This window comes from Coturnix japonica, chromosome 1 (genome assembly GCF_001577835.2).
Source record: "Coturnix japonica isolate 7356 chromosome 1, Coturnix japonica 2.1, whole genome shotgun sequence".
Lineage (NCBI taxonomy): Eukaryota > Metazoa > Chordata > Aves > Galliformes > Phasianidae > Coturnix > Coturnix japonica.
In genome coordinates this window covers 68,066,649-68,138,737 of record NC_029516.1, presented here as the reverse complement: position 1 = coordinate 68,138,737, position 72,089 = coordinate 68,066,649, and the positions used below count along the sequence as shown (strand labels likewise).

General features: G+C 40.1%; 1 protein-coding gene across 3 annotated transcripts; it reads right to left on the bottom strand.

Annotated features, from left to right (window-relative positions):
- Positions 1-13,109: 13,109 nt before the first annotated feature.
- Positions 13,110-61,784, bottom strand: PRMT8 (protein arginine methyltransferase 8). Of its 3 annotated transcripts, XM_032446737.1 has the most exons (11): positions 61,075-61,189; positions 60,060-60,120; positions 42,767-42,952; positions 40,563-40,718; positions 31,021-31,084; positions 27,352-27,494; positions 26,864-26,951; positions 23,383-23,498; positions 19,894-20,044; positions 17,050-17,171; positions 13,110-14,532 (listed from the first exon to the last, which is right to left on the bottom strand). In XM_032446737.1, the coding sequence occupies exons 3-11, from the start codon at positions 42,845-42,847 to the stop codon at positions 14,449-14,451; spliced, it is 1,005 nt and encodes a 334-aa protein (XP_032302628.1). In that variant the 5' UTR covers positions 42,848-42,952; positions 60,060-60,120; positions 61,075-61,189; the 3' UTR covers positions 13,110-14,448. The 3 variants fall into 3 exon arrangements, with proteins under 3 accessions (XP_032302628.1, XP_032302626.1, XP_032302627.1); XM_032446735.1 differs by lacking the exon at positions 60,060-60,120 and having other exon boundaries at positions 61,075-61,784; XM_032446736.1 differs by lacking the exons at positions 60,060-60,120; positions 61,075-61,189 and adding an exon at positions 60,782-60,904.
- Between the last annotated feature and the right edge of the window lie 10,305 nt (positions 61,785-72,089).

Sequence of the window (72,089 nt, the reverse complement as noted above, 5' to 3'; positions counted from 1 at the left end):
TATAGGAGGGAGGCAAGGTTCTTTTGATATATTATACCCGGCATGAGATTAAGAAACAATGGTTCAAATGTTGGTCCAACCAGTTTATTAGAAATAATAATCAGCCGAGAGGATGGGGAAGGGAGAGTGGAATTAGGGTGATGGGGACGGGAAAGTGGGTGATAGGAAAGGTAGGAAGAAAGCAAGAATTGCATAAAGCAGGGATAGTCACCACCTGGATGCAGCAGTGTCCTGGCACACGTCGTTCTGTTGGTCCACGGTAAAAATGCAGGGGAGAGCAGCAGCAGAAGGGAATGGCAGCAGAGTGACTGGCCACAAGCAGCAAGCTGGTGCAGTGCAGAGCAGGTGGTGGATAAAGCAGCAGGGTTTTATGGCTCAACATCTCACACAGCAGGCCTAAGAGAGTCCATTGGCAACAGTAGGGTGGCAGCGAAGGATCTGAAGCGAGATACCTATCTTGTTCTTCAGCATGCATGTGTCAGGTCGTGAGCCATCTTCTTCAGCCTGAAGGTGTCACGTTGTGAAGCATCTGATGTCAGAAAACCTCCTTGTTCATGTAGTGAGGCATCTGATGTCAGAAAACCTAACCTCATGGTTTGTCCATGCTCTTTTTATCCTACTTCTTTCCTGCCTACATGACATTCCTGGGGGCTTGGGTAAGAGTCATGTGAGTACCCCTGAGATGGCCATCTTCCTTGAGATAAGCCCACACAAAAGACCACTTCATGGCCATTCATCTGCAGCTTATTTCTCTCTCTCGTTTCCCCTGGTCTTGCCCATCTGTGTCCCTCAGACAAAGGATTTCTCAGCCCTTGCCCAGGACTTTCTTGGACTTGTCCATTCTCAGCAAACTTTGAGACAATATTAAAAAGCATGGCCTCTTACAGTTGTGTCATCCCCCATTATCAAAGCATGGGGACAAAAGGATAGAGAACAACCCTGCCAAAAAGGTCTTGGGTATATTGGTGAATGGATGGAAGGTGGACAATGAGCCATCAGTGTAGCCCAGAAAGTCAACTGTAGCCTAGGCTGCATCAAAAGAAGCATGGCCAACAGGTCAAGGGAGGTGAACCTACCCCTCTTCTCTACACAGTTGAGACCACATCTGAAGTTCTCAATACAGTAGAGACATCAACCTGGTAAAGCACATCCAGAGAGGGCTACAAAAATGATCCAAGGGATTTGATCACACCTCTCCTACAAGGACAGTCTGAAAGAGCTGGGGCTGTTCAGCCTGGAGAAGGCTCCATGGAGGCTTAATAGTTATCTTTCAATACCTAAAGGGCTATAAGAAAGGACAGACTCATCATCAGGGTCTGCTGTTGCAGGACAAGGGGTAATGGTTTCAAACTAAAGAAGGGGAGATTTAGATTCAATGTAGGGCAGATGTTTTTTACAATGAAAGTGATTGGACACTGGAACAGTTTGTCCAGAGAGGTCGTAGGCTCTCCCCATGCTTGGAGACATTCAAGGTTAGGCTGGATCAGGCTCTGAGCAACCTGATTTAGCTGTAGATATCTCTGTTTATTGCAGAGGAGTTGGACTAGATGAACTTCTAGGGTTCTTTCCAAGTCCAAGGCTTCTATGATTCTATGCTTGTATTATACTCTATGGAAAGTTTTAATGTAGGATCACGGAATTACAGATTTTCAGGGATTGGGAGGGACCTCAAGAGATTGAGACCCCTGCTAAAGCAGGCACCCTACAATACATTGCAAAAGTAGGTGTCCAGGCAGGTCTTGAGTATCTCCATATTGAGATTCTACAACCCCTTTGAGCAATCTGTTCCACTGTTCTATCACCCTTACTGTAAAGAAGTTCTACTGCATGGTAGCATGGAACATCCTATGTACAAGTTTTTGGCCATTACTCCTTGTCCTATCACTGCACACCACCAAGAAAAGCCCAGCCTCATTTATTTGTCTCCCACCTCTCTTTAGACATTTATAAACATTTATCAGGTCCCCTCTTAGTCTTCTTTTCTCCAGACTGAACAGACCCAGGCTCCCCAGGCTGAACAAACCCAGGCCTTTCCTCATATGGGAAATGCTCCAGGAAGTTTATCATCTTTGTGGCCCTCCACTGGACAACTATCCCTATCTTTTTTTGAAATGGGGAGCCCAAAACTGGACACAGTTATCTCTTCAAGGCAGAGAAGGTAGTTCACAGAGGATCAGTGTGAGCCTGGAAAAATGTTGGACTGAGCACCAAAACACAACTGACATGACAACATGGTGTGCCCCGGTGGCACAAGTGGTAGGAATGCCACCTTGCAACACCGGAGGCCCTGGGTTCGAATCCCCCCTGTGGCGCAAGTGGTAGAAGTGCCGCTCTGCTACACAGAGGCTCGAATCCCGGGGGTTGGACTTGATGATCTCTAAGGTCCCTTCCAACCTGCACGAGACTATGATACTATGATACTATGATGACATCTCTGGTTGACATTTTTTTGTTTAAAATGTCATTCAGCATACAGGGGGACTTGTCACAGGTTTGAAGATGCAGGTTTCTTTATGCAGGCCATACTGTCCTTCTGTAATGGATGATTCAGATAGTACAAGAACAATCTTTTTTATCACAGCAGTTGTTTTGCAGCCAAGGAAGCTTCCATGGACTTCCTTCTGTAGTGTTTACTCCTACAATGAATATAGGTTAAAGTCACAGCATACCATTTATTGCTGTGAGCAGAACTTCTGCTGAGGGGCATTGGCAGTGCTCTGGGGACTCCTCCACTTGCTGCTGACTTGCCCCACAGCCTTATAGTTCATCAGAGAGCAGGGGAGCTACTTTCTGGTACAACTTTATTTTCACCCATCAGGTTCTCAGTGGAAAAGTGCAGTGTTTTGTTATCTGGCATTGTTCAGGTCATGCACTGCCTCCTGCAAAGTGTATAGAGTTCTTTGCTATTTATTGGTCCAGCTGAGACCTGTAATTCAAGTAATAATATGGCTAGATGTTTTCTAGACTTTTCTTTCTGATGATATACCAAACGGTGTTTAAACACTCTGTAATACATGCCCCATATTAAAAAAAAAGTCTAACAGTTGGTCTCAGGCCAACTATAACTGCCATAATATAACTCTAAAATAAGCTATGAAAGCACTCCATGGTGCAAGAAGATGTTATACTTTAATGTCTCATCTATATTTAATAGTGAGTGGTGTTGAATCAATTTATCAGATCAGTATTGTCTTAAGTACTTTCCTCAGAAATCTGTAGGTATTTACTGGTAAACACATCTTTTAAATTCTGTTGCTCATATCCTCCCATATCGTTGTCATCATGTGTGTTATTGTCTAATTGGAATACAAATGCTTTCCCTCAAATACTGCCATTTCAGCTTCACACAACACTTGCTGGCCTCCTATACTCATCCCATAGGAAAGAAAGAAAAAGTTTTGTGTTTGTTTTTTTTTTCTAAGATGCTATTACAGTGTTGGTAGTAGCAATTACAGGACAATCAGATAATTATGGAAATAAATAGTGCTTGATCTAATCAGGTCCCTTTAGCTAACGACACTGCTTTTCATGTCATCAAAATTGAAAAATTTCAGCAGAGCAGAACTGATCATTGGCACAACTTTAGGGCTTTTTTTGTATTTCAATTCAGCCTGCTGCTTGCCATGGGTGCACCCCAGTGCAAGGCTACTGTAACAAAAACTGTGGAGACCCAGGTTGAGGTCCCATGCTCTCGTAGCATTAAGACTGTAGCAAGCCAGAATGAGGTCTGGTGTATTTGCAAGAGGGTGAATAATAGTATGAAATGTGTGGCTACGCAGACAGAGGCCCCATTGCAAGATGCTAGTACACAGGTTACTGGCTGTGAGGAGTGCCAGAACCTGGCCCTTGCATTGCCACAGGATGGAGACAGCACCTGTATAAGGTGTGAACAACTGTCTGACTTACTCAGCCTTGTGACTGACCTGAAGGAGGAGGTGGAGAGGCTGAGGAGCATAAAGGAATGTGAGAGGGAGATTGACTGGTGGTGCCAGTCCCTGTCGGCTTCAAGATCTTGGCACATGACTGATGCTCCACATGGAGCATGTCAGCCCCTGCCACCTTGCAAACAGGTGGTTGAGGGGAACCGAACGACACACAGTGCTGCAGTGTGCCCTCTGTCCTCTTCTCCCCCTAGCAGCATTTTGAGAGGGGAGGAGGAGTGGAAATGGGTACCAACTCGGCAAAGGGGGCATCCCTCATCCTAACCATCCTTGGTTCCCCATGTGCCTCTGCGCAATAGGTTTGAGGCCCTGGAAATTGAGGGAGGGGTGAGTGAGAGTGTGGAGGGAGGTCCACCTGTAAGGCTGCCTTGAGCAAAGCGGGAAACCCCACGCCTCAGGACTGACTCTACCTGAAAGAAGGGTGGTTGTTATAGGCGACTCCCTCCTGACAGGAACGGAAGGCCCAATATGTCAGCCTAACCCTACCTGTAGGGAGGTGTTCTGCCTCCTGGAGACATTTAAAGGAAACTTCCTGGGTCAGGGACATTTCAAGGAAACTTCCTGGGCTGATTTGCCCTTCTGATTATTACCCACTTTTGATAATTCAGGCTGGCAGTGAGGAAATTGCTGAGGAAAGCCTGAGCTCTATCAAGAGAGACTTCAGGGGGCTGGGGCAAATACTTGATGGAGCTGGGGTGCAGGTGGTCTTTTCTTCAATACCTGCAGTGGCAAGGAAAGGTACTGAAAGAATCCAAAAAAAACAGCTCTTAAACTGGTGTGTCCCGGTGGCGCAGTGGTTAAGGACGCCGCCCTGCTTAAGGATGTCGCCTTGCAACACTCTTGCAACACTGGGGCACGGAGATCGAATCCCCCCTGTGGCGCAAGTAGTGGTAGAAGTGCCGCTCTGCTACACAGAGGCTCGAATCCCGGGGGCTGGGTTCGATGATCTCTAAGGTCCCTTCCAACCCGCACGAGACTATGAAACTATAAAACAGATGGCTCAAAAGGTTGTGCAAACGTAGGAACTTTGTTTTTTTTTGACCATGGGGCAATTTACTCAGCACCTGGCATGATGGCTGCTGATGCAAACAGCCTGTCTCCAAGGGGTAAGAGGATCTTAGCTGAGGAAAGGACAGAACTGTTTTTCTTTTGTTGTCTCAAAGCTTGCTTCGTGAGGCCTTTCTGATGATAAGACTCTGAATGGCAACTGCTAACTATCTAGGAGGGTGAATGGTGGGTGTTATTGTGCCACAGTATCTCTGCATACCATTGCAAAGAGAAGCAGAAACAGGACAAGCAGTCTTTTTTTCAGGGGTGCTGCTTGGAGGAGCAGACCACTGCAGAAGGCGATAAAGCTTGTGTCTGGCAACAGAGACCCCCCCCTCCTTGCTGGCTTATCTGTGGGTCAGGAATGTCACACTAAGAAACACAGCCCCACAGAAATGGAGGATAAAAGGCCCTCGCTAAACTGGGGACTTTGGAGACAAACTCCCAAAGACACCTTTGACGGAGAATTCCCTGAGGGGAAAACCTCGTCGGAAGAACCCCCGAGGCCAGCTTGCTGCAGAGCTTCCTGGATTTCTCCCATCCTCCGCGGTGATCAGATGAGTTCCTGAGATCAGCGGACCTACTGTATACCTCGCTGGACCCACGGTGGTGACTATCTCTTTTGCTCTCTACAGAGACTCCTTGCTTATATTTCCTACCTTTCCTATTGCCTTCCTTCCCTTCCCCACCTCCCTAAAACAGCTAGGACTTTAATAAATTGGTTGGACCAACATTTGAACCGTTGCTTCTTAATCTCACACCGGGTATACACATATCAAAGAACCTTGCCTCCCTCCTATAAACTGGAGCAAGACAACTCATTGACAGGTCTTTAAACTAGGTATGAAGGGGGGAGGGGACAAAAAAAGGGCCGCTGGGGTTGAGCAGGTTGTTTGAGGGCTCGTACCAAACTTGATGGGCAAAGATGGTGGAGTGCAAAGGGATGGAGTAGGGCAGGGGGATGTTGGGGATGCTGCTGTTCTAGGGGATCCTAGATCCTCTATAAAGGCAGTGAGACAGAAAGCCCAGCTGAAGTGCCTTTATACCAATGCACGCAGCCTGAGTAATAAGCAGGAGGAGTTGGAAACTGTGATGCACTTGGAAAGTTATGACCTTGTTGCTATCACAGAAACATGGTGGGATGACTCCCACAACTGGAATACTGCCATTGATGGCTATCAGCGCTGTAGAAGGAATAGGAGATGTAGGAGGGTGGGGGAGTTGCCCTCTATGTCAGAGAGTGGATAGACTGTGAGGAGCTCCCTCTGAGAAACAGTCAGGAGCAGGTTGAGAGCCTGTGGGTTAGAATTAGAGATGGGACCTGTTGTAGAACAGCGGGAGAAAATCAAACGACCACACCTTTCATTGACATATGATCAGTTTATCTCGTTTATTCCTTGGCTGCGTGTACCTTTATAATACGGATAATTAGCTCATACATATTGCAAAAGCGGAGCTCATCATTGGTTCCCAATTACATACCATCCCCAAGTATCTTTGCAACTTGTTGTTATCATCCTGAAAGTTACTCCCTTGCTGAGTTCACAAAACCATGGCTAGTTTCTCACCATCACAGGGCACCCTGTTGTTCTTGCTGTCCTTGCAGGTGGTATGGCTGCTTGTTTAACTGCACCGTGTTTACAACCCTTCTCAGCTAATTAGCTGTAAAAAACACTCTCTACAGGGACTAATAAAGGTCAACTGGTGTTAGGGGTATACTAGTATAGGGGTATATCAGGGGCCACCTGATCAAGGGGAGGCTGCTGGCGAAGCTTTCTTACTCCAGATGCGTGAAGCGTTGTGCTCACGGGCTCTCGTCCTGGTGGGGGACTTAAACCATCCGGACGTCTATTGGAAAGACCACAGGGCAAGCTGCAAGAGCTCCAGAAGGCTCATGGAATCCATTGATGATAACTTTCTGGTCCAGGTATTGGACAGACTGACCAGAGGTGAAGCGTTGCTGAACCTGCTGCTCACCAACACTGAGGAGATCATCAAAGGCGTCAAGGTTGGAGGCAGTCTGGGCTGCAGTGACCATGCCCTAGTTGAGTTTGTAATCTCAAGGGATGTGGGCCTGGCAAAGAGCGGGGTCAGGACCCTGAACTTTAGAAGAGCGATCTTCAAGCTACTCAATGGATTGTTGGCCAAGATCCCCTGGAGCTCTGTCCTTAAAGACAAGGATTTTGAGGAGAGCTGGATACTCTTCAAGAATGCCCTCCTGAAAGCACAAGAGGTCTCCATCCCTCTGAATAAGAAAGTGGGCAGATGAGGTAGGAAACCAGCATGGCTTGGCAAGGACCTGCTGAGTGAAGTGAGGGCAAAAAAAGGGACATACCAGCTCTGGAAACAAGGCCGTGTCACCTGGGGAGAATACAGGGATGCCGTCCAGACTTGCAGATGTGGGATCAGGAAAGCCAAGGCGCAGGCAGAACTGAACTTGACGAGGGATGTGAAAAACAATAAGAAAACATTCTACAGGTACATTGGCCAGAAGAGACAGGCCAAAACAGGTGTACCTTCTTTGGTAAATTTAAAAGGAGGACTGGCTTCAACGGATGAAGAGAAAGCTGAGGTACTGAATGAGTTCTTTGCCTCAGTCTTCACTGGCAGCCAGGACTCTAGTCTTTCTCACATCCCTGAGCCCTGCATCCCCAACCCTCTATGTTGTGGGGACCAGGGAGGTAAATCCCTCCCCACTGTAAGGGCTGAGCAAGTCTGAGAGTGCCTCTTGAGACTGGATGAGTACAAGTCTATGGGGCCAGATGGCACGAATCCCAGGGTCCTGAAGGAACTGGCGGAGGTGGTTGCCGAGCCGCTTTTTTATTTGAGAAGTCGTGGCTGTCAGGGGAGGTCCCAGACGACTGGAGGAAGGGTCACGTCACTCCCATATACAAGAAGGGGAGCAGGAAGGACCTGGGGAACTACAGGCCAGTGAGTCTCACCTCAGTGCCCGGGAAGATTATGGAACAGATCCTCCGCAATGACGTGCTTGATCACATGAGGAATGAGCGTGTAATCCGAGACAGCCAGCACAGCTTTACCAAGGGAAGGCCATGCCTAACCAATCTGGTGGCCTTCTATGATGGAGTGACGGCATTTGTGGACAAAAGGAAGGTAACAGATGTCATTGACCTGGACTTGAGCAAGATCTTTGACATGGCCCTCCACCACATCCTTATCTCTAAACTGGAGGGATGTGGATTTGATGGGTGGACCACTCGATGGATAAGAAATTGGTTGAAAGGCTGCAGACAGAGGGTGGTGATCAATGGCTCTATGTCCAGGTGGAGGCCAGTAACGAGTGGTGTCCCCAGGGTTCTGTCTTGGGACTGGTGCTCTTTAACATCTTTATCAAGGACATCGATGATGGAATTGAGTGCGCCCTCAGCAAGTTTGTTGATGACACCAAGCTGAGTGGTGCGGTTGATACGGAGGGAGGAAAGGATGCCATTCAGAGGGACCTTGACAGACTTGAAAGGTGGGCCCAGGTGAACCTAATGAGGTTCAGCATGACAAAGTGCAAGGTTTTGCACTTGGGCCGGAAGAACTCCAGGCATCTGTACAGACTGGGAGAAGTGATCCTTGAGAGCAGCTCGGCAGAGAAGGACCTGGGGGTCCTGATAGATGAGAAACTTAACATGAGCCAGCAGTGTGCTCTTGCAGCTCAGAAGACAAACAGTATCCTGGGCTCCATCAGGAGAGGGGTGGTCAGCAGGGACAGGGAAGTGATTCTCCCTCTTTACTCTGCTCTTGTGAGGCCCCATCTGGAGTACTGTGTCCAGGTATGGAGCCCTCATTGCAGCCTTTCAGTACCTGAAGGGAATCTATATCCAGGAGGGGAGTAAACTCTTCAAAATGGCTGTTAATAGCAGGACAAAGGGAAATTGATTTAAGTTGAAAGAGGGTAGATTTAGGTTGGATGTTAGGGGGAAGTTCTTTACTAGGAAAGTGGTGAGGTCCCGGAACAGGCTGCCCAGGGAGGTTGTGGATGCCCCGTCCTTAGAGGTGTTCAAGGCCAGGTTGGATGGGGCCCTGGGCAACCTGATCTAGTAAATGTGTAAGTTTGGTGGCCCTGCCAGTCAGGGGGGTTGGAGATTCATGATCCTTGAATTCTTTTCCAACCCAGGTCATTCTGTGATTCTGTGAAAAATATGCCACCGTTTGATGATAAAATACTTTTGCTAACTGACCAACATTACAAGTTATGGTAAATATAATATATATGTCTTTTTGGACTGTAATTTTGTATTTCTGCATCAAAATGGCAAGACAAGTATGATTTATTCAGTTGTAAGTTTAACACAGGGATATATCTCTGGTTCCAGGGCTGTGTCATGTTGGAAATACTGATGGTCACTTTGGTAAACAGAAATGACTAGACATGAAAGTAGAGAACTGTACTGCAAAAGAGGATGTTGTTTTGCACATGAGGAATCAACTGTCAGCTTAGGCTTAATTTTGCTGACTGCCTTGCTTCTAAAACACCATGACTAATGATTCAGCGTAATGGATTGGATTCTAAATTAAACCTCTGTTCTGTGAGGAAGTCAGACTGGTTGTGGTTGTTATTTCAAAGTTAAAATAATATCCTTTTATTTCACATTCATAACATGCTTCTCAATCTTTCTCAGAAAAAAAAAAAAAAAAGAAAATGAAAAAGAAAAAGTAATATGCACATTGTTTGCATTGTCACTGTGTTTAGCAAATGTTGTTTTTACCCTTCTTGATTAGTAGTAATTTTCATGCGAATATTCCAGCTCATCTCAGTCAACATGCAGAAGTACTAGTGTTCTGAGGGATGATTCACAATTTCTTTACTCTAAAACAAAATAGAAGAAAATGATTTCAATGTTTTCTTTTTTTTTTTCTTTTAAAATGAGCCTGTTCAAAACCAAACGTATTGTTATATAAGACTTAAACTGTCATCTTTTTTCTTTAGTTGTTTTTGTAGAAGATTTATAAGTGCTGTGAACTCACAACTAAATTCTAAGAAGTTTATTAGTTAGAAGATGTGACTTCCTCCCACTTGACTGTGCTCTTTGTGCATTGACATCTGAGATGAAGTCTCAAAGACATTGAAAAGAAATTTTTGAAAAAAACTAGGGAACTCACTTTTCAAACTGGAACTGATCTGTGGATGTGTCCTGGTTTCATCTAAGATAGATTTAATTTTCTCTATGGTGGCTGATATGATTCTGTATATTGGGTTTAAGATAAAAGCAATGTTGATAACACGGCAATGTTTTAGTTGTTGTTGGACAGTGTTTACAATGAGTCAAGGACTTTTTTGCTCCTCATACTGCAATACCAGCAAAGACACTGGGGTGCACAAGAAGCTGGGAAGGGACAGAACCATGAAAGCTGACTCAAACTGGTTAAAGAAATATTCCATCTGAATATTCCTCAAAATATGTGTACACATACCACAACATGGTAAGAAAATACAAAATTCTCTTTAAGTAGTTACAGTTGGAGTTACATTTTTTGCAAAACCCATTAATATGTTTAGCCAATGCATATACACCTAGCTTCTGGGGGAAAAAGAGGGTGAGAAGGGAAGGGGAGATGAGAGGGCAGTTAGGTGATGTAACTCATATAGAAAGGCTAGAGTGTAGTGTAAGGGCAAGAGGGGAGCTGCCATGAGTGGTGTGAGAACTAACTGTATCTTCCTCTATCCAATGGGCAATTGCAGTAAAAATAGAGATAAATTCTTCTCAGAGATACACAGTAAAAAACAAAACATTAGTCCCAAGTTGTGACAAGAGAAATTCCAGCTGAACATACATAAAAAATGCATCTATGAGATTAGCCTTGAAGTTAATGCCCATAGAGGCTATGAAACCTTTGCTCTTGGAAACATTCCGAACTTGTCTGGACATAGCTCTGAGAAACATGACCTAGACTGAAGTTAGCCCTAACCCCTAATAGGAGTTAGACTGAAGATTTCCAGAAGGTTTTTCTGTCACAAATTAGTATATGCAATTAGTCCTATAGCAAAATAACCCCTGCTCCTCTGTTTTGCAAATCCACTATCCTTTTTACTTGGATACTTTTTTCTTCTTCTTCTTCTTCTTTTTTTTTTTTTTTTTTTTTTTTTTTCCCTGTTCTGTAAAGAACTTTAGTAATATAGAACAGTATTCTTAATAGCTTCTTTGGATGCTCCTTTGTTCTTGAAGTGATAATACAATGCCTGATGAGTTTTAATAAACTTTCTTGAAGATCCCAGTCATGGAAAAGTGACTTGCTTTCTCTTTTTGCCAGTTTTGTATTTATTACTCATCAGAGATGTATAGCTATTATATTTAAATTTCTGTTTCATGTTTTGAGCTCAGCTCTTGATCTTCTTTCCCTGTCAGTGGAAAGTAAAAGAAAAGCTTTAAAGATGCGTCTGTTTCAGAGATCAAGTCATTGTGTCATTAGTATTTTAATTTACAGCTTTAAAAATCACAGAATCACAGAATTGTAGGTGTTGGAAGGGACCTCCAGAGATCATCAAGTCCAACCACCCAGCCAAAGCAGGTTTCCTACACCAGGTTGCACAGCTTGGCATCCAAGCAGGTCTTGAGTATCTTGAGGTCTTGAGGAGGAAACTTCACAATCCCTCTGGGCAGCCTGTTCCAGTGCTGCATCACACTCACCGTAAAGAAGTTCTTGCACACATCCGTGTAGAACTTCCTATGCTCTAGTTTCTGGCCATTTCCCCTTGTTCTGTCTCCACACACTGATGAAAAGAGTGTGGTCTCACCACTTTTCCACCCATACCTTAGATATTTATAGACCTAGATCAGGTCCTCTCTCAGTCTTCTTTTCTCAAGGCTAAACAGACCCAGTTCACTTAGCCTTTCTTCACAGGGGAGATGCTCCTGGACCTTCACCATCTTTGTGGCCCTCTGCTGGACTCTTCCCAAGAGATTCCTGTCTTTTTTGTACTGGGGAGCCCAGAACTGAACACAGTACTCCAGATGAAGCCATTCCAGGGCAGAGTAGAGGGGGAGGATCATCTCCCTTGACGTGCTGGCCACACTTTTTTTAATGCACCCAAATCAATGACTTGGATTAAATCCTGACATATATGACTGAGTTTCTTATTCAGATCTTAAGGTTAGGGTCAGACCTTGTGTTAGTTATTTGTAATAGGTTCTTTACTTGCTGGATTGCTGAAGAAAGCCTATCAGCTAATTGCATGTAGCTGTCAATCTTGCATTTTGTTTCACTAATACCAACATAACAGACACTACGTATGCTGAACTCATTGGTGGTTTCAGAATCTTAGTGGTCTGAAACACCCATATGGAACTCAGGAACTAATTTTTCCTTTTGATCACTGTGATTTGAACATACCCAGCTCTGTAGTAGGTTCTCTAAGTTCATGTGATGGAGAAGCGTTTGCTATGCTTTCAATATGATGTGAAGAGAAGTACAAGTTAGTATTCCAGAGTCAAATATGATTTGTCTTGGCATCATCTCCGAACAATTAATCGCCAGTGCATGGCTTGAAGTTTTATCAAGGAGTAAGACAGATAAACAAAGCCGGAGTCTTTCCTCTTTAAGTAAGTTATAATCACCTCAGCGATTAGCAGAAAAGGAGAATATAAAAACAAGCACTATTTTAATTTGAGAGCCTCGTTGTGAGTGGAGAGGACAGAGAAAAAATCTGGTAGAATTCCTTACCTTGAAATTCTAGATTCATGAAGTGTTGACAGAAAGGTATTTCTTTAAGATTTTATGTTCCAGGCTCTCACTCGGTGTGTTGTTATGAGCTGATCCCTCGAAAATGATAGCAGTATTTGGCAGAAAAAAAAAAAAAAAAGCCAGTAATTTGGTGAGAAAAGTTGTTTACCCTCATTCCAGGAAAATGAAATAAAGTGATTTAAAAGACCTGCAAGGAACTGCGCTGCAAACTGTATTTTTTTCTGATAAATTATAGTTTAATTTCATTCTCCATAGATACCATTTAATACAATCCCTAAACCATAATCCCTAGACCTTAGATAAAAATGGAGGTACTGTACAATTTTCATTAAGGGAAAAGCAAGAGAAATACCATTCTAGAAAGTGAAAAGCAGGCAAGCTTATCCTAGCAAAATAAGCACCTACAAAAAGCGTACTGATGAGCAGTACTGTTTGCTTGCATATTTAAGTAAGCTTTATTTATAGGTGATTAAAAAGATTTTTCAGGCAAAAGAACCATGGAACATGGTTTAGTGTGCTGCACTATAGAGGCTAGAAGATGCATAGTTAGGACTGATGACTTACTTTTTGACAAGTTACTTGTGATTAAGTGGTTCATACAGTAAAAATACATATGAATAATTACAAACAGCCAATATTTATGTATAAGCATATTCTTAAGAAAAACAAGGAGTGTAAGAGGATGGGGAAGCTACAGACATCTTAGTAATATTGGAAGCAATATATATATATTTTAAGACATTCCAGCATACCATTGCATCCTTGAGAATAGCATCTGCAATTTGAAACTTATTTGAAACATTAATGAAAGGAAACGCTAACTCCCTAGTTTTTAAAATGATTTTGTATTAAGAATCTTGCATACAACTCAAATGGGCAAAAACTACATGGCCACAAAACATGAATTACCCACCATTTCAGAGACTTTGCATTCATCACATTTAAATACTATGTGTCTGATTTCAGGTCTCATGCAAAATCCAACTATAAAAACTCACCACAGAATATTTGCAATGATAAAAAGCTGATGTTCTTTAAAGCTCTTACAAACATCCAGTTATGAAGGTGAATTTTAGAGTTCATGGTCCACAGTTTCCAGATGATATTGTATGAGATACTTGTTGATCCTTTATAAACTCCCAGCTCTTATCTACATTTTACTCAGAGTATTTCCCAAAACTATAATTTGCGCAGTTAATTAGAATTGAAATGTATCACTGTCTAGAGTAATGTCATCATCTTTCTATAACTGCATATTTAAAATCAAGTAATTGCAAAATTAGTTCCTATTATGAATAGACATTTTTCTCATATACAGTATATATCATATTATAGTATACTATTTTATACTACATTATAAAGTATTTATATTGAACATAAGTTCAGCTATCATGTCTTTTAGTGGTCTTCAATATTTACGAAACTGCCCTAATCACTTGTAACATGCAAAGATTGGAAGAACCAGAAAATCATTATAAATAGTACAATTTTATACGTATCTTCTGCCATCCTAAAGTTAAACAGAATGCTCAAGTCTGTTCTTTGTTTTCCCTGTATATTTGACAGAAGCTGTAGTTCTGTATACTGTACATTCACAGTGGGATCCCAGCCCTCTATGCCATCTGTAAGAGGGATTATGTTACCGCTTTCCACTGGAGTAAGCATTTTAATATTTAATATAGTAATCATGAAAACATTTGTTCCTAGCTTGAAGTTCAGCAGCTCAGGACTTGATAGAATTCGTTTAGTCTCTCTGAAAGGTTTCTTGCTAGCGCATTTTGTAGTCATTAGATACTGATGCTTCACATAGCTGTCCTTTAAAATCCAAGTCTACGGTGAAATCCAGGTCGCGCTGTAGAATTAAATGTAAATGTAAGCGTACAGTAAGTTTGAAAAGACCTGCAGTCTTAAGAGTTACATACTGTGGTTTCCGAGTTCGTTTTGAAATGTCATCATGCAATCTTTGTCTAGGGTATATTGTATTCTTTTCAAGTCTGCTTTACTGTCCTGGTTACAATTAGAAGGTTTCTGAAATGCTGTGCTATCATAAGTATTGTATAATAGTTTTTAAAAGCATGTCCAAATGAGTAAAGAGCCTTCAAGCTACCAGTTATTCCAGAACAGATTAGGTAAACTTCCCCCTGTAAACTAGCCCTTAGTCTTTCTTTTTCTTATAATTCTTTGTTTTTCTGAAACTTCAGGCGTGTCAGCCAATCCTCCCAACTTCGTGTCATCAGCAAACTTGCTGAGGCTGGTCACTATCCCCTCATCAAGGTCATTGATGAAGATGTTGAACAGTACCGGACCCAGTACAGACCCCTGGAGGACGCCGCTAGTTACAGGCCTCCAGCCAGACACCGCACCGCCAACAACAACCCTCTGCACTCTGCCAGTCAGCCAATTCTCAACCCACTTCACCGTCCACTCTTCTATCCCGTACTTCCTCAGCTTTGTTATAAGGATGTGATGGGGGACAGTATCAAAAGCCTTACTGAAATCAAGGTAGACTACATCTTCCGCCCTCCCCCTGTCCACCCAGCTAGTGACATCTTCATAAAAGGCCACCAGGTTGGTCGAGCATGACCTCCCCTTGGTGAACCCATGCTGGGTACTCCTGATAACCTCCTTATCACCCAGTTGTCTGGAGATGGCATCCAGCACAAGCTGTTCCATCACCTTCCCTGGGACAGAGGTGAGGCTGACTGGCCTATAGTTACCCGGGTCTTCCTTCTTGCCCTTTTTGAAGACTGGAGTGACATTGGCTGTCCTCCAGTCTTCAGGCACCTCCCCAGTTCTCCAAGACCTCTGAAAGATTACAGAGAGCGGCTCAGCAACGACCTCCGCCAGCTCTCTCGGCACCTGCAGATGCACCCCATCATGTCCCATGGATTTATGGACCTTAATGTTTCCTAAGCTCTCACGGACCACCTCTTCCCTGACTAAAGGGAAATCTCCCATTCCCCGGACTCTCTCATCAACCTCCAGGGTCCGGGATTCCTGAGGGAGAGCCCTTTCACTAAAGACAGAAGCGAAGAAGGCGTTCAGTATTTCCGCCTTCTCAGCATCCCCTGTTACCAGAGCGCCCCCCTCACTTAGTATGGGGCCCACATTCTCCCTAGCCTTCCTTTTGCTGTTAACGTATTTAAAAAAGCCTTTTTTATTATTCTTTATCTCCTTAGCTAGATTCATTTCCAGGTGGGTTTTGGCCTTCCTGGTCGCATCTCTGCAGTCCCTGACTACATTCTTGTATTGTTCCCAAGTGGTCAGACCAAGATATTTCCATCCCCCCTGAAGACAACATTAAAGTGGGAATCACACTGTTCTACTGTATTCTCATAGCAAGGCGCGAGTTTCAGAAGTGAAAGCTATTGTTTTAATGCTAGCCTTAATTTGTGTTTCATTCTTCCCATGTATCAACACTTTTATGAAAACTGTATATAATTTAGTTTTGGTACAAAAATAAGCAAGTAATGCAATAAAAGAAAGTGATGGAATGTTAAGATTCACTGCAATCAATTAATACGATATTCTAACAATTACAATAATAGCATGAATGGATTATTATCACACTATATTAATATCTGTATGTGATAATTATAGTAACCAAAACCAAGGAGATTTCACTAAAGGGTTTTGGCAGAAAATGGTACCACTGTTTCTCACAGAAGCGATACTTCTCATATCTTGCTTTTCTATACTGGCAGGGGTTGTCCATCAGACTACGTCCCATAATCTCCTTATAAGCTAGAAGAAGCCTTAATTAATTACATCAGCCCATAGCAGACAAATTGAGGAAATTCTTGGTCATCATAGAGTGATATCCATCATGTTTTGGCTTTAGTTTTGAATAGAACATCAATATTTTCTATATATCGCCACAATTTTGAAATAACCATAGTGAGTTTGACTAGTGAGTTCATACAGAAATTCAACTGAAATCTGTTACTTAATTTCCTGAAAGGTGAACTCTTGGGTGCTGAGTGGCTCTAAGTATAGAATTTACCCTTTGATCTTTTGTACTGGCAGGGGGCTATTATTTCTGATTTTAGTGACAGTATGAAGAAACCCTTGCCTGCTTTTTTTCACAAAATATGACTCTAGATTATTTCAGAGGGCAGTTGACTTGGTGATGTAGCTGGACAATTTCTTCCTTCCCTTGCTAGCTGCTTTGCAAGCTGTCTTCTGTAATGTAAGAACTAGATTATCATTACAGTCACCAGCTTTGGCAAAGCTATGAATACAGCTAATTAATAAAATACACAAATTTAGTGTTTTTTGCATACTCGTTTTACTTATACACATTTTATTTACTGCTGATTATCATTTGTCATCAGTAGAGCTGGAATTAGAAGCAATGATGCTGACTTACCACATTTTTTGCATTTGGTTTCATGGATATAGTCCCATAGATTTCTTCTCCTCGTCTCACAGTTAAATAGTCCTCTAAGTAGAAAACAGTTTGCTTCCAGTGAGTATAGGGAGCATCAGGTGCTAGAAAACATATATAGGCATTATTTAAAGAAATTTGGTCATTGTCTTATAAATCAAATGAAGATTTGCAAACAATTGAAAAAAGGCCTAGAATACTTTTAACTCATATACAATACACAGTTGAACTTAAGCAGGACAATCATAGCAACACAATTCTATTGACTCATAGTGGTATGTCATCTAAGTTTAACTGGAACATGTCAGAAGTGATTACACTCAGAAAGAGGGATTCCATGAAGAATATTAGGGAGTATGACAGGCACTTCCTTTATGTATTCCTATTAACTTACACACATTCAAGTTGGGAAAATCTTTACTGCTATGTAATTTGAATGTCAGAAGTATAGATTAATTCAAAAACAGAAAATCACAAAGGAATATGCATAAAATGCTAAACATGGTGACGAAAAAACCTTTGATTCATGATACTGAATGAATATAAATCAGATTTTCAGGAGAACATGTCTGGGGAAAGGGCATTTCAACCTCTTCTTTCTTTTTTTTTCTAACAGCATATGCTATGGATGATTGACAGAGATGGATACCAATCCAAATGAATTTCTAGTCTCACTTAGTAGAACTGCTTTGATGCCCTCTGAGTTTAGAACTAAATGACAGATTTTGCCAAGTGCTAGTCTTAGTTAAATCTGGGGTTCCTTTGCACAAGTATTTTAATTAATTAAGTTTATTAGAATTGAATGCTTGCTTTGGTTTGTCTTCATTTTATATTTTTATTCAGGACTGAGCACATTCTATTAAACTATTTTGTATTTAGACTTCTTCTTCCCCCCCAAAAAACCTCCATTGCTGTTCATTATATTTGGAGGAGAACAAAAATACTATAAATCCTGAGGACAGCAGCACACACTTTGCAATCATGCTTCAAAATTTCCAGTATTGCTCTACTTGCTGTTCAGAAATGCTTGCATTTTCAAGTTAGGGAGACCTGAGAGGGATTATCCAAAACTTAGAACTCTTGCCTGTTGTCCTAATACTACATTACGAAATGAAGTTAATCTCAAAGAGAGATGACAATGCTAAATCATCATCTAGTTTAATAGGAAGAAGTGACTGCCGCCAAAGAAAGGTGATCTTGTCCTAAAATAGGTGAGAACTGCCTTTTATCTTGTTTCAGTATAGGAGAATGTAAATGATGTTGCATACAGTTGGCCCCAAACTTCAGGGCAACTAGAGAGAAGTTCAATATCACTCTGACAACACCTACATAAAGCTGCAATTAGCACCTGCTTGTGACATGACTGCTTTTGGAATGACTGTGTGCCCCGGTGGTGCAGTGGTAGGAATGCCGCTTGCAACACCGTAGCCCCGGGTTCGAATCCCCCTTGTGGCGCAAGTGGTAGAAGTGCCGCGCTGCTGCCCAGGAGACTCGAATCCTGGGAGTTGGACTCGATGATCTCTAAGGTCCCTTCCAACCCGCACGAGACTGTGACACTGTGATACTGTGACTGTTTCAAGCATGTTTTTGAATGATGTAACCAGTCGTTCCCTTCTGCTTGTTAATGTATTACTCTAGTGTAGGAAAAAAGGAATTATTATTTTATTTTTTACTCTGCCTTGGCCATTAGTCTATTTGGATACTTATTTCACAGATTTCTTTCTATTGTGTAGGGCTGGCTGATCAGGAATTACTTTGTTTAATTCTGCTTTTACTACATCTCTAAACTTTAATTGACTGGTACTGTTTGTTTTAGTTGTCATTTCTCTTCAGCAAGTTTATTTTTTTCTGTTTTGCATATTTGTTTTTATCCTTGATTTAAATACAAAAGTTTAAGCAGTCCCTAGTGAATTTGCACTGGTAATTTTGCCTGTCATTGGTCACTGATACCTGTAACAGTGTGAGAAATATTGCACTGCAATGGCTTTATAGAATGACCAGGGAAATGTGTTTGATGAAAAAATATAAGAATCTGAGGTACCAAATAATAGCTTCCCTATGGTTATTCTAGAAGAATAAAACATAAGTTTTGACTCTTGGTGAAGAGCTGAAAGCTGCTGTAAGGGGAAAAAAACAGGAAAAAAGGGGGAAAAAAAAAGAAAATATTTCTAAAAGCTCATAACTTACATTAGATTCCAGTGACACAAATGGTGCGAGTAACAACCAGCAATTATTGCTTATTGTTCTCATCATTAAAGCAGTTACAAGATTTCTGCATTTCTTGCAAAACTGGTTTATTCACTCTGTCAAACCATTCCTCACAGGAATGGAATTATTCCTTTAAATATCTGCTCACCTAGGTAAGTTAGAGTTTCATGTATGAGTTGATTGAGCAAATTTACATAAGCAATATGTGTGTTATTGAAAAACTGATAATTTTGCTTTAGATTCTGAGAAAAGCAAGAAACATTTGTGGAGTTTCAGATTTCATGGAAGCTGGGACCTAGAGCTGCTATTTCTCACTGAGGCAACAATCCCTTAATTCTTGTTTCCTACAAGAAACATGATACAGGATTAGGATATAGCTGCTGATGAGCATGAACTCCAGGATTATAATTCTTTCTGAGCTGTAAGACTGGTAGCTATTGTGCCACTTCTTTTGCAGAATTCCTACAATTGTCCTTTCTCCATCCTGATCACTTCCATCAAGGTGTAGTTTTTATCACTGAAATGAAAACTTATTGTTACGGTAAACCCTCATGTACCATCTTACTGGTAGTACTGACAAACAGCTTGAAACAGAAATGGAACAGAAGTACAGATTACCTGTAGAAAATCCCATCTTCTTGTGGCACTTTGTAAATTCAATATTAAAATAGGTGACCAATGCATGAATGTAATCATTACGCTGAATTTGGAGGCAGAATGCTGAAGTAAATGCCAGTTCTTCAGTCTTCACTGTATAAACATCTACTTCCTGTTTTGAAGAGAATGAATAACTTTTTAGATTCAGATGTCTGTGACTAAGGTAATTGTTAAGGTGATGTACTTAAGAATTTTATTTAATTATCAACAACTAAGACAACTGGCAATCATTTATGATATAAGAAATTCATGGTACATTTTAATATATTAAATCATCAGTAAATGATCCAGTTACTGGCCTGAGTTGACAATATGATACGAGAGGCCAGTCATAGAAGAGTGTGTGCCCTTGGGAATGGGAGGGAGCAATGACGGGAGCTTGAGGAAATTAAAGTAAAATGATACTTTGACAAATATAGGTACAATGGATGTTGAAATGGTGATATGTAATCCAGTTTTAAGAACTTTCCTCTCTGGTACAGTCAGCATAAGAAAATATGATAGTTTTTTTTGTTTTGTTTTTTGTTTGATTGATTTTTGTTTTTGTTTTTTAATAAAAATGAACTTCTGACTTGTTTGAGTGTTTCTGGGAGGGAATATTCTGTGACTATGTTATGTTAAGCAGTCAAAACATTACAGGGGGCTGCTTTTTGCTGATAATGTTTTCTAATCTTGTGTCAGACAAAGGTTTCTAATTAGCAGGCACAGAGATATTACCCTTCAACTGTATAAAAGCAAGTTCTGTAAATTCTTTGATTGTTTGGAGCAAAGATGATTTACAAAATTACTTATTTATATCGATATTTAAATCACAGTTTTCAAGGCTTACACTTTTCTTTTTCTTTTTCTTTTTTTTTTTTTAATCTCCCGGCTAGGCATTGCTTTTATCAGAGGTGCTTCCAAGACTGATAATAGGGATGATACTAAATCACACATATAGAAATATTATCAATTACATCCCAATGCTATGGAAAATCTTTCCTATCAATTTACTTTCTGATATTCTCATAAGTGTCTCAAGCTCCACTATCTTTGTCAGGGCATATTTAGCAGGAGATCTCAAAATACTTTGGTTTCTGTTATTAGGAAAATCAGTTTCAAAAACAAAATCAAATGCTATCCATAAATGTTCTGTAGGCAGAAATCCAAAATTCCTCTACTGCTTCAGTGTAAACTATGAATCATATCACTGATCTCACCAGTATTACTTCAGACTTGCACTTCAGTAATGGAGAGCAGAGATTAGAATGTCCATGCAGAATAGAGGGATCTTTTGGCAATTATACTTTATAACCTAAGAGAACTGTGTGAAAATAAAAATTAAAAATACAACCATATTTCAGTTATTGGACTCTCTGTAACTCTCTACATACCACATCTTTCTGATAAACTGAGAGCTTATGGTGAGGAGATTTAAGCAAGTTATTGTTTTGGTCCATCTTTCTATTTGAAACATTCAAAAATAATCTGACTGTAATGAAAATGATTCTATTACATTCCTATGTAACCATGACTCACTACAGCTTTTATCTGAAAAGAGGATTTTTTACCCAGTGTGCAGTGAACCAATTCCTAGACAGTCAGGAGAGATATTGCTTTTTTATTTAGGCCTAGGTGCCACTGGAAGCACAATAATGCAAGTTTCTTCACTATGTTTGTACATTAAATTCCCAAGTATTCCACCTATCTAATACAGAAGAAACACCTACTACCTACATATTCATAAGGTTAAGCAATCGTGATACTTCATCCCTTTTGGTTAATTTCCTGACTGCTCTTCCACAGGGTCGTTTGGGGGTCATGCATGACCCTTGGTGGTTGTTTAGAGAACGCTCCCTTTACTCTTTTTATCCTCAAGAGCAAGATGAACAGTTCTCCTCTTGCCTGTTTTACAAGAACAACTGTCCTTGATTTATCAGATAATGTCAGTGTTAAAACACTATGATTTAGTATAAGCAGTACTTGATCAAAGAATTTTACGTTCATGCTGATTAAACATAGACAATACTCCTTTCTTTCCAAGGGAAGATTATTGTTTCCATTGTATGTATCTCCCCCCTTAGGAAGTTTAGAAATATCTACCTGGTATTACAACTATGAGTATCCGTGCTTATAAATGATCATTTAGAGCTGGGATAGCCTTCAAACAGCCAGCTCCACCCCTACAGCCCTCCCCCTCCAAAAAACAAAAAAAAAAAAACCAAAAACAAACAAACAAACAAAAAAACAAAAACCCATCAATTAAAAAAAAAAAAGCGTAACAGGAATAAGAAATTCAGAAGTATGCTGGAGCAGACAGCAACATTGCTATGCAGAATTTGTGGTCAAAGCCCAATGAGTACGTATCTTTTCTCTGAGCTGTGTTGGCTCTTGAGGGTAAAGTGGTTAAAAAACACTAGGAAATATTTAATTAAATAAGTCAGTGGAAATGTTTCAAAAATGTTGGTATGCTGGGTAAAATTGTTTCACTTTTGAAGAGTCTTTTAAGAACAGAAACCTGCTGTTGGAATTTATTTTTTCATTAGTATGCAGGATGTTAAAACCTTTTAGGGGGTTAAATAGCTTATTTTTGAGCCTGGCCTGATAACTATTCCGCTGGTATTATTCTGTCAAGTATATATTCTTCTATTAAACTTCACAGTTCACTGACATAACTAACAGATAAGAAGCAGAAAGCTCTATTTATGTAAGTAATCCCACATATGGAGGATTCCTGCATGTGAGAGGAATTTTAGAGCTTTCATGTGTTCCTGTAGCCACAAACTGATAACCTGGTTTTGTGACCATTCTGTCTTTTATGTAGAAGAGGGTACGAGTTAATCTCTGCCTGCAAGAGTTGGTACTGGGAGAGCGCAGCAACATTCTGGATAAGTCTAAGAATTAGGAATATGGACAAAAATTCCATTTCTGATTTCATTGTCTGGAAAAAACTAGAGTTATTTCATCAGACCCAAGCAATTCAGAAATTTCAAACAGAAATAATTTACTCTTTCTCAGCAGATTGCCATTGGTAATTGTCAGCCTCTTTGTACAAGAAGGTAAGTCAATTAGAATTCATATTTAATATATCATATATCTCCTGTATTTGCACATTTATAATTCTAAGATTTTAAGTTATAGTTTGCCAACCATTTATAGAAGTAGTCCAATGAGTAGAGTCACAAGGAGCATCCTACTTTGAGGCATTCCATATTAAGTATTGCTTAATTTAACCGGCAGCTGAGCATGTGCAACATACCAATTTAATCTATTCTTAAACTAATTTTAAAACTAATTTGATTTAAAACTTTCTAAAAATGTATGTGTTATGTGGTAGAATTCTACGATGATGTCTTCTCTAGCTAGTTAGAAACATACAAAGATATTAGGAAAGCAAAAGCCGCAGGTCTCCAAAGAATACTTCAGTTAGATGTAAGCATTCATAATTAGATATATTTGAAATTACCAAACCTTTATTAAACAGGCATTGGTCACCACTTGCTTTGGATCTACTATGTCCACCAAAGGCTCCTTCATGGCAACATCCCTAATACAGGTCATGTCAAAGCCGTACACATTCTCCCACCCTGTCAATGCAAATGGATGTGTCAAAAATCAGCAGTAGTAATATAAATATTCTTTGCTTCTCAAAGCATATTTCCTTTGAAAGTATTTCTTTGGTCAGATGATATTGTTCTCATTAACTCTTTGCTGAGTGCCACAATTGTCTATGTCATTGCTGCTATTTTATAGATAATGCAGTTGCGGCAAAATAAACATTGATATACATTTTTAACAAATGGCCTATGTTTTTGGATACTCCCACCCTAAACTGTGTTATATGAGACTCAATGATTGTTCAGAGTTCTAGATATCTGGGAGTATTGCTCAAAATCATATAACTTGTCAGACCAAGATCTAGAAATGGCCTTCAAGAGTATTTCATCCTTTCCTATTCATTTGGGATAGTATTTCATTAATTTTTAGGTTGTTATTCAGTCACTTGGTTTGACATATGCTCTTTTACAAGCAAATAACATAAGTAGAATTTCATGTGTGTTTCAGCATTTGGGAGATTCAAAACTTAATCATGACCAAAAGCGAAGTATCCTTCCTCCAAACTATTTTAAATCCATGCTGATCTCCAGCATTTAAACTTCTGATTATACCAACAACTGCCTTTTTCTGAGTGTTTTTGTTTTTTTCCTTGAATTAATAATAACATGGAGAAAAGTAAGCTGGCTGCTTTTAAGGTTGATTCATAAAATGAAAACTTCAAAAAACATGTAATGATCTTATGTGAATCAAGTTTCATTCAGCAGTCTATTTGAAAGTCTAAAAATAATGTGATAAACTAGTTGAGTATTACAGTCTGTGTTGAATAGAATTCTGGCTAGAAAAATTCAGTGAATACTTAAAAATTATACAAGTACTATTTGGACAAGTGTCAAATACACTGGTGTGTTTTTTTCTTCTTCCTCCCCAGAACTGTGGTACTGGTGTTCCAAGTAGATTAGTAAAGACAGTAGATAGTAAAGGAACTTCAAATTTCATTTTGAGAAGACAGATGTTTTTATAATGATTACTCAGATAAGATCACCTAGGAAACCTTGAGGAACAAATTCTTTGATGTACTTCAGCCTACATGAAATGTCGTTGAGTGCATACTACAGTCTATCTTAGATACCTGTCAAAGGAGTAAAGAGATTAAAGAATATATTTTACATTTTGCAGGAAATACGGCTAATTAACTAAAGTAGTTGTCTGTGGTATTACAAATTTGAGATATCAGATGTTTTTTTAGAATTCTTGTCTTTTATTACTTCATTTGATGGCTTTTGAGTGTACTTGGAAAAGCTCAGCCCTCAAGCTCACATGAAGGCAAGACTTTCTCCCCCATCTTAAGAGAGAAAAAAGAGGAAAAACTGAAATGTAAGAAGATATGATTGAGGAGTTACAAATTGAAAAGAGGCAAGATGGCAGTTCAGCTATGAGTGAGATGGAAATAACTAAGAAGCTACAGCGCAAGCACTGGAGGTATAAAAAGTGAGGGGAATCAGGTGAAATCAGAAAAGAAAGTGTCCTAAACAAAATCAACATTTTAAAAGAGAAAAGAAAACCTGAAGAATTTTGAAGTACAAAAGAAGAGTTAAATCCAGGCATATTTTCTGAGGAAATAATAAAACTCAAAGCCTGTTAAGGGAGGAGTTCAAAAGAAAAGAATGGATGCCACATGCAATCCTTCTGAATCTGTAAATTTCGTAATGAATTTAACCGTTAAAGTTGCCAGAAAAGAGAGGAGAAGAACCTAGGCAGTGCTTGAGGAGCTGATAAAATTTTACCTGACACTTACAGAAACACTTTTTTTTTTCACTGTCTTAGTGCACTGGGATTACTTTTCACCCATGATGACTTTGTCATATGCATTGCAGTCCTATGTACTGAAACTAAGTTTGACGAGGGAAACACTCAACTTCTTTTTCTGAGAGTAATTTTAGAGGAAAAGGAGGAATTAGGCATTTTCATCTGTCGGTGGACTGGACCAGCAAATTTTGCAGCAAATTTTGCTGAAACTTTTGTGTATGTCTTTAATTAACAAAGCTGCTTAGGAATTTTGTCATTCCTCAGCCCCTCCCCCCCCAAGCCCTCTCCCCAGCTTCTACAACAGAAAATGCCTGTAAGTGAAATTGACAAACTCTAAAGAGTAAAGAAATAAGAGTTGAAAAGAAAAAAAAAAAAGTGGAGAAAAAAATAAGCAATGTAGAATTTACTCCTTTCATCAAAACTATTATGACCAAATAAATTCAAAACTTGGGTGATTTGGGGGACTATAAGATGAACATGAACTACGATTATGACACAGTGAAGCATGTACTCAGATATGAAGTATTTCCAGAAAAACTGTGTTTGAGGTGATAAGAGACCTGTATGTATGACCTGATTTAATTTGGAAATTTAGTGTGCTTTGAGTGGGAGGCTGAAGAAGATAACCTCTAGAGGTCAGTTAAAACATGAGTTATTCAATGAAACCTAAGGCAAGAAAATTAAATGTAAATGCCAGGTAAATCTTATGCAACTTTGGTCTTTATCACATTAAAGTAAATGGAAAATTCTGATCCTTATTTTTTATTTAAAAATGCTCATATAAGTGTTTTAAAAAGAATTGCATGTTTTTCCTCCCTCACAAGTTATTAGTTAGATGTAATTTTGACACTTGTTTCTTAACCTTTACAATTCAAATGCATCAAGTTAATTTTTCTGTTGCTATATTGATTAAGAACAAAATAAACAACTAAAACAGCACCCAAATGAAAAGAATTCTCTTTTGGTAGTGTTCACTACCAAGTGTGCTATGATTTTAAAGAAAAGGGGGCAGATGTAGCTTAGATGTTAAGAAGGAATTCTTTACTGTGCCTGTGATGAGGCACTGGAAGATGTTGTCCAGAGAAGTTGTGCTTATAGATTCCCCTTTCCTGGAAGTGTTAAAGGCTAAGTTGGATGAGTTTTTAAGCAGTGTGATCTAGAATAAGCAGCCCTTTCCATGGCAGGGGAGTTAGAATTAGATGATATTTAAGGTTCCTTCGAACTCAGACCATTCTGAGATTCTAATTTTAATGACAGTTATGTGCGATGATATTTACTAAATCAACAATGAAACTAAATCTCATAAAATACTCATTTTAAAATAGATGTAGAGTTATCAATATAGATGTAATCATTCTGTCATTCTTGTCTCTGTCCTTTGCATGCTTTAAATTATTGAAAGTTTACTTAATTTTTTATCAGACTCGAATTTTCTTAGTTTTTGTTTGCATTGGAATTCTGCCCTGGCTACTGTTAATTAATGTCTTTTGCAAAATGTTCTCAGTGAGGAGATTACAGCAGGCTGCTGTAAGTCAAATATTTTAGGTAAATAACAGTAGAAAAGGGTTGCTGTTAAGCATGTACTCACAGTGAATTTTGAAGTCCTTGTACTGCCTGTCTTCAATTGCTACCACGTACAAAGCAGCTCGGTCTGGAAACATTAGCCCTCCTGGTTTCTGTTGATGAATTGTGGGGAAATGGATCTCGTAATCTATTCACCTGACAAAGACATCACATTTTGAACTGCACATACAAAAACCAGACAAGCACCACTTGCATGCCTTTTCTGTTTTACTTCAGATTGTCACATCGGCTTTAATCTCAGCAAATCTCGAAGCCTGTAGCAATGCTATTAGTCTATATGAATTTCACCACTAGTCAATCAAAACCAAATCTCTTACTGAGAATCTTTTTTTAAAATTTTTTTATTATTATTATTTTTCCCATTAAAGCCTACAAAATTGTATTGGAGATGTAGCTGTCTCTTGCTATGAGAATGGTAGGAGAAGGAAAGCTTGTAGTCAGAAAATAAGTGTTGATCATTTCAGAGAGGAGCATAACATGCAGGGCACCTACCAGCCATTTATCTCGTGCGAAGATGACTGTGTTTAACATTGACTCATAGAAAAGACAATAACCCATCCACTCGCTGATAATGATGTCAACTTTATCCACAGGTAATTCAACTTCTTCCACTTTACCTTTAAATATTGTGATTACTGAAAAAAAGAATCCACAGAAATATATTTCACGTAATAAAACACCCGACTTCTTTGCTAGTGAATGTCAGGTTGGCCTTTTCAATGTCATTTGCTTTTTAAGCGCCTGCAGATCAGGAATGATCTCATGAGACTCAGATAAACTTTATGTTATTTTGTAGTTTTTTGCAGTAAGTTCAATAAATGTTACTTTTAGCATCACTATAAAACAAACAAACAAACAAACAAACAAACAAAAAAACACCACCAAACTAATAAAGCACATATATAAAAATCAAAAGAAAAATGATCTTACCCTGTTTACCTTCATGATCTCATTTCTCATACCCTGATGAATTTAGTTTTCTAGATTATTAACAAAGTAGAGCTAAGATTCCACTTTAAATATTTAAACATTCCTGTAGAATTACATGTGATCTCATTATTGAGATATTAGAGATTTATGGAGCTACAGTGTAATTCTCATATGCTTTTCAAATATTATTCTGGCTTTACAGTGAGAAAACTTAGACATTGCATGAATCATGGGAAACTGACTCAGCTGAGAAAGTCAATTCAAGCATGACTGTATGTAAACAAGGGAAGTTGTACCAACACAGTTCTGTCACGAAAAATGGTTAATTATTCCTTTCTGCCTCATAATCCAATTATTTTATAAATTATATATATATATATATATATACACACACACACATATATATATTTATATACACAATATAAAAAATATAATATAATATATATATAATTATAAATATATATAATATATATTTATATATATTATTATAGATAATATTTTATAAAATATTGGTGTTTTTAGTCTGAATCTTCTTTCTAGTTTAGGTTCGATGGCTTTTCATCATAGTATCGTAGTATCACAGTCTCGTGTGGGTTGGAAGGGACCTTAGAGATCATCGAGTCCAATTCGATTCGAGCCTCTGTGTAGCAGAGCGGCACTTCTACCACTTGCGCCACAGGGGGGATTCGAACCCAGGGCCCCAGTGTTGCAAGGCGGCATTCCTACCACTGCGCCACCGGGGCACACACAGTTATCTAAAGGGACTTGGGCAAAGTTTTTATATTGTCAGATAATTTGATAGCTATGAGTTTCAAAGACATAAAAAGAGTTGAAATATATGCAACAGAACACCAGATCTTCAGTGATACAACGCATTATATTAATGGCAATGTGGTAAACTACTTACAGTAGAGTGGGGATGTGTCACTGCAAAAGCAGGTCAACAAGCAATTAATAGAAATAGTTTATATTAGAGTAGATATTTTACTTAAATGAAAACTAAATACTGATCCATATGTAGTTCAGTTGTAACAAACAATTTCCTTTCGGGATCATCACAGTATTTTCCAATCATTCTTGAATTTTTTTTCACATATCTTCTATTTTCAAACAGTCTAAATTCTTGAGAACAATATTTTTTAGCTTGAGTTCGTCTGCTGTTTTTTGTTGCGGAGGGGCAAAGTCTAGTGGTTTTGTATTTTATAAGTTTGTTACCTTGAGAAGGTAACAGATTCACTTTAAATTCAGGAAGACTAGAGAAAATTTTATTTTCATATAGTAATGGACAGCATGACTGTATAACTTTTAATGTCTGGCAGTTTTCATTGGTGGTAAGCTTTACTGTTGCAAGTGGTCAACATTTAGTGAGGGGAAAAGTTAGGCACTTTTACTTAGCTATAACTAGGTAAGATGTTTAGCATTTTTTAGAACTTAGCCCAGAAAAATAAGGGTCATTTTTTCCAAAGTACATGCAGTACTAGTCATACTCTAACCAGATATAGCTACTATACTTTCACAGTAAACCAAAACAGATTGGCCCTCTATGAAGTTTGGAAGTTCTCATTCAAACAAATAACATGAAATGTCATCTGGTGAGAGGAACCAGTCTGGATAAGAATACAGTTTCCTCCTCATTTCCATTTGTTAAGCTCATTCCTTCACAGTTTTTGCAGGACAGTGGTTGGTTAATGATGAGAACATTCACCACCACAACTATTTTGGAGTGAATAATAGCACTGTTAACAGCTGCCAGTGTTACACATCTGTAGACTTCGAAGCCATCTTTTTATACCAAAAACAGCCACAGTATGAATAGTTCCTCTTACTTCCCTTTACTTTGATGACACATTTTCATTAGGCACCATGTGAGAACAAACTGTGCTGTCCCCAGCTGTTATTACATCTGTTCTCAAAACAGCATCTTTTCTTTTGGCTTAGTCCTTTTTATTTACTCTGCATATTAATGGACAATTAAGTGGGGGGGAAAAAAAAAAAAAAAAAAAAAAAGCAAAAAAAAAAAAAAAAAAAAAAGGAAAAATTGCCATAAGCAGGAAGATCCTTTGACTCAGTACCTGCTCACATTAAATTAAATGTAAATGTATGTCAGAGTAAAGTGTAAATCATCCAGTCTCCTGCCAGAGCAGAGCAGTCTCATTTTTCAAGGACTTGTTCCTATTTAAACGAGAATTTGTCCCTGGAAAAAGAATAGAGAAGACTAACCTCTGGAGCACACTGGATCCTTCTTGGAGCCATTTGAACTCACAAGGTAGTGAAATGAATCTGACAATGGAGTGGCCTACAAGATGACAGTGCCAGAACAAGATAAGCCAGAAATAAGAGTAGGAAGGAAAGGAAAAGAGATGGGGGACTTTTTCCTTTCAGTATAGATGAGCTTAGGTGTTCCTCATTTTATTGCAGCCCTACAAATTTGAACTATATAGAAGGAGTTACTTCAGCAAAGAGAGGTTATTTTTTTTTCTTATATTAGTTTCAGTCTGATTGACAAATACGATGATTCTTGGGATGTCTATCCAGTCCACAGAGGATCAAGCCAAATTATTCATAAGGGATATGAATACAGAGCTAGAAATGATATTAGGTCTGCATCTATCACCAAATCTGCCTGTAAATTGAAACATGGTTGGGGATGTTTTAATATATATGTATTTAAATTGGAGTATTTCCACATCTTTGGAAATTTTACAGTTTCTGTTCAGGAAAGAAAAGTTCTCAGTGATACTGCTATTCTGACAATTAAATATTTTGGTGTGTATATGTATTTCAGTATATTTTTTTTAAAATACATTTATGTGATTTTGAAAGTAAGAAAAAACAGTAATAAATCCGTATTGATTTGGAATACTTTTTTGCTCAGAACAGCATTTCAATTTTAATTTATGAGTGTACATGTGTGTATGTGTGTTGATTCTATTTAAGACATTAAGGTAGAACTGAAATGGCACAATTTATTTGAAAGGGGAATTCTGTTCTCACTGCCTTACTAAATCAAACTGCCATCTGTTACTTCTGTTGTCTGTGAGTCTGTACGTGCAGAAGTAATTCCCTCTGTGAGGAGTTGCTCTAGTGTCTACAATGAGCACTTGTTTTAGTTTTGTGTTTATATAACTAAATAATGCAAAGTTATAATTTACATGTAGACCACACAATGTAAATCAACTAGGAAAAGTAAAAAAACTTAATTCTCCTGAAATATTTTATAATATGCCTTACTATTGTCCAAGTGGTTGGCCTTGATAATTTTTTCTGAGTAGTCAGATATACTTGAACATTCAATCTAGAAAAAAAGAAAAGGAAGCATAATTAGATGTTACTGACATCATGTATGTGAATATATACAAAAACAACTTAAATCAGCAGAGCCTGTGCAAAACATTCAATTACTGATGAAGAGTAAATCAAACCTGTGTGTTCACTGTCATGATCATTCATACTTTAGCATTTAAACTGAAGTCTGTGCATAAGTTAAACTGGCTCATATAGAAAATATTGTTTTAAAAATTGTTAAAATGTGGGAAAAAAAGAGATCCCAACTACAAGTTTACTTAACATATAGTCATGCTGTATAATTTATTTTCACTACCTCAGATATTACCCTTCATTCAGAAACATCTCCTGAAGGGAATCAAATAGCATGATGGTACATTTCCTCATATACTTTAAAATGAAACAGATTCAAGCTTTGTGATTAATGTTAAAATTCAAACCATGGAAATATTATCTGTTTCCAAAGTAACTGTTTTTAATTGTTAAATTCTATCCCAATCTATAGTATTAAAGAAGAATTAAGATTTTTTTTCACAGAAGTTATTGAAATAATTATATTTACAAACCATCCATATCTACTTTTCCTATGACGAGTGTAGTGGAAATTCTAAGTTGTGGCTGGAAGCAGTGATTGAGCATGTGGAAGGAAGGCAGGGACTACCTAGGGGGGCTCAGAACATGCAATGGACCTCGGTGACAAGAAGGGGTGGAGCCAGGATCCATCCCTTCCAAGACCTCATTTAAAGGTTGGCAATGGAGATCCATGTGTACCTGAGGCCTTCTGAAAGTAAGCAGATTTTTTTCCTTTATTTCTCTGTCTTCTGCTGTTATATCTAAGCAGATCCTCACTCCCTGTGACTTAAGACCTTGCTACCTTGCCATTTTGTTATGCATTTTGTCACATTGCTCTTAGCAAGCCAGGCAGAAGAGACAGCAGAATACATACTAAGGATGGATTATCTTAAAGGAATAACGTGTTGGCTGGTTACCAGGACCCAAAATACCCCAAAGAAGGAATCCTGGGTTCCCTTGAGTGCTGCTCAGATTATAGAAGAATGAGGACCTGTAAGTGACAATATCAAATCTCCTTCGAAGATGGCAGAATTCTTGAATAAATTAGATCAAACTTTCTCTACCAACAGAGGAAAGAGTAGTAGTGGCATTCACTGTAACATGTCTCCTACTACTAACTATTAGTGCATATCATTACTCTGTGGAAGAACTTTAGGAAGAAAACCTTTTATCCTCAGAGTACTCCACTCCCTGACCTGGTAGTCTTTTCTGGGGAGCAGACAAAACCCCCCTTGATTCAGGAGGACACAGTCAGAGACCTTCTACTCTTAACTGTACTGCCATAAGTCCATGGGGCTGGATGAGATTCACCCAAGAGTGCTGAGGAAACTGGCAAAGGTGATGGTCAAGCCATCTATCAGTGCTCCTTGTTGACTGGAGAGATCCCAGAAGACTGAAGGCTTGCCAATGTGACTCCCATCTACAAGAAGGGGTGTAAGGAGGTCCTGGGGAACTACAGGCCTGTTAGCCTGACATCATTGCTAGGGAAGCTTATGGAGCAGACTGGCTTGAGGGAGATCATGCAGTATGTGCGGGACAGCCAGGGGATCAGGCCTACACAGCATGGGTTCATGAAGGGCAGCTCCTGCTTGACCACAATGATCTCCTTCTATGGTCTAGTGACCCATCTGGTGGATGAGGGAAAGGCTGTTGATGTAGTCTACCTAGACTTCAGCAAAACCTATGACACTGTCTCCCACAATATTCTCCTGCAAAAGCTGGCAGTCCATGGCTTGGACAGGTACACTACTGGTTGGGTAAGGAACTGACTGGAGGGCTGGGCCCAGAGAGTGGTGGTGAATGGAGCAAAATCCAACTGGCTATTGGTCATGAGTGGTGTTCCTCAGGGCTCGGTGCTGGGACCTGTCCTCTTCAACATCTTTATTGATGACCTGGATGAGGGCATTGAGTGCACTCTCAGTAAGTTTGCGGATGACACCAAATTGGCCGGGAGTATGGATCTGCCTGAGGGTAGCAAGGCCCTACAGAGGGATCTGGATAGGCTGGAGAGCTGGGCCGAAGCCAATGGAATAAGGTTCAACAAGACCAAATGCCGGGTCCTGTACTTTGGCCACAACAACCCCAGGCAGTGCTATAGGCTTGGGGCAGAGTGGCTGGAGGACTGTGTGGAGGAAATGGATCTGGGAGTACTGATTGATGCTGGGCTGAAAATGAGCCAGCTGTGTGCCCAGGTGGCCAAGAACATCAGACACAGTGTTGCCAGCAGGAACAGGGGAGTGTTCCCCCTGTACTCAGCTCTGGTAAGGATGCACCTTGAGTACTGTGTCCAGTTTTGGGCCCCTCACTGCAAAAAAGGAATTGAGGCCCTGGAACAAAGAAGGGCTACAAAGCTGTTGTGAGAAGTCTGGAGAAAAGGCATTACGAGGAGCAGTTGAAGGAGCTGGGATTGTTGAGTCTGGAGAAGATGAGGCTCGGGGGAGACATAGTTGCTTTCTATAACTACCTAAAGGGAGCTGTTGTGAGCTGGGGGTCGACCTCTCCTGTAACTTGTGATAGAACTAGAGGGAATGGCTTCAAGCTGTGACAAGGGAGATTTAGCCTGGACGTTAAAAAATACTACTTCTCTGAAAGAGTGGTCAGGCACTGGAATGGGCTGCCCAGGGAGTCACCAACTCAGGAGGTGTTCAAGGAACGTTTGGACATAGTGTTGAGAGACATGGTTTAGCGAGAACTATTGGTGAAAGGTGGTTGGACTGGATGATCTTGTAGGTCTTTTCCAGCCTTGGTGATTCTGTGATTCTGTAAAACAAACCTTTAAAAGCTAGTATCAAACAACTGGAAAACAAAACTACGGTCCCCTCTGACAGAGGGAACTGCCCCATCTTCAACTGTTACTCCCCCTCTAAAAGTAAGACCCATATCATTAGAGGAGGTAAAGGACCCAGATCAATAGGATCCTTGGAACCTGGCTGAATCAAAAAATAAAATTAACAAGTCAAAAGCTCAAGTAGGGAATCTGGGGTTCCCAGATCTTCAAGAGATAAGACCAGTCATAACCCCAAAAACAAAGGAAGTCCAGGATAGACTGGTGGGGTTTCCACCTGAGGAATGGCCCCCTGCCCACACCACCTTAAATATGATGACATGCCTGTGAATGGCTGCTGAGCTGTATGGATATGCTGGAACATTTTAGATAAAAGCCAAGAGAGCTGCCAAAATGGCTGCTTCGGCTGTGGTATATGGGGGTGGAGATTGTCATAGTGAACAGGCCAGAAATTTTCAAAGTTCATTACTACTCACCCTGCCCTCAGGCAAAGACTGTATGCTATGGTTCAACACAGTGAAGAAAATCATTCATTAATCCAGTGGTTAATGTGTAAAATCTCGTGGCCAAATAAAAGTTTAATTCCTATAAATACTGTTTATAGACCTCAGTGAAAGAACTGAGGTGGAAGAACTCCAAACTTACATTAGAGTATTAGGTATGAAGGAGGAATTCTGTGAGGACATGTTTGAAAGTCCAGATCTAGTCTTCAACAGGGATAAGCAATCTCATCTTACAAGCACCTCCACACCAGTATGGCACACTAGTGTCTATACTAAATCCCCTGGTTGCCTCAGAGGCCACTGTCCAACAGGCTACCCACCTGGTGTCCAGTTGTGGGGAAACAGTGCCTGAGGGCCAAGCTCAATATTAGGATGATGGAAGGAGCTGAGGTCTTCCCCAAAGCTAAAACTAGGAGGTCTGCACCATGGACATCATGACCGGGACTCATATGGGTATCCCCAAAACAGGTGCTCAATATTTAATCGAGGCTGGAGTTTAATCTGCAAAAATTGATCACCAGCCCAATCATGTTCTCCTCCAGCTATGGAAGCAGCTGGAGGAAAATCAAAAATTTCAAAACACCCCCAGAAAAGCAGGGGTAAGAATTATTGAAGATGTTTTAATGAGAACATGAAGCCTAGAAGATTTTATAGTTCCTAAAAAAAATGAAATGGTCTCCTAAAGAGACCTGGGTCACTATGCCCAAGACACATGAGAAAAAAGAATTGGTGACTGTGCAATTACTTGTATGGTGGGGAATGTCAGCACCTCTACAACTAGGGCACTCAGAATGTATGTAGAACTGACTATCTTTTGGTCCCAGAAAATATACAAAGAGTGATGACGTTAGTGGATACAGGCACAGAAACCTCAATTATTTACAGTGATCTGACTAAATTTCAGGGAGATATAGGTTATAGATTGGTGGGTTTGGGAGCAGACCATCCCTGTATCCCAGACATGACTGAAGTTACAAGTTGTAACCCAGAATAAATAATGGGCATAAACATACTATGGGATCTGACTCTCCAGATGACTATGGGAGAGTTCAGACTGAGAGAGAGATGTATTAGTATCTGGGTAAGTAAAGGCAAACTTAAGAGGCCATGTGAAACATGAGCCTATCTGACTGCCAGAGCTGTGCTGGATAGCTAATACAAAACAGAATTGACTCCTGGGAGGGAAAGAGGAAATCTGAAGAATGATGCAGGATCTAGAAAAAGAGGGTATCGTAAGACCTGCACATAGCCCATGTAATTCTCCTGTATGGCCAACATGGAAGTCAGACAGCAAATGGAGAATGACAGAGAAATGAATAAGGTCATGTCACTAGTTCATGCAGCTATACACAATGCTGCATCTCTGATTAACACATTCAGCAGGAAGATAGAAACCTATTGTGTACTGTATATGGCAAATGCATTCTTCAGTATTCACATCCATGAAGAATTCTAAGATCAGTTTGCATTCATGTGGAGAGGCAGGCAGTGGACCTTTCAGGTCCTGCCATCCTTTCAGGTCATGTGCAGCTGCTAGAGTTTTTGGGTGTATTGGTATACTGTCATTCCTTTATACCCCACTTAGTGCAGCTGCTGAGGACTTTATACTGACTGAGAGAAAGGCCAGGTATGGGTCTGGTGGAGGGTGGAACAAGAGCCCTTCCAGCAGGCAAAACTAGCTGTTAAAACAGGCCTGGGTGCTGGGTGTATTCGATCTTATCCTTCAGACGAGGGTAAAAGTTGCTGGTAGGTCCAGTATCCTTTGTCTTGTATGTCATTCCACTCTGTCACCTCAGGGTTGGAAACCAGCTTGCCTTCTTCCAATTGCAAGGATTTAAGGCTGTGTCAATGCACAATACTACTTCCCTTATGAATCAGGTGTTGTGAGTCAAACTTAATGATCATGTTTGTAATCAGACTTGGTCTCTATCACTTTTTCTTTTTATAGCTTGTTGTACAGTAAAAGGTCTTTGACCAGATGCCCTCAGGAACAGTCACTTTCCTTCTACATAGCCTTATGATGTATAGGTTAAAAGCCTTTTCCATACCTACAACTATTAATATTTATTCAGTTCTGTCTGCAGTCCTGTCTGGTGTTTTTTATTTCTTTTCTTTTCTTTTCTTTTCTTTTCTTTTCTTTTCTTTTCTTTTCTTTTCTTTTCTTTTCTTTTCTTTTCTTTTCTTTTCTTTATCTTTCTTTCTCTCTTTCTTTCTTTCTTCTTTCTTTTCATTTCTTTTCTTTCTTTCTTTCTTTCTTTCTTTCTTTCTTTCTTTCTTTCTTTCTTTCTTTCTTTCTTTCTTTCTTTCTTTCTTTCTTTCTTTCTAACTTGTTTTAGATGATTCTTAAGAAAAAAATTTTTAAAAAAACCTTGGGCTTGGCTTTCAAAACTTTCTTGAACAAGAATATACTTAATTCTGTAGGCAAAGAAAAAACAAATTCTTTGCCAGACTTTTCCCCTGTTCTCTTTCCACTCGGTAATCAACTTGAATTTGTCCAGTTTTATAAAGCACTTAAATTTTGTGAAAGCTGTATTTCCAATGAATAAAATCTCAGCTTCTACAGCTGTGTTTAGTTCATTGTGCGTATATTCACTCCTATTTCCATTATGCTTCTTAGACATCAGTTTAATGCTGTATCTCCTTTTACCAGATATAGTTCTTTATAGAGTCACTACTGTGATATTATTCACAGAATCATAGAATGGCCTGGGTTGAAAAGGACCACAATGATCATTTGGTTTCAACCTCCCTGTTACGTGCAGGGTCACCAACCACCAGACAAGGCTGCCCAGAGCCACATCCAGCCTGGCCTTGAATGCCTCCACCCTCTGAGTGAAAAACTTCCTCCTAACATCTAACTTAAATCTCCCCTGTCTCAGTTTAAGACCATTGTCCTATCTCTGTCCACCCTTGTAAACAGCCATTCTCCCCCCTGCTTATACACTCCCTTAAGTACTTGAAGGCCTCAATGAGGTCTCCCCAGAGCCTTCTCCAAGCTAAACAAGCCCAGTTTCCTCAACCTTTCCTGATAGGAGAGATGCTCCGGCCATCCGATCATCTTAGTGGCCCTCCTCTGGACCCACTCAAGAGCTCCACATCCTTCCTGTACTGGTGGCCCCAGGCCTGGATGCAGTACGCCAGATGTGGCCTCGGAAGAGCTGAGTAGAGGGGAACAGTCCCCTTCCTGTCTCTGCTGGCCACCCCTTTTTAAATCTAGCCCAGAACACAGTTGGCCTTCCTGGCTGCAAGCACACACTGCTGGCTCATTCCCAGCTTCTCATCCACCAGGACTCCCAAGTCCTTCTCTGCAGGGCTGCTCTCAAGGAGATCTTCCCCCAGTTTGTATAAATACTTGGGATTGCCCCAACCCAAGTGCAGCACCCTGCACTTTGCCTTATTGAACTTCATTAGGTTTTCATGGGCCCACTTCTCCAGCCTGTCTAGTTCCCTCTGGATGGCTTCTCTTCCCTCCAGTATATAGACCACACCCCTCAGCTTGGTGTCATCTGCAAACTTGCTGAGGGTGCACTTCATCTCATCCACCAAAGATGGAGGGTGCCCTTCCCTCATCCACCAAAGCTGTCAGTCCATCATAGAAGGCCACCAGATTGGTCAGACAAGATCTGCCCTTGGTGAAGCCATGCTGGTGATCTTGAATCACCTCTTTGTCTCATATGTCACTGAACATAGCTTCTAGGAGGATCTGCTCTGTGATCTTCAGAGACACAGAGGTGAGGCTTACTGGCCTGTAGTTCCCTGGGTCATCCTTTCTCCCCTTGTTAAAAATGGGAGTAATGTTTCCTTATTTCCAGTCATAGGTCACCAGTCACCAGACTGCCATGATTTTTCAAATATAATGGAGAGCAACTTGGCAACCACATCAGCCATCTCTTTCAGAACCCTACATGGATATCATCCAGCCCCATGGACTTATACATATTCGATTTCATAACGACAACTCAGACTTATTACACCATTACAGTGGGACCGAAAACACTACCCACACCCTCACCTAGAGGTTCACGGTCCTGCAAGACATTGGGAAGCCTGACCACCCAACAAGACTGAGGCAAAGCACTCATTGAGTACCTCAGCTTTTTCCATGTCTGAGGAAGCCAGCTCCCCATTAAATTTCAACAGAGGGGAAACACTCTCCTTGGCCTGTCTCCTTCTGCCTATGTACCTGTAGAACTCCTTCTTGTTACCTTTCACATCCTTCACCAAATTGAGCTCCATCTGCGCCTTGGCCTTCCTAATCCTATGTCTACAAACACGGACAAAAATCCTGTATTCCTCTCAGGCTACACAACCCTGCTTCCACTTCTGTACATTTCCCTCTTTTCCCTTAGCTCAGGCTGCAGGACCTTGCACAGCCACTACAGCTCTCTCTATATACAATATATAATACACAATATACAATATATAATACATAACACACACACACACACACACATATATATATAATTTATATCACACATAATATATAAAGGAAATATTCCCATTTTCTTTCCCCTGTGCTGGATCCTGACCACTGCCTTTTTTTTTTATCTAAATCAGGTAATATCTACCACGTGTCTTGATATCATGTGTCAGTTTAACTCGTTAACTATACTATGTTGTTTGTGTGAATGTTCTATAGAATTGATTTGAAACTGGTCTGAATTTTATATGACTAAATGCAGTGGATAAGACAAAGTTTCATATTTTTCCATCCAATTCCCACTGACAAACATGAACAGGCCTTCCCATCATAACTTTATACATCTTCCAGCAGCTCCCCAGTTGGGATTTACTGTGTTATCTTCCAGGATGGCTAGGGTTTTGGAGCACATGAAGAAAGAACAACTGAGAAGACAAGTTCTGTTTCTTCTATAGAAGGCAAACCTGAGGGGTCATCCAAAAGCTGTCTTCAACTATCCATAAAGGGCTAGCAGAAAAAAAAAATGTCAAACATTTTTCAGAACTGAACATTGACAGAACAAAAGGCAGCAGTCATGACCTGTGGCTACAGACCTAACTGTAGCAGTAGAGTAAGTGCTGAGAGAGAATTTAGAGTCTCCATCCGTAGATGTTTCAAAACAGAGCTGCACATGGACTTGAGCAATCTGATACAGCTTTACATTTACCTCTGCTTCCAGCAGGAGTTTGGATAAAAGACTTTTAGAGGACTTCCAAACTAAATATTTCTGACTCAGTGATTCTATGATTTACACATCCTGGAGACCCTGAGATGATTTTAACAGTTGGTTGAGTAGCAAAGAACATCCAACAGTGGCTCAGAGGGAACAAGAAGAAACAGATAGGGCTATGGATAAATTTGAACTTAAAGAGGGGGAAAAGGGAGAAAAATAATGATTTCAGTATCACTGTAGCCAGAAAACCAACACTCTGCATTTATCAACAGTGCCCATAACACACTATTTGAAAAATCAAATCTAACTTTAGAGAAGTAACAGTAACAACTCTGTTCTGTATAATAACATCTGTCATACAAATGCTTTTTAATAGGAATACTCACAGTTTCTAGTGGAAATCTTTGCTAAAAGTACCATAGAGTTAAATTTGAATTTGTAAATTATTTCCACCTCCATGGCTCTGAAATGTCTGTTTTTACAGCACAAATACAACTCTGTAGCTTGATAGGTGACATGTTCATGGTGATGTAGCTCATGTGGCAAGAGTATTCAAACTAAAAGTTTTCCTGACTTCTCAGCTGAATAGTCTGTGGGTGAGCTGACATTTCAGTGAGCTTTATAAATGTCTAAACTCTAAAGAAATTCAAAGGAAATAACAAAAAAAACAGTGAAAAGTAATTTTTTATTTTACTGGTTTAATTATCTGGCAGTGAATTGTCTTAGAAATATGGGTATGTACCAGATAATTGAAAATTCACCTTCCCTTCCTCCAACATGCACAAAAATAGCAAGCACTGTTTCTTGATTTTAAAAGCATATACTACTGCAAGCCATAGAAAGTTTCAGACCTCCAATGAAGACTGTAACTCAAAGATTGAAAGGGAGAATTACAAAGCAAACAAGAAACAGAAATTAGTGTAAATCCATTTTGCTTGTTTCCCTCTCAGGCACAATTTCCAAACGAACTATGAAAATGAGGGAAAGTTTTCTTACCCCATATACTTTCTTGGCTCCTGCCTTTGCAGCAAACATGGAGAGGATTCCTGTGCCACTTCCAACATCAAGGACAACCTTATCTTTAAAAACATGTTTATTGTGATACATTGAGTTTCTGTAAGTTAATGTACGCACTTCATCCTTTAACATTTCCTGTAGTGAAAAAAGTAAAATGTTATTATTTAAATGCTTATGTATTTTCAACATTACTGCTGAATTAATTTCCTTATTGTAATTTAAGAATCATTAGCACCCTGAAGAGTTTTCCAAGTACTTTGGAGTGTGTGCATCAAAGCTATTTTAAAAGGCAAGCAACTTAGGAATGATTTATTAAGATTAAGCATGATGCCCTTCATATAATTTTATTTCTATAAATATCATATATTTCTTACAAGTGGCAAGCAGAACTTAATCCAGTCACAGCACTGATTTGGGTGTAGGGAGAAGCAAAAAAGAAATGCAAACTTTTTCCTATGATGCGAACAACCTAGAACCTCAACTTTCTGAGGATACTCCTTGAACACAAGAGAATTATTCCATATAACATTATAAGAAGGCAAGAGCCTTCCAGAAAAAGATGAAGTTAGTGTACAGTAGAGCCTGGAAGTAGTGTGCTGTTTTTTGAAGTCTGTTTCCACTCCTCTGTTCACTCATTCATTTATGTTTACAAATCCATGGGGCCGGATGGATTGCACCCTAGAGAGCTAAGGGAGTTGGTAGATGTGGTTGCCAGACAACTCTCCATCATTTTTTGTCAGTCTTGGCTGACTGGGGATGTCCTGTTGGACTGTAGGCTGGCGAATGTGATGCCCATCTTCAAAAAGGGTCAGAAAGATGATCCTGGCAGCTACAGGCCCATCAGTCTCACCTCGGTGCCCAGGAAGGTTATGGAATGGATAATCTTGGGAACCATCATGGACCAATTAAAGGTCAGCCAGAGGATCAGGCCTAGTCAGCATGGGTTGTTGAATGGTAGATCCTGTCTGACAAACCTGATTTCATTCTATGACAAAGTGACCCACTTGGTAGATGAAGGTAAAGCTGACAGTGTGGTCTACTTGGACTTCAGTAAGACCTTTGACATTCCCCCAGAACATTCTAGTGGAAAAGCTGGCTGCCCATGGTTTGGATGGGCGCACACTCTACTGGGTGAAGCACTGGCTGGATGGCTGGGTCCAGAGAGTTGTGGTCAGTGGAGTGGAATCCAGTTGGCGGCCAGTCATGAACGGCATCCTGTGCAATGAGCCCTCTCAGTGCTGTGGCTGCTTCTGTTTAACATCTTCATTGATGATCTGGATGAGGGGATTGAGTGTACCCTCAGTAAGTTTGCAGACGACATCAAGTTGGGAGGGAGTGTCAATCTGCCTGAGGGGAGAAGGGAACTACCTGGATAGACTCGATCGATGGGCCAAGTGTTGGGTCCTGCATTTTGGTCACAACAACTCCAGGCAACCCTACAGGCTTGGGGAGGTGTGGCTGGAAAGCTGCCTGATGGAAAAGGACCTTGGTATGCTGATGGACAGTTGGCTGAATATGAGCCAGCAGTGTGCCCAGGTGGCCAAGAAGGCCAGTGGCATCCTGGCTTGGATCAGGAATGGTGTGGTGAGCAGGACTAGGGAAGTCATCCTGCCCCTGTACTTGGCATTGGTGAGGCCTCACCTGGTGTTCAGTTTGGGGCACCTCAATACAGAAAGGACATGGAGGTGATGGAGCAGGTCCAGAGAAGGGCAACAAGGCTTGTGAAGGCTTGGAAAATCAACCCTATCAGGAGAGACTAAGGAAATTGGGGCTGTTTAGTCTGGGGAAAAGGAGGCTGGGGGGAGATCTTATTGCTCTCTTCCAGTATCTGAAAGGTGCTTACAGCGAGACTGGGACAAGTCTCTTCTCACTGGCGAAAAGTGACAGGATGAGGGGAAATGGCCTCAAGTTGTGCTAAGGTAAGTTCAGGTTGGACGTTAGGAAACACTTCTTTACAGAAAGGGTAGTTAAGCACTGGAATAGGCTCCTGAGTGAGGTGGTTGTCTTGCTGTCTCTGGATGTGTTTGAATGTGGATCTCTGGAGAAGTGGCATCTGACCAGTTCATTCACTGTTTTGAAGAAAAGCTGAGGAATAATTAGGAAGTGAGAAGGGATAAATGAAAATCACAGTAAACTTTTATTGTTTTTCTAAAATAATTACTGAGATAAAAAATAAATATTACCTCATGAATTCCAAAGTGAGCATAGGAATCAAAGTAATAATCCCTGGATGTCATCTCTTCTGGACTGAGGAGCTTTGCCATTTTGCCTCGGCCTGGACAGCCTGGTTGCAATGGGACATGTATGACAGACTGAACTGGCTTTGGAACAACAGTAGGCTGAGGAGTCTGGGATGGGACAGGGCAGACCTAGGAGAATACAGAGTGTTGTTTGTTAAGAGGCATCATTAGAAGACAATATTTCTCTCAATGCCCAGTGTACTGATATTGTAAATAGATAAGAAACAGTAACACCAAAGACATCTGGGTTATCATAAGAGAAATCCAAGAAAATGGCTGCTTTCTATTCTGAGCTCTTATTTGCTCTGTCTTGAAAATTTTCCTCAGTGCCTTTTTCTTTGTTGTCCCTCTGCAAATAACCATCATTGCAAAGTCACTGGATAATACCAGTGTTGACTGAAGTGAGTGATTCCAAACATGCTCTGATTAACATTAACACAAAACAGTAAGAGCCAGATTTTCTCCCTTAGTGTCACGCTTTTCTAGCAAATTACCACAGCCTTGTGAGATGGGATTCATAATAGATTCTTAATTGTAAGGTGATCTATCTGGCTTTATAAAAGAGGCAGGCCTGAGAAAGTTCACAATGTCTGAAAGTCCCTATCACTCTCTGAAAATCTATCAGTGTGTTCAGAAAGCAGTGTTAGGAGCTGTGTAGGATATATTATTGTACTGGATGTGACTGGGATGGAATTAACTTTCCCCACATCTGCCCATATATTGCTGTGCTTTCCACTTTTATAGCCTTGATACAGCACCAACGTCTTGGCTATTGCTGAGCAGCATCAAGACTGTCTCTCTAAGTTCCCTCCCACCAAAGGCAAGAGACAGGCAAGAGGCTAGGAGGGGATTTAGTCCATACACGTGACCTAAAACTAAAGAGATGTTTTATACTGTATACATCGTCCTGATCAAAAAGAAGGGAAGAAGGAGAAGGGGAGATCCTCATTGTGAAAGTGTTCATCTCTCTGACCAACCATTACAAATAGTGAGGCTCTTTCACAAGACATGGCTGAACATCAATTGTTGTTGGGAAATAGTAGTTTTTCTCCTTTTGCTTACACAGGACATTTCCCCTCCCCCCACCATCATTTATCTAATCCTTTTCTCAAAACTTGATTTTTTTAATTTATTTTTTTTTTCTTCTTTTTATTGTGTTTTATCACTCACTCTTTCTGAGACAGGGGAGGTGAAAGAGAAACATATTATTCAGTTAAACATGCTGTTAGTTGTTAAAGAACCACAGTTACCTCTTAATTTGTTTTACTATTTTAGAGAATCATGTGGTACCAACATGCTCTGGACTACTTCATTTTGGTTTTCCTTGGTATTACCCCTTCAACAGAAAACTTTCAAAAGAGCCAGAACTGCCACACTACCTGGACTCAGATCTGGCAGCTGCAGTCCCTAAAACAAAAGACAAAAAGTTTTGCAAACAATTTAAATGGAAAGATCATAGTCAAATCTGTGAGTCTTCATCTTTCATCCTTAATGTGAAACAAAATTATGAAAACTGAGAAAGGTGGAAGAAAAAATTACAGCTTCACGTGTGCACTAAGTGATCTGCAAATAATGGGGTCAACAACTTCAGGTACTGAGAAAGGCAGTCCCACTTAAACCACCTTTTCTACTTCCTTCTGATTTTCAAATTCAGTAGTTTACTAGTGCAGAACAGATTTAATTCAGCCACTGCTAGGCACTTTTTAAAAAAATGCCCTATATTCTATACTACAGTAATGCAAAACATGTACTCTCTATGAATAGCATCAATTAGCCTAGTTTACTTCTATATATATAAAAACAAACCCACACTTTTTCCCTAGTTCCTTTGAAGATTTAAGTATGTCAACTTCTGATAGTTTCTTTGGTCTGTCTGGGGAAAAGGAATAAAAGTAGTTTATGTTCCTGTAACACCTTTTCTGTACCAGAAGATCCAAAAGTGCCTTCTTTTCACAGAATCACAGAATTATCAAGGTTGGAAAAGACCTAGATGATCATCTAGTCCAACCATTACCAATACTTCCCGGCTAAATTATATTCCTCAGCTCCACATCCAAACGTTTCTTGAGCACTCCCATGGTCGGTGACTCCATCACCTCCCTGGGCAGTGCATTCCAATGCCTGACTACCCTTTCCGAAAAGTAATACTTCCTAATGTCCAGCCTGAATCTCCCCTGGCGCAGCTTGAAACCATTCCCTCTAGTTCTATCACTGTCTACACGAGAGAATAGGCTGACCCCCAGCTCACTACAACCTCCCTTCAGGAAGTTATAGAGAGCTATAAGGTCTCCCCTGAGCCTCCTCTTCTCCAGGTTGAACAATCCCAGCTCCCTCAGCTGCTCCTCGTAAGGTCTGTGCTCCAGACCCCTCACCAGCTTCGTAGCCCTCCTCTGAACACGTTCCAGGGCCACAATGTCTTTCTTGCAGTGAGGGGCCCAAAACTGAACACAGTACTCGAGGTGCAGCCGCACCAATGCCGAGTACAGGGGGACAATTACCTCCCTGTTCCTGCTTGTAACACTGTTTTTGATGCAAGCCAGGATGCTGTTGGCCTTCTTGGCCACCTGGGCATACTGTTGGCTCATGTTCAGCCGAGCATCAACCAGTACCCCCAGATCCATTTCCTCAACACAGTCCTCCAGCCACTCCGCCCCAAGCCTATAGCGCTGCCTGGGGTTGTTGTGGCCAAAGTGCAGAACCTGGCATTTGGTCTTGTTGAACCTCATCCCGTTGGCTTCGGCCCAGTTCTCCAGCCTATCCAGATCCCTCTGCAGGGCCTTGCTACCCTCAGGCAGATCAACACACCCCACCAATTTGATGTCATCCACAAATTTACTGAGGGCGCACTCAATCCCCTCATCCAAGTCATCAATAAAGATGTTGAAGAGGACAGGTCCCAGCACCAACACCTGGGGAACACCTCTCATGACTGGTCTCCAACTGGATGTAACTCCATTTACCACCACCACTCTCTGGGCCTGGCCCTCCAGCCAGCTCCTTACCCTTTTTTTGTTTTTGTTTTTGTTTTTCCCTTTATCCTCCCCCCCCCCTTTTTTTTTCCTTACCAGCTCCTTACTCCTTACCTTCTTTTCTATTTCTAACTTTTTTGACTCCACCGTTTCACTGAGTTCACTCTCCTAAATAATATAACGGTTGCCAAATGATATTTTCATTTTTGTCTTATCTAGTTCTGTCAAGATGTCTTCCAAATTTAATCCAGATAGTTTTACTTCTTTACTTTTATAATCTAATGTTTTTCTCCACCAGTGTACTTATTATTGAATCTTTATAGTTAACTTGCCCTCCAGTCCTTTCTGAAATTTTCTGCTGAATTACAAAGATTTCAATTGCAGATGCTAGACAATGCACAGAATCATAGAATCACTCAGGTTGGAAAAAGACCTTAAAGATCATCGAGTCCAACAATGTCTCCCCTCAGTCTCCTCTTACCCAGACAAAACAGCTCCAGTTCCTTCAGTCGCTCCTCATAGGGCATATTCTCCAAACCCTTAACGAGCCTCCTTGCCCATCTTTGGACCTGCTCTAGCACCTCCATGTCCTTTCTGTACTGAGGTGCCCAAAACTGAACACAGTTTTGAAGTGAGACCTCACCAATGCCGAGTACAGGGGCAGGATGACTTCCTTAGTCCTGCTCACCACACCATTCCTGATACAAGCAAGGATGCCATTGGCCTTCTTGGCCACCTGGGCACACTGCTTTCAGTGTTTCAGTGTTGCCTCAGCCTTCACAGGCAAGGGCTCTGGCCACACCGCCCAAACTGCAGAAAGCAAAGGTAGGAGCTCAGAGAAGGAAGATCTGCCCACTGTAAGTGAAGATCAGGTTTGAGACCATCTAAAGAATCTGAAGGGGCCCAAGTCACAGAATCACAGAATCACCAAGGTTAGAAAACAGCTACAGGATCATCCAGGCCAACCATCCACCTACCACCAATATTTTTCACTAAACTATGATGTCCCTCAACATGATGTCCAAATGTTCCATGAACACCTCCAGGGTTGGTGACTCCAGCACTTCCCTGGGCAGCTCATTCCAGTGCCTGACCACTCTTTCAGTGAAGTAGTATTTCCTAACATCCAGCTTAAATCTCCTCTGGAGCAGCTTGAAGCCATTCCCTCTAGTCCTATCATGAGTTACAAGAGAGAAGAGGCTGACCCCCAGCTCACAACAACCTCTGTAAGTGAAGATCAGGTTCAAGACCATCTAAAGAACCTGAAGGTGCCCAAGTCCATGGGACGCAATGAGATACATCCACAGGTCCTGAGGGAACTGGTGAATAAAGTGGACAAGCCACTACCCAACATATTTAAAAGGACATGGCAGCCTGGCAAAGTTCCTGCTGATTGGAGAAGGGAAAATGTAACCCCCATTTTCATGAAGGGAGAAAAAGAAAATCAGGGAGCTACAGGTTTGTCAGTCTCACCTCTCTGCCATGGAACAGATCCTGCTGAAGGTCCTACTAAGGCACAAGGAAAATAAAGACAAAGTGATTGGTGACAACCAGCATGGTTTCACCAAGGGCATGCCATGTCTGACAGACTTGGTGGCCTTTTCTGATGGAGTTACGGTGTCAGTGGATAAAGGAAGAGCAACTGACATCACCTACCTGGACTTGTGCAAAGTGTTTGACACTGTCCCGCATGACATCCTGGTCACCAAATTGGAGAAAAATGGATTTGGTGGATGGACCACTCACTGGATAAGGAATTAGCTGGATTGTCACGCTCAGAGAGTTGCAGTCAATGTCTCAATGTCCAAGTGGACAAGGGGTGCTCCTCAGGGATCAGGTGTTATTTAACATCATTGTAGGCAACATGGACAGTGGGATCAAGTGCACCCTCATCAGGTATGCAGAATGGCAAGGAAAAAACAGTTGCATCTTTAGGCTAAGTGCAATTAGGTTAGATTAACCGTGCCAAACAGAGATCATGTACTAAGTCTGTCAAGTCTTAATACATGACCAAACCCTAATACGGTGTTTGTTCTTGCAAACCAACAGCAGGCATGCATAAAATCTCTTATCAATGCAGTCTTACAGGGACAGGCGTAAATGCAACAATTACCTAGGTACGGTGGCAACTTTCAACAGGAAACAGTAGTTCTGAATTGTATAAAGATTGTGCTGACTGTGCATATTTTCTTTCATATAAAGATGACAACTGTTCTCTAGCATCTGGTAAAAAAAAATCCATTTTTTTTAAGATATCCTGGTAATGAACATCAACATTAACTGCACGCTATGAAGCACCATTCATATTTTCCATGGCACTTTTTTGTGTAGGGCCTCTTCATCAAACACTTGCAGACTTTTCAGAAGTATGAAAGCATAATTCCTATTAAAAAGACACCGCATGTTTGGTTTTTTTTGATCTTAAATCACTTCCTCTGTGGGAATGCAAGAAAGAATATTCTGAGCAAAAGCTGTGGAGTGAGATAAATGGCATGAGAAAGCAAAGCTGATAACCAAGGAGGGCTCCAGAAGAGAAAAATGAAGAGTCTAGTGAGTTGTGGGAACACTGTGTGATAACAAGCCTGATTGGAGGAAGAATGATTGGAGCTAGGAATGACTTGTGACATTGATTGAATAAGCATCTGCATGCACATTTAAGGAGTGTTTGTGGAATGTTTTGTTGACATGTAAAGGACTGTGGGAAAGTTACAAGAGGAAACTTGGAAATGTATAAAAGACACAGAAATGTATAAAAGGGATGTTAGAACTTGCAACAGACAATTTAGATTGTTCACATCTGAGTCTCATATGTGGTACATCCCCAGTGGCCTCATTGGGGATCAGAGTTTACCTTAAAAGCAGTGCCAGTCACAGCTCTGCTAAAAGGACTGGAAGTTTTAAGTGTGTAGGATGAGTGAAATAACAGCAGAGAACTACTATTTTGACCAAAAAGATTAAATCTGGTAAGTTATCCCTGTTCCTTTGTATCTGCTTCTTCTTCTGGTGATCTCAAATGATGGGGAAAAGTAAAACCAGACAATAGCGCATATATCATTTTTAAATTTCAAAGTTTAAATTGCTATGTCTAAGTCAAGATTCTGTTCTTTTTTGTTTTGTTCTGTAGGAATCAGTGAATAATGAAGTAGTTTTCTAGAACTGCCCTTTGCATAGACCTAGCTGGACCAGCTGGGAGGGTGATTAAGTCTTATCACATCTTATTGGCCCCTTCCTTTCTACATGCATCTGAAAAGACTCATGGGTGGCTTAGTGCTCTTTCCTTCTCCTTAGTGCTCACTAAGGTAGACTGCACTCAATAAAAAGACTGCCCTTACTTTACTACATAGACCTACATTCAGTGTGCAAAGCCATTTAAAAGAAGACTCAGCAGTCTATGGTGGGTGACAAAGGGTAAGCATGAGTGGCAGCAGTGAAGAATAAAGTCTCATTTTATCTGCATAATAGACTTATCACACGCTCTGCCTAATTCTACTTAATCATCTGTTTTCAGTGAAAAATCCTGCATGTAATCAAGATGGATTTATTCATTTGGCTGTTTTTAATTAGAGGAGATGCTGCTATAAGTTTTTTTTCCTTCTTTCTTCTTTTAATCAATTATTCTTTTCCTTATGATATGGTACGGCCTTCAAAGGAAACCTTATTGCTAGTGATTTTTAACTTGTGCTTGCCTTGCTGCCAGTCACAGAGCAGGTACAGTCATCTGAAATTTGCCATGCTTCAGAACTCTGATGAAACTGAGCACATTGTACTAAAAAAAGAAAAATAATCACTATTTCTCATTTGTTGGTTTTGCCTCCAGTGCTTCAGTGGCACAAGTGAAGCAATTAATACTAGATTTTCCATGCTTAAGTTACTGAAAGCTTTTTATCAGGTCTAGAAAACTTAACTAAAAGCCTAAGATTATATCAGCCGGCTTCTTTTAGTCAACTAGGTGACTAATCTCTGAACCATATAGTCCTGGTCAAAGAATGGTATGTGATGGCTCACTACCTACTTGGGTTCCCTCTGCTGGATCCATCCATGAACAAAGTGTCTCCTGGAACAGGGTATTTCCTTTCTTGTAAGGGACTCTACTCTGGGTGAGGGACAACCATTTCCTGGGGTGTCTCATTGTGATGAGTTACTGGGATGAGTACCTTCTGCAGTTCTTCTTTTAATGGAGATGATGACAGGCATCTTCTCTGACTAAGGTAGGTGACCCAACACCTTTGCAATTGGGCCACCCCCATCATAGAGATGTGTGTTAGATCTTTTACCCACCCCTGGACTGGCCTTGTTGTTTAACGATAACCTCTGAAATCTGAGCTACTGGTTCTACCACCTGTAGTGTAGAATAGGTAGCCAATAAATGCTTTTCAGACATCTTTCCCAGCCTTTCTTTTGTCACTGTATGCCTGTAGAAATTCTTCCTGTCCCCCCTAATGTCCCTGGCTAGATTTAATTCTGTCTGGGTTTTAGCTTTCCTAACCTGATCCCTGGCTGCTTGGGCAGCTTCTTTGTAGTCCTCCCAGGTAACCCATTCTTGCTTCCACTCCCTATAGACCTTCTTTTTGCACTTAACTATGTCCAGGAAATGGTTTCAAACTAAAGAAGGGGAGATTTAGATTCAATATAAGGCAGAAGGTTTTTACAGTGAGGGCGGTGAGGTGCTGCAACAAGCTGCCCTGTGATGTGCTGGATACCCCATCCCAGGAGGCATTCAGTGTTGGGCTGGAGCAGGCTCTGAGCATCCTCATCTGGCTGTAGATGTCCCCATTCTCTGCAGAGGAGCTGGACTAGGTGACCTTTAAGGGTCCCTCCCTCCCAACTCAAATGATTCTATGAATCTATAATTCTATTGTACATTTGGCTTTGGATACCAAAATTCCTCTTTACCTTTCCAACAGTAAGTAACAGATTTGCACAATTTTGTGATCTTTGCATTGGTTTGAAAGTTGGTGTTATTTCTGATGCAGTTTAGATATGTCAGCTCTTGCTAGCACCTTATATTTCAATTCTGCAGGAAATCAACCACTCAGTGAACAAATTCTACGTATGCTTGCTCAGTCTGCTGTTCAGAACAGAGGCTTTAATCCAAAGCAAGCAATAGAGCCTCTGATTTCTGAATGTGCTTTGGCATTTTCACAGTATTTTTATTATCACCCTAGGAATAACAGGTAGCGATTGTAATGTACTCTAAGCTGAACTACTGTACATGTTTTTCATGAACCCAAGCTGGCTAGGCTTTATCTCCTGGTTGTCCTGTACACACCACATGACTGCAGTCAAGATAATCTGCTCCATGACCTTCTCCAGTACTGAGGTCATGCCCACAGGCCTTTAGATCCCTGGATCCTTCTGACCGTTTGTGTAGATGTGTGCCACATTAGCAAGTCTGCAGTCATCTGGGACCTCTGCAGTTGACCAGAAGTGCTGATAAATGATGGAAAGTGATTCAGCAGTCACTTTTGCCAGCTCCCTCAGTACCCTCAGGTGGATCCCATATGGTCCCATGGATTTGACAGTCCAGGTGGAGTAGCAGGTTGCTAACTCCACCTGAATTGTGGGGAGTTTATTCTGCTCCCCATCCCTGTCTTCCAGCTCAGGGGGCTGAGTACCCTGAGGATAACTGGTCTGACTATTAAAGACAGAAGGAGGCACTGCGAACATCAACCTTTTCCTTGCCCTCAGTGAAAACCTTTTCCATCATGTCCAGTGAAGACAGGCGATCCTCGTTGGCCTTCCTCTTTGCTGTTTGTGTATTTGTGAAATCATTTTTTATTATTTTTAACAGTGGTGGCCAGGTTAAGTTCTTACTGGGCTTTTGCTTTCCTAATTTTCCCTCTAGTCAAATCCTTGTACTAGAGACATCCTTGCACTCTTCCCAAGTTGCCTGTCCCTTCTTCCAAAGATAGAGCCTCAGCAAATGCTCCCTGTTCACCCAGTCTGGGGCTCATTTTACAGTAAAAGGGGACAACCTGTTCCTCCTCCCTAAAGAGTCTGTCTGACTACTGGGGAACAGTAGAGGATAGGTTCACAGTTACATTGTACTCGGTTATCTGCGGTTTAGAATAAATAACAGTCTTTTTTAATGGAAAGGTTTGGGTTTAAGGGGACTTTAATAATCATCTAATTCCAACTCCTCTGCCATGGAAAGAGGCACCCTCTGTTACACCAGGTTGCTCAAAGGCCCATTCAACCTGGCCCAAACTTCCAAAATATTTCTGGGTATCCTCTTCCTAATGCATAACCTAAATTTACCCTCCTTTGTTTTCTGTTACCTCTTCTGCATGCAGCCATGGCACTGTAGCACAGAACCAACCGTCTAGGAGGAGGTGATCCTTCAGTTTTAACCATTTTTCTTTTCTCCCTCCAAAGCTTTACCCCATTTGTACTGTACAAACAGATCCTTGCAGAGCTCCAAGTCTTCTCTCCTGAACTTCAAGATTTTGACATTGCCTCCCATAATACCTTAAGGATCCTGAACTCCAGCAGTTTGTGGTAATTGCAGCTAAGGCTGCCTTTGAGCTTCACATTCTCCACATGTCTGTCCTTATTGGTGAGAATGAAGTCCAGTATAATTGTCCTCCTTGTTGGCTCCTCTGTCTCTTGAAGGAAGTTATCATCAATGTACTTCAGGGTTAATTATGCCTTGCTGAGTTGTCCCTCCAACAAATATCAGGGTGGCTGAAGTCTCCTGTGAGGACCAGAGCTTGTGAATGTAAGGCTGATCCTCTCAGCTCACAGAGGGTCTCATCTTCTCAGTCTTCGTGGCTGAATGGCCTGTGGCACCGTTCTTACTATAACATCACTTGTTCCTGATCTCCTTTTAATTCTGACTCGTAAGATCTTAGTTGACTTCTTATTCATTACCAGACAGAATGCCATGCAGTTCAGCAGGTCACAGACACAGAAGGCAACATGTCCTCCTCAGATCCCATCCGTCTTTCCTAAAGAGCCTGCATCGTTCCGTTCCAACTCTCCAGTCATGGGTGCCATCACATCTCCATGATATCAATAATTGCCTTTCACATATGCACACATTTTTAACTCTTCTATTTCCCATGCTACATGCATTTGCACAGAGATGTTTAATTTTGTCCTTGATGAAGCTGAATTATTGGCAGCAAATAAACTGAGTCTAATTTTTAGAAAGTAGATTTGCAGTTGCTGAGGAATGGCCTATTTCATTCTGATTTTGAAAAATTTCACAACACAAAAAGAAAACCCCCATGGAAAGGCAACAATTCTTTAACGGTCTCTCAAGACCTTACTCTGTGAAAACATTTTACCTAAGATAAACATATATGGTTTTTGACCAAACCAGCTATGTCTTTCTGTAGCTTAATGTTTGTCTCATCTGGCCTCTGTCAGAATCCCTGTCCACACTGGGCTCTTTGTGAACTTCACATCCTTGGGAAAAAAAAAAAAAAAAAAAAAGCTTTTCCATGAGTAAGAAAGCTAAGGAAACCTTGTTCCCTGCAAATAGGTGCTTTTTATCCTCTCATCTCCCAGCTTATTTCTGAGCACCACCAAGAATTCTTCATAGGTTTTTATTAATGATCACACAGCACAGTTAGTCTGGAGACCAAACAATACACACATAAAACAAGCCAGTTAGCGAAATAAGCTGCTAGCAAGGAGAAACAATAACAACTGAGATCTACCTTCTTCACTTTCAGTGAATAATTAAATTTTATGTCCTTCTACCAAATGTCAGTTTTTCAAGAAAATTATATATACAGAAATGTGTTTGATACTTCCACTGAAATTTGAAATTAGGCTCAGTTATAGAAGCCCAAAACTTATCAATTGGGTACACAGGCAATATACTATGGCAGCCATTTTTTCCTAGAAAATCAGGTTAAAATTTCCTCAGAGAGTGAACCAGAGTATTTGTTCAGTACAAAGATCACCCAAGTGATGCTCCCACTAACCTGGAACAAAGTATTCCAAAAGGATACACACCAAAGGAGTCAGTGGAAGTTTTAACCAGTGTCATTTTGTAATTATTTCCAAGAAGCTGTTGTAGAAGTTAGCCTTGGTTCTGGCCTTTGTACATATGTTCTTCTGTCTACAGGAGGAGGAAGAAGCTGCATTGCTGAAACTGCTAAGGTCAGTGCAAAACAGATGATAATCTCTTGCAGAATGAACGTGTAGATTATCAAACTAAATATTAAATAGTTAACCACTTCAATGTCATAAAGTGTCATAAATAGATAAGAATTTGACAAGGAGACAAGGAGAAATCACTGCAGTTTTTCAAGGATTTGAATTTTAATCTCCAGTCCTTTGTCTCCATAGTAATGTCAAGAAATTGACATTGAAATTCAGGTTTATTTTTATACCTTAGTTTTCCTCCTAAAAAGGAGTTGAGCATATTTTCCTTTCTCAGACCCACCTTGCTTCTCTCTGTGGGTAGACTGATACACATAAAAGACTCAAATTTTTAAAATGATTCTTGAATACCCAGCTGTCTCTTGTATTATGGGAATTGTACATCTAGCGAAACTTCTAAGCTTATGTTGACTCAGGTCCTACAGACAATACATCCAGTTTTCAACAAAGAAGAATTTCAGCTGTTTCAATTGATACAAATGGGCAACTCCATATATCAAAAACTGCATCAATCACTGCCATTTTCTATGTCAAAATATTCTAATGTGAGATTCTGAGAAATGAGAGTTTTCAATCTTGCCACTTGTAAGGACAAGCAGTCCCATACTAATTCCTTTAATGCATCTATAATGAACACATCTTGTTCACAAATAAAGAGGAATTAAACTTTATCTGACTTCAAATTGCAGGAAAATATGAAACTACTTTCTTCTGACTTAAGTGTTGACGTAGAGCACTGGGGCCTAGGTCCCATAGTAATGGCAAAAAGAAGACTGCTTCTGAGATCCTTCAGATTCTCCAAGGGCAACAAAATGGGAGATGGAAAACCAGAGGAATGCATTGCTTCCTGTTGATTAAAAAACAGGCCTGTAAAGCAGAAAGATGGCTTACAGACATTGTTTCTACAGTAAAATAATGAACTTGAGGATAGAACAAAACATTTCTTCCTCTAAAAAAATATATATTAGAAAAAGTATCACTTTTTCATGAAAATTTCACACTAATAAATGAAATAATCCTTTACTTGAAATCCTTATCTATGTCTCCCTTTAAGTTCATGTGCTAATATAAAAATTCTGTTAGAAGTCAGGGCAGAAAAGGAGTGTCAAATATATAGGAAGCAGAAACAAACAAAAAAAGATTTAGAATTTGTCTATTTCAACATGTTCTAGGCTTACTTTCATTAAAACTGTACGTACTGTCACAGTACTAGTATTCTATTAAAATATGTCTGAAAAAATCTAAAAAGTTTGCAGTGGAGTTTGACTCTTGAGGCTTGAATTAGTCTGTTGGTACTGAATGAGAAGAGACAAGGTAGCACAGAGAATCTTTGAACAGTTTTGAAAATGACAGTCTACTTTTTTGATTCAATAAAAAAGATTCATTAGATAATTTATTAATAGAATGGTGGTATGATTAAACAAGCTATGAAAATGAACTTCACAGTAATACTCAGAGTAGATCTGAGTGGATCAAGACTTTATGTTAGGTTCTGTGAGAGCAATGTGACTGTGATCCAACATAAGGTGAGAAGAACCAGTGTGAGTGTCTCAGGTGAATCTGTGGTGAGCTGAAGCCAAGCTGTTGCCCAAGATCCTGGAACAGAAACCAGTGGGAAAAAGTGTTGCTCTTTCTTCTTTATCTACTGATAGCAGTGATTATTAGGATACACCTTAGAATAACAGTATGTGTGCATGCATGGGAATGGGAATGCATTAAAAGCTTTCACTGGCAGATTATCTCTAGTTATAAAATAAGTCCATCTCTATTACAATTTTGGTTGTTTCTTTGACAGTAAAACTAACACCTACTTTGAAAGTGAACAGCTTTAAAGAGATCTGATCTGAATATAATGCTTATGCCAGAAGCCACACAGGAGAAATGTATTGCCCATCACGATCACAAAAAGAGTGAGCAGTCTAAGAGAAGAAGTAACATCTCTTTTAAGTTAAAGTTCAGATGATGCCTGGATATCACCGCATAGAGGTCAGACACCTAAATTTTAGCTGACATCACTGTAAATCTTTATCAATGAGACAGTAATTGATTTCATGATATGAAGGAGGCATTTATAAAGCGTAAATTAGTAATGAGTAATGACCGTTTTTTTGGTCTGAATCAATTTTCTATTTCCCTTTTCTCTGTGTGCCTTTAAATATGAAAAGACTATGCTGATTTCAGATAAACTGTGTTTGAAACAATTTAAGGCTGAACCTTTAGGTAAAAGCAAAAAACTCTCCAAAATAAATTATACACATTATTTTTTTTACTCACTTGGCTTTGGTTGATAATGATCAATGAAACATCATGATCATTACATGATATATATAAATAAAAACATAAAACTAGTGGGTTGTTTTGCCTTGTTTTTGTGAAACTAATGCATCAGTAGTTCAGTGGCGGTGGTTTCCTAGTGGTTTTCCTAGTGAGTTCTCAAGGTGTTCATCAGAGATTTTTGATGAAATATTATTCTTCCTGTGCTTCAACCTTGATAATAATTGTTCACAAATGTACGCACTGTCAAAAAGTGATGACAAGAGTAAGGTGTGACTGTGAAGCAAGGGATATTTTTCTCTGGTAAGATAAGGCTTATGAAAGTCTGATAAAGAGACAACAAATTTTTCTTTGAGTTGAGCTTCTGATTGCAACTCTATAAATTCCACGTGAAAATCTGCAAGTAATAAATTTATGTCAACTGATAACGCAGTCACAAATATAAAAAAAGAATTATTTTTTTTTAAATCTTGAAACCTTTTATCAAATTTCTCTATCAAAATGGAAAGCACAGCTGCATATTTTTCACTGTTCACAGGACTGTGTTTAGCCAATGTATCAAAATGCATGAAATTATTTGCCATAACTTGAGCTTGCCATAATTTAAGTTTCATTTCAAATGCTGTTATTGTCTGAAACATAGCACAGATAAGGTGATTTTCACCTTGAAGACATGTTTAACTCATTTAAATGAGTGGTCAAATCCATCAAAAATGCTAAATCTGTGAGCCATTCTTAATCTTCATATTCTTAGTCTTCACATTCCGGCACAAATTTTCATTTTGAGGCCTTGAAGTCAATTTGTCATGTTTTTGGTTGGTTTTTTTTTGCATTTTACCCTGACTTAGCCACCTTCCTTCAGAAAAGTAAATGATGACCCCATAATCAGCATCCATACTTTTAAGGAACTCCTAGAATTGGTGATGATTCAGTCCCTTGGACTTCATGAAATTCACAGCTTTGATGATGATTTGCATGATACTATGCATTTTTAAAGTTTGTGCATATAAATTGTCTTGATGTCTAACACAGTGATATTTCATCAAATGTGAGTTACTGGTGGTAACTGCATCATCTTCTATTAATTTTATAAGTCCCTCTTTTTTACCAACCATCACCAGGGCACCATCAGTAGCTATACCAGATATGTTGACAAAGAAAATTTCTTTAATGCTTTTTTTTTTTTTACTACTTCACACAAACCTCATAAGTTTTAGTTGTGTCTTTCAGTGGCACCAAAGAAGCCATTTCTTCAGTGACATTATATTTGTTATCAGTACCTCTAATGAAAATGGCAAGTCGAGCCATATCTGCTTCAATTTCATCTGTCACCAAAGCATAAAGTTTGAAATTAGTGTCTTTACTCTCCAAATTTCTTCGATAGATTTTCATGTTTCTTCATTTCACCTGGCTATAGTCTGGTGAGACAAACTGATTTTAGAAAAAAACCATTTTTTATCAGGACTCATCTTTTGTACTTTCCATCCATTACTTAATAAACTCACCATCAGGAAATGGTTTTGATTTTTTTCCAGTCAGATTTGCTATCACATAACTAGCTTTTATAACAGAGTCCATTTGAGTTTTCACTTAAAAACAAATAGATAGATAGATAAATAAATAAATAAATAAATAAATAAAGTTGAGGTGACTTTTTTCAGTTCTGCTATTTTGTCTTTATGAAGCATTTCTTGATACACACTGAATCTGGCAGCATGTTACTGCAGATAACATCTTTTCAAATATTTGAAAACTGACATGATTTCCTTGCAAATTAAGCATAGTGCCATATTATTTGTCAGTACCTCAGTGTCCACTCCTTGTGTCCCAGGGCTGTGGTGGGCCATGTGGAATGACACAGCTGCCACCATGATCCTGGGGCAGCAGGGGCTGAGAGTCACAGATCGAGCTATCCTGGGCTTAGGGGAATAAAAATTTTCTGAGTATTTTTTTCACTCTGCAGTCTTAAAAATCTGGAAACCAGGATCTGAAATGATTCTAGCAGCCTTCCTATTAGTTGGACCTCTATGTCCTTAATACAGCTCTAAACATGAAGTTTTATGGGCTTTTTATTCCCGTCAACATTTATTTTTTTACAAAGTACTATGTACTCTTAGATCCCTATAAACACAAGTTCAAAAAAAAAAAACAAAAAAACAACAACAACAAAAACCCCACTTGTTCCAGTTAAAACTGTTAGATTGATAGTTGGCTGTTATTAACACACTGACATTACTGCTGAATAAAATTCAAGAATTACACTTCGTCTGATTGAAGATCCAACAGCACCTGTGGAAAGACCTGTGTTTACTTAAGTGGGCTTTGGAATGAGATATAAATCTATGGATGTATCAATAATGTAAATGCTTGTATAATTTTTTTTTTTCTTTTTTGTAAGATTTTGTAAGTATTGTCTTATTGTAGCTTTGTTTTTCTCTTGCCTATATTTGTCATTGGCATTTCTTTAAATTTTTGGGGACTAGTATGATGGTCATCAGAAGAGAGTCAAGGAAGTGAAATGTTTCTCATAGAGCCCATGTTTTCCATCTTAACATATATTGTAAGCTGTCCTACTACTGAGTTTGTATACTTACCATATTTAACCTTGAAAAGACTGACTGAAACCCTTTTATTTGTGGCAGATTTCTAGAAAGCCATGCATTTTTGCTGTGAAGCTGTAATTGGCTCATTAGGAACTTTAAAGTAATCTGTGTAAGAACTATGAGGTTTTTGGAATGATTTGGTTGTGAGATGTTTTGACCATTTGTTAAATGTTTTTAACTGTTCATCTCTCTCTCTCTAGATAGTATTTTTCACATCATGCCTATCACCAGCACATCAAAGTACTTTAGAAAATTCAATGAGCATCAGATTCAGCATATTTGTGAAATCCCAGTGGTTTCAAATGAGATTTATGCCACTTCCTAATTTTTCTCCTACACTATGACAAATCCAAATGTAAGGTGCTTTGTTCTGCATTCCTTTTGTCAAAGAACATTTGCTAACTTAGAAAAATGAAAAAGAAAAATATGTTAGGGGAATAAACTGGTATCTTAAGGCTTCACTAAACATAGATGCTTGACTAGTGAAAAAAGCTTCAAAGGTATTGGCAAATTTTGTCTGTGCATTTCTAAGACATCTCAGAACAAAAGAGAACTTAAAGTCACTAAGATGAAAATTAATAAAACAGGAGAAATATTTTTGCAGGTATTATGAGTATATGCCTCTTGGTTTTCTTAAGACACAGCAGAAGGCACCTAATCTACAATTTTCACTCATCATTCTCAGTTCACAAAATTGTCATTGTTTAGAAAATCTTCATAAAAGCACATTGTAGCATTGCACAAACATGATGAGGAATTTAAGCAATAAAAATGTACTAACAGTGAGTTGAAATACAAGAACAATATTTAAAGAATTTTAATTTTTTTTTGTCTGCTGCTTTCTAAAGACAGATCATAGAGGAAAAGAGCTTTGATGGGAAATGTTCCTTGCAATATCACCAAGGAACTTGGGACACTTAATGCGATATATCCTGTCAGTACTATAACAGTTTTATTGATGTGCAGCTAGATTTCATACTACATATACACACATCTCCTGCAAACAGCACTTTACTTAATGCAATATTAGGTATGCTCTTTGATTTAATGCTCACATTAAACTACTGAGATAGCTCTGTTCTTCACATGGCATAGCAAATAAGGTATATTTATGTACATCGGACACATATTTCTTAACAGAGGAAACACTATACAAGGAGTAATGTTGGATTCATAAAGGTGCAGAGCACTTACTGTGAGGACTATTTGAAAGCAGGAGACATTTAGCAAAGACCTTGAAAGGAGAAAGGAGGGAACAGTCACATGCTCACTCACCCTGGAGTGGTGCTTTGTTCTTTATTATCTGCAGGGCAATGGGGAGGAGAGCCAGTATCATCTGTGCATACAAGGACAATGCAGTTGAACTTAATTAGGGTACAGTGTCCTTGGGGGTCCACATATGGCTATGCTGCATATAGCTTAACAATATGTTAAATGTTCAGCCAGTCTCAGGCATAGTCTGTTAATAGAAATGGGCGCATATTTGCACATTCACCTGTCTGCTTCTCACAGGTTCCCAAAGAAACTGAGATTACATCCTGCATCTTTTACTTTTTCAGAGCTGAGATTTTGCATACTTCTGTAAAATTTAAGAAGACTCAGCGAGATCAAGACAGCTCCAAGGAGGCAAATGAGGGTTGCAGCTGAATGAGAAAAAAAAAGGCTGAAGGAAGCTCAGGTCAGACAGGCGCTTGGGGAAATGCTCTTCCTGTCCCCGAACCGTGCTCAAGCAGTTTCGCTGTGATATCCGGGTGCTGCAGGGAGATTTCTCTCAGCACCCCCACGCAGCCCTGACACTGCGTCGTTTCAGTTGAAAAGCACCAGGAGCTGACCAAGGTGCTGTACAAAAATCCCTGTCAGCCTCCTCAAACATGCAGTAACAGCCTCCTCCTCCCCCGCGCCCCCTCCCCCCCCACTCAGCGCCGCACAACCTCTTTTTTTCCCTTTCACGGTACACGACACAAAACGTCTCTTCCAACCAGCCTGCAATGACCCACCTAGCCTTCCGGGGAAGAAGTCATACCACGGATGCTTCCCGGAAGCTGCCCGAGGGACTAGACAGTCCATCCGGGAGCAAAGTTCTCTAACAGCAGTGAACGGCGGCGAGTGGGAGGGAGTGAGGGGAGGGGGAGGGGGGTCTGAAGGGAAGAGAAGCGCAGTCAGGAAATCATAACAAAAGAGGCAGACAAGCCAAAGGACTCAGGAAAGTTCATCGTCAGTTATTACTGCTTCTGCTGAGGGAGCCCAGGGCTGGGGAAACTGGGTTACAGGCTTTGACTTGCGTTCTTACCTCAGTACTTTCGGCACTGTTCTCCGCCATTTTCCTCCTCAGGAGCAGGCAGCGGGAGGAGTGTTTCATTCCCATAAGAGCTAACCACGGGGTTGGGGCTTCGAGATTGGTATTTTGTTTTGTGTTTTCAAAGATTTCCAAATACAGGTTTTCACCAAAGGGAGGAAACTTCTACAGAAAACAGCAATAAATCAGTCTTCTCTGTCCGTTCTAATTCACCCAAGAGACTATTTGTCGTCTTTTGGCATCAGGAGCTCCTTGGCACTTTCAAGTATTTTCCTCTCACCTCCACCTCCAGCAAGCTTTGGGAATGGGCAGAGAGGTGGCACGCACTCTTCAGGTTAAACTAATGGGCTGTCAGTCTGTGAGTCCACCCCTTCAGAGAAATCTGTCGAGCTAAACAGGAGAGAAGCACCAGCTGAACTGAACTTGTGCATGCAGGGACCAGCTCGGCATCTTTGTGTCCTGTGGGTAATCTTCCAGAGAGAGAGGGAGGCAGAGATAAAACAGCAGAACAAGGAAAACATAGCCTCTTACTTTCCTTTTTTGGACTTCTTTCTCTCTGGGTCTTCAGAAAATTTCTTTTAAAGATGGTCACACATTTGCCACTGTCTTTCCATGAAAAAGTACGGTAACCTCCTCTCTCCTTTCCATTTCCCTTTCTCTTCGCTTTCTCCTTTCTCCTTCCCCAATCTCTCCTCCCCTTCACCCCTCCCTCTCTCTCCCTCATTCCCCTCCTCCTCCCTCTCCTCTGCCTTCTCCTCCCCTTTTCCTTTTCATCCTCTCCCTCCCCCCTCCCCCCCATCACTCATCCCATCCTTCATTTTCTCGACCCTTTCTCCTCCTGAGAAATACTTTTTGTTCGTCTCTGAAAATTGCATTTACACGTCTTTCATAGGAAAAACACTATGTCAAGCTCCCCCCAACTTGTTACCTACTCCCTCTCATATACAAGCATGTTCCCTCATTTTCTGTCCCTCTCATACAGACATGTTTTGTTTTGTTTTGTTTTTTCTTGGTTTTACCTCCCTTGTGTTGCTGTGAGCAAGGGTGAGAGGGGGTGTATTACATAATTAATCCTTTCAACTTCATATTCCACAGCTCGACTTTCAGCCCACTGTTCTCATGGTTTTGTTTTGTTTTTATATAGAGGAGGTGAGGAAATAATGTTGGTGTGTGGGTGTGTGTAGCTTGCAAGATTTCAAGGACCAGAGCAAGACTGCTGCTCTCTGAAGAGTCTGAAATCATTTCCTCTGCAGGTGTCAATGGAGACTTGAAAAGATTGCTTTCAGTGCATTATTTTAAGCACATATCCAACTCAGATGCTACATCAGAGAGAAATTTGAATTTGTTGAATTTTTGTCCCCTAGAGTCTATTTTTAAGTATTTTAATTAGAGTTTATCCTGAGCTGACCACTACAATACTGACCTATCATCAGCTAGTGCATGAGTACCCAGCCTTTTTTTGCGTTGCCCGGGCTACGCAAAAAGTGATGGTGGTGATGAGGAATTGTCTTGGGTGACATATAAAATACATAGGGTGCTCAGAAAGAAGTGCCTCCTATTTATTTCCATAGAAACTACAGCAGATACAAAAAACACAGTAAGATTATTTGCTAGAGAAAATTCGCAATTACAAAATGGTTTTTTTTTTTATACATTCACCATGATCAGTTATGCGTTTTCACCAATGATAAACTAGAGCCTACATACCGCACTTATAAAAATCTGCACCAGTGGAGGTAACTTACTGCCACTGTCACCTCTGCTGAAACACACCACCACCTCACTGTGCTAGCATCCACTGTTTGGTCTCCATGAATGTTCAGCAAGCATTGATGAATGTCAGTTGAGTACAATTCTTCCCACATGAAGGAATTCAGTTATGCAGCTTTGCTCATACACGCTTCCCAGTCAGGTGCTATTTTGTTAGACTGTCCTTCTGCTGCCATCTGTTTCACATGGAAATAGAATTTAACAAAACGTTGGTAGGAAGATTCAACCTCTACTGACATACCACCAATATTTACTTCTAATATTGTTGACCAACATCATAAAATAGGAGGCATTACTTTCAGAGCTGTCCTCAGACATGATATAATTCATGTATATGCAATAAAACCCAGAGAAGCTAAAGTATGTAACATGCTGGTATGTCAACTGACAGTGAGAATATGACATGTAGGATACAATGGTGTTGTATGAAATATTTCAGAATGTGAGAGAATGTTACAGAGACATGTGCCACACAGCTTGATAGCGAACCTCTACAATGTACTTTGCAAAACCTTTTGATCATTTAATTGTTCAGAAGCCTACTAATTCTTTCAGCTCACAATTATTCTAATAATTCAAGATCTGGGTCCAAAATGATGCTAAATTTTTTCAGTAACAGCAACTCCTCTTGTATGAAGTAGATTTTTATTTATGGGATTCAAATGGCAACGTAAGTGGAAACAGGGCATTTTCCCTATTGTCTGGGGACATTTATCAAGCGCTGAGGATCTTACAGCCTTCAAAACATGAAAACTCATAGCTGTTTCCCAGGGAAGTTATTTTAGAATTTTCCAAAATTAACCTTAGTCTTGGGCTACAGAAATTTTCTCATTAATTACATTGAATTCTTGAGGGAGAAAGAAGAAAAAATCTCTTCAAAAAAGAATTTGAAAGTTTCTGCAACCCTTTCTCATAGCTTTTCTCTGTTATGTCATGCAGATCTAGTGGTTAGTGACTGTGTGTTTGGGCTGGCCCACATAGTTTTAGTGTTTCTTCTCTATTTCCAGGTAATAGACATTAGACAAATTAAACATATTCGAGTAAAACAGTGCTCTGTATAGAAAACAAGAACTAGATTATTCAAAACAACTCCTGGACCTCTTTTCGTTGACAGCTAGATCTGTTTCTAGTACTGCTCAAACACTGTCTAGGCACTTAAAAGAAGAGTCAAATCTTCAAAAGCACTCAGCAACTATCAAAACTGGCAGGCAGAGATTTTATATAGATCCTTCTCCCTCTTCAGATACTGATCGATTTATCTACTTTTCTACCTCACGTCTTTGTTCACACACAATACCAGGCTATACAGCCTTGAACCTGGTGCTTTACAGATAGCAGGAAAATTTTCCCGTCTCAGGATTTCCACCATAAGGGTGAATATTTTGGCCCATTATTCATTTAATAATCCTTCAGATGGCTGGTTTCTTTACTCCTCCAGTCTTCCTTCCATGCTCTATGTGTGACTGAGGAAACAGCTTTGAAAATGCATCATTTGGTCTAATCTTTTTTAATCTGAAGGGAAGATAATTTGTCCTTCAGAACTGTTTTTTTAAGCAATCATGTCTTGAAGTTGCTCCTGTTAAGAATAAATTTGTCTTTTCAGAGACCGAAAGCAGAGTGTTTTACAGATATGGATGTGCACATATGAATACTTGATCAGACCATAGTACTGGCAACACTCATGACCAGCAGCCAACAGCATTTTAATTTAATATGGACTCTATAATTTTAATTTAATATGGACTCTTACACTTTCCTCCTAGATCTTACACTCTCCATCTTTTTATAAGCACAAAATGTAAATTTAATATTCACATAATCTTCCACTGTGTTACTCTCCTAGGCAAGAAAGCCACCAGATACATCACAGGCACTTGCACAAGAGCTATCTACTGGAGAATAAGAGGTACTACTGAGCACTGAATATACCCACTGCCAATGTATGGACTGGTTGGGAAAACAGTGTATTACTTTGAAACTTGAATGGCTAAGCCCATAAGGTATTGGTCAGCAGCATAAATTCTAGTCAGAGGCCAGTAACTAAGAAAATTTGCAAGGTCAGTAGTGGGTACAGTATTTTGTAACATCTTCAGTAGTGACTTAGAAAACATGACTGAGCGCACACTCAGTAAGACTGTTGGTGATGCAAAATCAGGGACTGGCAAGCAAACTTTAATCCACGGGGATATATGAATACTTGGCCAGACCATAGCACTGACCTCAGTTGAATTTCCTGTTGACAATGAAATTCACAGGAACGCTGAACCTGGGAATATTTTAAAATTATAGTTGACCATTGAGACTGAGCTTGGGGACATATTTATGAACTCAATTTTGTTAGGTCTCAAGGAAAACAGGACTGGCGCAGATTTAATGACATATTAGAAAAAGTGCATTTCTAAAAAATCCAAATATCAAAAAAACTTTCTGTATTTAAATATATTATGCATGAAGTATATGTGAAGGTCACACCATATTACAAATATAATTGTAGTGGAACTGAAGAGAAAATGGTAATGGAAACATTCATTTCTTCAGATTTCCAATAATAGCAACTATAGCTGAGTGTGGCAAAAATACTGTGTTCACCATCAGTAAGTTCATACTCATTTCCAATTTTGTCATTAGCTTGGGTGAAACCCAAGGTTCTACATTTGAAGCAGAGTTATCCCATAAGTACAGACTGAGAATCTGACTGCATTGCAATCTTGCATAGCAATCCTGATGAAAAGCATTTTGAGTTTACAGGGTGGGAGTTGTGAAGCTAGGTTAAAAATGCTTTATTATGCTTCCTCGCTACATAAGAGGTAAAATGCATAATTAGCTACGTTAAATGAAATGTGGTTAAACCAAGTGATGTTACTTTATCTCTTTGTCTGGTATGATTAAGACTCCATCTTTGATTCTACGTCCAGTTCCGAGTCTCCTGTCTCAAAAAGGAGTTGAATACATTGGAGATGGTACAATGGAGTACTACTAAGATTGTCTGGTGTGGTGGAAAACCTCTGAGAAAATCTGGGCTTGTTGGGCATGGTGAAGCAGAGGTAAAACACTCAGTAATGACTTATGTCTAGCCTTAAGGATTGTTACTAAGATGACTGTGTGAAACTCTTCTTGATAACGTCAGATGATGTGAAAAAGGCAACTGTTGAAGGTCATAGCTTTGGAAGCTGAGATTCAGTGTTGGCAAAAGAAGGGTCTCAGTGCATAAAAAAAGTCTGATCAATTGAGCTTTATACATCAAGGAAAGAGATTTTCCTTCATCTGCCAATGATATGTGAGTTGCTAAAGGGAAACATACATGAAAAAGAGAAAAAATGTTCCTGCTGATAAAATCTTTCTCCCTAAAATAATTTTTGGGGAAAGAAGATAAAATCAAGGTGCTACTGTGGTGATTTCAGTTGAAGTGGGCAAGAAGGTCTTCAGACATTGACAATCTGGCATAACTTTGAGTACAAGATAATGGCAGTAGTCCAGTTAAACTGTGTGGACTGGAAATCAAAGGATGAATAAATAAGGGACAAGAAAATATGAATAGCAAAGCAGAGAGCTGGCAGAAGAGAACAGGTAGAGAAAGGGAATGAATGTGTAATGAAGATTTTCATAGGGAGGCACAAGCTAGTCATGATAGGCTAGGAATAGCAGTAGTAGATAGGCTGAAGGCACATGCTTTCAAACCTCTTTATCTCCACTGTTTTTTCTCAGAAATGCCACTATGTCAGATATGTACAGATATTTCTCATTTCCTGTGATTTGCCCATGTTCATTCTGAAGATTCTGAAGTGAACTGTGTCTGACACTGTGCATTTTAATATCTTATTTTACTCCCTCTGACCTTTAGCCTTTGTCATTCACTTTACTGCTGATTTTTTTTTTTTTTTTTTCCCTCCAATAGATCACCTTTTTATTGTCTTTCTTCATGAGCACTAATACTTTTCAAGCTTCTCCTGGACACTGCTAGTTTTCAAGCACTGATGTTTGGGTTGAGAGAGGAAGTATCTATCAAAAGCTAAGGGGGTTGGGTATACTTCATCATGGCCACAAGTCATAAAACAATTACCAGCACACAAATAACTCAGTGTAAAACTATGGAAACTTAGACATGAAATGCATTCATAACTGCTTATAGGAAATATAACATCAGGCAAGTACCCTGACCCTTGCAGATTCATCACTAGCATTTTTATGTTTTTCTAAGACTCATCACTTTATTTAGCAACAGCTATTCTATTTTGCAGTCAAGAAAGGAAAACCTCATTTGAATTTAAACAAAATGTTACGTTATTTTGTGTTGTTTTTATTAATATCTTATTGTTTCATTATGAGTGATGAATTTATAAACATTTTTAGTAGGCCAACTAAAAGAATCTATTGGAAGACAGTTCTGACAGTTTCTATAAAGGCCACCAAAATTCATCTCTGATCCTCCACTAGGATGCCTTGAAGAGCTAAGGAAGCTGTTGAGAATTGGATTTACCCCTCACAGCAGAGATAGATAGGCATAATATCCTGGTATGTTATGGCTTGCCTAAGTCATAATACAATCTTCTTTGATTCCCAGCTAACTGTCTGAACAATTCCAAATCATATCCATTCCAAAAAGATGGCAAAGTACCTTTTGATAGGAATTTTGATAGGAATTTGATAGTAAAATCATCTTCATAGATGACTCTAAGAGATATTATACAAAATGTTTTTCAGTGTAATGAGTTACACACTTGTCCAGGGAACTCTGACAGTTTCAATGATACTGTGATTCTATGTGATTCTCTGAAAAGGTATGTCTGATTAAGCTTTTAAAAGGAATAGTATGTATGTACACACTTTGTACGAAAGTAATTTGACAAATGTAGCCAAAGAGTTAACAGGCAAAAATTATGTTGAGAGAAGTGAAAGACTATTTCTTGCATTTTCTTGTTGAGTGCTCAGAAGAGAGAAGAGGTATATATTTGTTTGAAGATGGAAACATGGGAAACAAAGAAATAATCTGTGACAGACAACATAGCTTCACTAAGGGCAAATTGTGCCTGACAAATTTGGTGGCTTTCTACAATGGAGTTACAGCATTGGTGGATAAGGGAAGAGCAACTGATGTAATCTACCTGGACTTGTGAAAAGCATTTTATGCTGTCCTGTATGACATCCTTGTCTTTAAAATGGAGAGATGTGGATTTGTTAGATGGGCCATGTGATTGTTAAGAAATTGGTTGGATGGTTACACTTAAAGAGTTGCAGTCAGCAACTCAACATCCAGGCAGAGACTAGTGGTCAGTAGTGTTCCTCAGGGATCAGTACTGGAACCGGAACTATTTTTCATCTTTCTTGGTGACATGGACAGTGGGTTTGCGTGCACTCTCATCCAATCTGTGGATGACACTGAGTGGTCAGTGTGCTGGAGGGAAGGATTGATGCCATTCAGAGGGATCTTGGCAGGCTTGACAAGCTGGGCCCATGTGAACCCCATGAAGTTCAACAAGGCCCAAGCACGAATACAGGCTGGGAAGAGAAAGTATTGAGAGCAGGCCTGAGTTGGACCTGGGGGAGCTGACTCATTAAAAACTCAGCATGAGCAAGTAATGTGCACTTTCATCCCAGCAAGCCAACCATATCTTTGGTTACATCAAAAGAAGCATGACCAGGAGGTTGATGGAGGTGATTCTCCTCTTCTGCTTAATTCTGTTGAGACCCCATATGGAGTATTCTTACTGTGCTCAGCTCTGGGACACCCCAGCAGGACGCGGACCTGTTGGAGTGAGTCTAGACAAAAAGCATGAGGATGATCAAAGGTCAGAAACATCTCTCCTATGAAGACAGACTGAGAGAGCTGGAGTTTTTCAGCCTAGCAAAAAGGAGGCACTGTGGAGGCTTTATAGTGGCCCACCAGTACCTAAAGTGGGCCTACAGGAAAGCTGGAGGTGTACTTTGTAAGTACATCTTGGTAGTTATTTTTAATTCATAGGTAACATTCTGTGCTTTAGCTTTTAAATTCTTGTGTTACATAGGCTTACAGTAATTTAACTAGATAATTGATGAAGTTGCAAAAATTGAGATGAGTTCTCTCTCTTTTTTTTTTTTGTATTTATTTTTGTTGTTGTTGTTGTTTTCTTTTATTTCTCCACTGTTCCTCTCTATCTGTCATCCACAGTAAGGTGGTAAAATGTGACTGAATGTTTGGGCCCAATGGCACAAAGTCTAGTCTAGACATCCTCCAGGCTGTCTTATTCCCCTCAGTGAATTGCAAGGGAGGTGAATCCTTGGAATCATCTGAATAGAGCACTCCCTGCTTGACAGGGTCCCAGGAGAAATGGTGTCACATATTGACTCAGAGGAACAATACAAGAAAAAATTGTAGAGCTTTTCAACAACTATTAGTCAACTATCTCAAAGCAAAATTAAGCAATGTTCTAACACCAGTAACTACAAAGAAAACAGTTACAACAAAGACAGGAGTAAAGCGCATCCTCTGGAGCACGCTGAGGGCTGCCTGGCTGGAATGTAGCCTGGCAGAAAAGGATCTGGGGGTCCTGGTGGACACCAAGCTGAACATGAGTCAGCAATGTGCTCTTGCTGCAAAGAAGGCCATTGGCGTCCTAGGCTGCTTTAGGCAATGTATTACCAGAGGGCCAAGGGAGATGATCCTTCCCCTCTTTTTTCAGCACTGGTTTTGCCCGAGCTGAAGTAGTATGTCCAGTTCTGGGTGTCTTAGTACAAGAGAGACAAAGAGGGTCCAATGAAGAGCCACAAAACTGAAGGAGGAAGGGGGGTGCTTCTCCTATGAGGGAAGACTGAGAAAGCTGGAGCCTGGAGAAGAGGAGGCTCTGGGGGCATCTTATTAGTGTCGGTGAGTACATCTGAAGGGAGGATGCAAAGAGGACAGAGTCAGTTCTTTTCAGTGGTGCCCAGGGTAAAATGGCAGGGTAAATGACAATCAACAGAAACTGAAAGGCAGAAGTTTCCACGTAAACATCAGGAAACACCTTCTCATTGTGCAGGTGACTGAGCACTGACACAGGTTACCCAGAGAAATGTTATGGAGTCCCTTTCTTAGAGATATTCAGAAGCCATCTGGATACAGTCCTAAACAGTGTGCTTGAGCTGAGGGTGTCCAACCTCCAGATGTCTCTTCCAGCCTCTGTGACGCTGATTCTGTGATTCTGAAAGATGACTGACAGTTTTTCTAAATGAAACCAGTGGAGTATCAGCATTTCTGTTGCTGTCAAACTACCTATTCATGTGTAATTTACTGTACAATAGAAAAGAGGAAAAGAGACTAGCCTTGAAGGTCAATCTTCTGTACGAGCCTCAGGAAGTATCAATTCTGTTCCCAGTGCATAGCATTTCTCTTTTATAGCATTGTGAGAATAAGACTTATTCTGACTATAAAGATAGGGGATGAAACAAAATTCATTAATTCAGCCTAAATGATTTTATTTGCTGTAAGAGAAATCTCACAGTCTGCAAGACTGCTAAATTCATCACCAACTAAGGAGTGGCAAGAGGCAGTAGGACTTGATTTCAGTAAGCCTGAAGACCACTCAACTCCATACCTCTCTGCCAGAGGCTGCATGTCCAGTATAGTGGAAGAAACATCAGCATATCAGTTCTGCTTCTTATCTTTCTTCTTTTGTAGCCAAGCAACCATAGTAATGGTGGTTGTTTGACGAGGTTCGACTAGAAATGCCATAAGGTCACACACAGTCAGTTCTGTGCTACAGTGCCATGGCTGCATGCAGTAGAGGTAACAGAAAACAAAGGAGGGTAAATTTAGATTACATATTAGGAAGAGGTTACCCAGAAATATTGTGGAAGTGTTTGGGCCAGGCTGAATGGGCCTTTGAGCAACCTGATGTAACAGAGTATCAGAGGGTGCCTCTTCCCATGGCAGAGGAGCTGGAATTAGATGGTTATTAAAGTCCCCTTAACCTACAAATGTAGATGTCCCCATTCTCTGCAGAGGAGCTGGACTAGGTGACCTTTAAAGGTCCCTCCCTCCCAACTCAAATGATTCTATGAATCTATAATTCTATTGTACATTTGGCTTTGGATACCAAAATTCCTCTTTACCTTTCCAACAGTAAGTAACAGATTTGCACAGTTTTGTGATCTTTGCATTGGTTTGAATACTTGGTGTTATTTCTGATGCAGTTTAGATATGTCAGCTCTTGCTAGCACCTTATATTTCAATTCTGCAGGAAATCAACCACTCAGTGAACAAATTCTACGTATGCTTGCTCAGTCTGCTGTTCAGAACAGAGGCTTTAATCCAAAGCAAGCAATAGAGCCTCTGATTTCTGAATGTGCTTTGGCATTTTCACAGTATTTTTATTATCACCCTAGGAATAACAGGTAGCGATTGTAACGTACTCTAAGCTGAACTTGCCTGTAAAGAACAGCAGTGATATAAACTGTACATGTTTTTCATGAACCCAAGCTGGCTAGGCTTTATCTCCTGGTTGTCCTGTACACACCACATGACTGCAGTCAAGATAATCTGCTCCATGACCTTGCAGACCAGGACAGCTAGAAATGTGGTCTGCCTGCCCTTCTGCCACACCATCATTGTATGACAGCATGCTTCTCCTGCTTACTCCCACACCTTCCTTGTCTCATCTCCAACCTTTGACTCACCCAGAGGAGACCTTTTCAAGAAAGGAAATATCCTGTTCCAGAAGATTCCTGATACCTTGATTGGTCCAGCAGAATGAACCCAGGTAGTTAGTGAGCCATCACATACCATCCATTGACCAGGACCGTATGCCGAATAATCCAGAGGAAGCAGCCCTATAGAAAGATTTAACAGGATCCTAGAGGCTGCTCTGATTGTAGATTTACAGTCCTTGCAGGTGTGGACCAAGAGACTATTTGAAAACCTGCAGGATTTGCATTAGAGACCAAGGGATGGCAGATCCAGTGCCTTAAGAATGTTGCAGATAACTTGAGCCTCCTCACTTAGGATACAAATTAGAGACAAGAGCATCTCACTCAAGTGGCAGATTGGCACCATGAATAATCTTCTGCTTCCTGCTCCTGAGTACCTACATCCAGAAAAGCACAAGGTAAAATGGCCTTGGAACATCCAAGTAGGACAGAAGTAGTGTGGTCTACTCAGGGAGATTGTTGGAGGCTGGTGGGTTGATGTACCCTCCAGCAATTGCCAGCAGAGAAAGTAATTGAGACTCTACCTTCATTGCAAAAGGGATGTTAATCTTGTCCCTGTTACAAATTAGAACCCCCCTTTG

Coding starts and splice junctions, on each gene's coding strand:
- PRMT8 (XM_032446735.1), bottom strand. CDS start 61,149: ATGGGAATGAAACACTCCTCCCGCTGCCTGCTCCTGAGGAGGAAAATG. Junction 40,719..42,766: donor CTCACTTTGGAATTCATGAG/GTAATATTTATT, acceptor TTTTCACTACAG/GAAATGTTAAAGGATGAAGT. Junction 23,499..26,863: donor CAAGGACTTCAAAATTCACT/GTGAGTACATGC, acceptor TTGCATTGACAG/GGTGGGAGAATGTGTACGGC.